Source organism: Mustela nivalis (genome assembly GCF_964662115.1).
Source record: "Mustela nivalis genome assembly, chromosome: 1".
Lineage (NCBI taxonomy): Eukaryota > Metazoa > Chordata > Mammalia > Carnivora > Mustelidae > Mustela > Mustela nivalis.
This window is the reverse complement of record NC_139020.1, coordinates 199,888,605-199,960,015: the sequence shown is the minus strand read 5'-3', so window position 1 is coordinate 199,960,015 and position 71,411 is coordinate 199,888,605. Positions and strand designations below refer to the sequence as shown.

General features: G+C 45.3%; 2 protein-coding genes and 1 long non-coding RNA gene across 4 annotated transcripts; 2 read left to right on the top strand and 1 right to left on the bottom strand.

The window, feature by feature from the left end:
* Positions 1 to 2,037: 2,037 nt before the first annotated feature.
* LOC309850970 (C-C chemokine receptor type 1-like) lies at positions 2,038 to 9,459 on the bottom strand. Of its 2 annotated transcripts, XM_082705624.1 has the most exons (3): positions 8,103 to 8,565; positions 7,534 to 7,626; positions 2,038 to 4,574 (listed from the first exon to the last, which is right to left on the bottom strand). In XM_082705624.1, exon 3 carries the CDS (start codon positions 4,522 to 4,524, stop codon positions 3,442 to 3,444), a length of 1,083 nt encoding a protein of 360 aa, XP_082561750.1. In that variant the 5' UTR covers positions 4,525 to 4,574; positions 7,534 to 7,626; positions 8,103 to 8,565; the 3' UTR covers positions 2,038 to 3,441. The 2 variants fall into 2 exon arrangements, with proteins under 2 accessions (XP_082561750.1, XP_082561751.1); XM_082705625.1 differs by lacking the exon at positions 7,534 to 7,626 and having other exon boundaries at positions 8,103 to 9,459.
* Positions 9,460 to 30,787: 21,328 nt separating this feature from the next.
* On the top strand, positions 30,788 to 50,944 carry LOC309841063 (C-C chemokine receptor type 3). Its single transcript, XM_082683912.1, has 2 exons — positions 30,788 to 30,888; positions 47,903 to 50,944. Exon 2 carries the CDS (start codon positions 47,913 to 47,915, stop codon positions 48,993 to 48,995), a length of 1,083 nt encoding a protein of 360 aa, XP_082540038.1. The 5' UTR covers positions 30,788 to 30,888; positions 47,903 to 47,912; the 3' UTR covers positions 48,996 to 50,944.
* Positions 50,945 to 52,154: 1,210 nt separating this feature from the next.
* Positions 52,155 to 64,080, top strand: LOC309841184. The gene is made up of 3 exons (XR_014299017.1): positions 52,155 to 52,289; positions 52,567 to 52,667; positions 63,632 to 64,080. It is a non-coding gene; the product is annotated as an uncharacterized lncRNA (long non-coding RNA).
* The last annotated feature ends 7,331 nt before the right edge of the window (positions 64,081 to 71,411 follow it).

Sequence of the window (71,411 nt, the reverse complement as noted above, 5' to 3'; positions counted from 1 at the left end):
TGTGAGATTCCTGCTCTAGTTGCAGAACCTGACCCTAATCATCAGGAAACATCAGGAAACCCACAACAAGGAACCATCAGCCGGGTAACCATGGCATTCAAGATGTTGAGGTCAGGAAGGACAAGAAAAGCCTGAAGAGGTGTTCCTGATTGAAAGCAACTAAGAAGGCATCCCAACTAACTAAACAATTCTAGGTCTTGGGACTATGAAGGACATTATTTGCAAAGTGGGCAAAATTGGAAAGAAGGTACAATTACCTGGTTAATCTTGTGTCAGTTTGTTTCTGCTTTGATCACGTGGAAGAGCATCCTTGTTTCTGGCAAAATCATTCTGAAGTACAAAAGGCTGACGAGACATCGTATTTGCACCCTGCTCTCAAAATGGTGCTGGAGAAAAGTAGTACATTGACATCTAGTTATCTCCCTATCTATCTTTTGAGACAGAAAGGGAGGGAGCGAGAGAATGATAAATTAGAGCAAAGGTGGTAAAATGCTGACAGGTGGGGAATCTGGATGAGAGAGACGGAAGTCTTTGGGCTCTTCTGACAACCTTTCTGAAGGATGAAGTGCTAGAAACAGCAATAACCGGGGTGAGACCCCCCCCCCACGGGAGCATGAAGCTGAACTGGAGGGAGGAAGGCATCTCAGGAAGGGTTGGAGTGACTGAGGAGGAGCCCTGGCAGGGGGGCATCAGATCTCTTATCTGATAGATCTGGAGAAAGATCACCCAAGAAACAGACTTAACTACAGAGAACAACCTGCTGGGGAGGGTGGGTGAGGGGTGGGTGGATCAGTGATGGGGATGAAGGAGAGCACTGGGGGTGAGCACCGGCTGCTGGATGCAAGTGTTGAACCCCTCTATCGTACCCCTGTAGGTTAACTGGCTGGAATGAAAATAAAATAAAAAAAAATATAAACAAACAAATACATAAATAAAAATAAAAAAGTTACAAAGTAATCACCCACTTTCCTTGCTTTGCTTCATTCAGTCCTCGGGTTATATCTGCTCCCTGTGGGGGTAGATACTCATCTTAGCCTCCCTTTATAAAGCAACAGGGGGGCTCCGAGATCCATCCATTCAACCAGCATTTAGTAAGTGCTCACTGCGGTCCGGTTTTACCACGGCTACGCAAAAAAAATGTTGTGTGATTGCGGATGTGTGCATGTAAACCAACACAGGAAGGAGATGCCCTGCGACATTAATGTGCTAAGAGACGCTGCACGCAGGTAGCGCCGACTGACTACAAATGCTTCTGGTTTCTTCTATGGCCTTCTTATCCATTTCCAGTTTTCTACAATGAACATTATTGCCTTTGTGACAAGTTAAAACACAAGGGTTCTTTCAGAAATGGACCTGGAGGACATCGTCATGACAACCTTTCTCGTTAGGATAGTTTTGTGGCTCAAACATTGTTTCTTGATGCCGTCTTATTTGACCAAAGAGGCAGACAAATGTTTTTTTAATTCCGTTATGCTGCAGAGACTAACTGGCAGGTTTGCAAGTGGAAAACTGACTTCCCCGTTGACTCCCAAAGCTTGGATTTGTCCCCATTTTCTGGGTGGAAACATAAGCCCAGGGCAGTGTGACTGTCTCCTTTCCAGATAAAAACTATCCAGACCTTCATGATACCAGCCTCTTTACACAAAGAAAGCACGCCTACATAGTAGGTCCCTGCATGATGGGGAGGGTGACTGGATAAAAGCACAATTCTAGGGTCCAAAAAGAGAGCAGTCAGCCCAATGATGTCACTGTGTTGTAAGATGGGACACCCACTCCCTCAGGGTACTTTTTGGCTGATAAATTCCTTCCTCCTCTTTGCTGTCCAGTGCCATGGACTCCACCACAGCCCCACTCACCCCAGCTGGGGTCTCCAGGTGTTTCTGTACCTGTGTGCCTCCCCCGGCTCAGAGAACTCAGAAAAGTTGACACTGGTCACTGCTAGATTGAACTGACTTGTGCAAACAATAATGGGAAAATGGGTGGCATAAATTAGGGTGTAGCCCTGCTGTGGAACTCAGTGCAGCCTTCAGAAAAAAGTGCTTTAATAATGATTTATTCACCTGGGAAAGTGACCCCAACATACTGCTACTTAAGAACAAAAAACAGCAGGAGTACAGTTGAAGTCCGTCTTTGTCATCATCGTAAATACACACAGAAGATAGCAAACACCAAACTAACAGAGAATACACAGAAGACGGCACAGTCGTTGTCTTTGGGTAGTGAGAATTGGGCGCTTTGGGCGTTTTCTTTTCCCCCTTTGAGTTTTTAAGCTGTTTGGGTTTTTTTTGTTGTTGTTGTTATTTGGAAAATGATTTTTTTAAAGAAGTACATGTCCCAGGGAAAAGGGAAGACAGACGTGATGACCAGGCAGTCCCTGGTCACCAGTCTCCTTGGTGAGAGATTAGGTGTTAAGGACATGGAGGGGAAATATATTTCTTTGAGTTAAGGGTCCTCTCAACCTTCCATGTGAGGGTGAGTCCCCACCTCACCCCCTTCTCTCTCAGCCTCAGACACTGTCGGTCATTTTTTCCCGCGGATGGGTCCAGGGTAACAGCCGGAGCTCTGATTGGTAAAACCAGAAGGCTCGCGTGGGGAAGCGGAGCAGGGAAAGCGACCCTGTCTCCTTCTGCCCCATATTAGTTTCTGCAATAACGCCAGCAGAATGTACTCCCGCCTCATCCGATTTACAAGGAAGGGAGATTCTGGAAAATATTCAGAAAGAAGAAACTGGTAAATGGAAATAATGACCCCCTCCCCTCTGTGGCTATTTCAAGAAGTCAAATGTATTATGCATGTGGTCTGTGTCTAGCCCAGCGCCTAGAATGTTTGGTTTTTGCAAATGTAATGATTCTGGCCAAGGGCTTTCTCCATTCCACTGCCGAGGGCTGTTCCCCAATCCTATTTCCCACTAGGGCTCGAGATGTTCCATCATGGAGTCCTCTGTTCCTCGGGGTTTCTAAGAGCCTGAAACCTGCAGTGGGGCATGGGGTGGGGGTAGGTGAGGGTGGGGAGAAGGCTGCTGGCTCCTGCAACGCCCAGATTGGAGTCAGCAGGAAATCCCCACTTCCAAGTTCCCTGGTGGGGGGGGGCAGGAGCAGGAGCCCCCCCCTCCCCCCGGGATGCTCAGTGGCTCTGTTTACAAATGTTAATGCTCACAAATCATGAAATCCCATTTGGGCCCAAGCTCTTCCCTGGCACCCTCTGTTCCAGTCTTCTGGAATGTCCCATTTCGCTCATTCACTTCCTTTCTACCAGCGAGGAGTTCTTGGAGATGGCTCAGTCATCCCAGAAGTGATTTCGTCTAGACTGCCTTTAAACTCACTCACCCCCACACGGCTGCAATTCCACACTGTGCCAGGTGTCCCAGCCTGACTCGGTTTGGGTCAGCGTGCCTGGCAGGTCACCTTTGCTGGGTCCCGGATCAGCTTCCAGGGCCCCGAGTCAGAACCCAGCGGAGAGTTCGTGCTCTGCGGTGGAGGGTGTCACAGAGCTGGCCCTCTCGAGTCTGTCCGTGGAGAGGAAGGGGAGCCTTTTAACCAAGCTCGTGGACAGCAGCCTGCGGAGCAGCTGGCGTAGGTACCTGCGGAAGCGCTCCCCGACGAAGGCGTAGATCACGGGGTTGACGCAGCAGTGCGTGTAGGCGATCACCTCCGTCACCTGGATGGCCAGGTCGAGCTGTTTGCTCTGCCTGCACTCGTCGGTGAAAAGGCTGTCTTGGAAAGCAGAGACCAATATGGCCAGGTTGTAGGGGGTCCAGAAGAGAAAGAAGACCACCATGATGACAAAGATCAGACGGACGGCTTTGGCCTTCTTCTCATTGGGTCGTTTGAGCAGAATCCGTATGATCTCGGTGTAGCAGATGATCATGACCAACAGTGGCAAAACCAGACCCAACATGTTCAGTTTCAAAGCCTGGAACTGTTTCCAGGCTTTGAGGGTTTCATGAGGGAAGTGGAGGCTGCAGGTGGTGTGGGAGAACTCCCACTGGATCTTGGAGAAGTAGAAGCCTGGGACGGAGGCCAAGAGGGCCAGGGCCCACGCGCCACCGCTGGTGATGAGACCAAAGATGACGGTCCGAACCCGCAGGGCAAACACGGCATGGACGATGGCCAGGTACCTGTCCACGGTCAGCAGGATGATGAAAAAGATCTCGCTGTACAAACCCGTGTAATAAAACCCCGAGAGCAACTTACAGGTGCCATCACTGAAGCTCCAGTTATCCTTCAGCTTATAGTCGATCCAGAAGGGCAGCGTGAAGAGGAAGAGCAGGTCAGAAATGGCCAGGTTGAGGAGGTAGATGCTGGTCATGCTCTTGAGCCTCTTGTGCTGCATGAGGACCAGCAGCACCAGGATGTTGCCAACCAGGCCGATGATGAACACCAAGGAGTACAAGGGGGGCAGCAGCTGGGCTCCAAAGGCCCTCACCTCCCCCTTCTGACATGGGGTTATGCCCTCATAGTCATATTCCGTCGTCATGTCATAGTTCTTTGTGGGGGCCGAGGTTTCCATCGTGGAATTTTGCATGAGTCAAGGAAGATGATTTCTGCAGTTACTTGGCCAGGAAAGGTGGTGGACTGTGGACAACAAAGACGAGGTGGTGATTATAGGTTTTCACCCACCTGACAACTGTTCACTGAGTACCGACTATATACCAGGCCCCGGGACTCGACCTTGAGCAAGGTGGGATCCAGGTTCTCTCTGCCCTCGTGGACCCTGTGGTCTAACAGAGGGCGTAGGCAGTAAACAAATGGACCCATCAGTCGATAATTCAATTACTTTGGCACTAAGTGTTGTGAAGCAAAGGGCCACTGGCTGCACAGCACCAACAGAGGGAGATCCCGCCACGCTGCCCCAAACCAGTGCTGTCCACAGCCTTGGCACTGGACTTAGTGCTAGATAACTCCTCCCACCCCGACCAGAGGGGGTTCTGCTATTGTTCCCTGGTTTAGAGGAGATGATGCGAGAGTCAGAAGTGGTAAGGACACGTATCTAGAGAATGAGAGCTGAATTTGTTCTCGCGTGCATTCCTGAAGCCACATGCATCCTTGCGTCCAATCACGGAGCAATGATTTTGCACTGTGGGGTCTCTGGAAGGAAGCTGAGAGTCAGTCCCAGACTTGCAAATGGGTCTTCATGGCTGAGGGGGCTAAAAAGATTCTTAGCCAGGGATTATGTAGAGTAATGGGGGCACATGAAAGTGTGTAGGGTTATTATTTTATTTTGCTTATTTTATTTCTTGGTTGCCACTGCGACTGGGGGATGCTACTGTCTGGTCATTCAGTAGGTAGGGCAGAGGATGTCCTCTAATGCAAAAATTATCATATCCAAAAGGCCCATAGTGCTGTCATAGTGAAATTCTAGAAGGCCAGCCCCAACCCTTAGCATAAGAGGACCCTGAGGACACCAGAGGAGGTCATCTTGGCTCACATCATACAGCCTTGATGGGGCCCACGTGGATCTACAGGTAACTCAGTAGACCTCCCATGAGGGCCGTGAGGAGGATTCAGAGGACAGTATAGCCTTGGAGGAGTGGGGGCAACCTCATGAGAAGAAGGGTTGGGGGTGGGCAGGGGAAGAGCTCAGAACAGCCTCCAGCCATGAGGCATCATGTGACGACTGGTAGCTGGAGTTCTGCCGAGAGATTCGCTCTGAGATATTTTTACCCAGGGTTGGCTTGAAACAAAGAAAAACAAAAGAACCACTAGAGAGCTTGCCTTCCTGGGACTTTCCCAGGCCCCGATTTTCAGCATTCGTTTTCCAGCCTTTCCTGAAGGGAGCATGGGCTTTCGTAGAACCTACCAGTGTGTGACTTTGGATGAATTAATCTACCTCTCTGAGCCTCAGTTCCTCATTTGTATAGGTGCTGCCGAAGCGAGCACCTTAGTTCCTCATCTGTAATGTGAGAAAGTAACATCTTGCGGGACTACTGTAATGTGTGAGAAAAGCTACCCTCTAGTACTAACCGGGCCCTCAGCAAATATTGGGGTTCCTCCTTCCCTGCACTGATCCTTCTCTGGGGCCAGTCCCCAGCTCCAGTCCTGTTCTGGCTCATGTACCCTGCTCCCCAAGTTCCCCCACCAGTTCTCTCTGTAGTTAATCTGGAAAATGAATTCTACTCAAGAGTGATGAACCAGGACAGTCCCTTCCATGCGAACTGCCCTTCGAAATTTTCAGTAGGTTCCCACCAGTCTGAAAAGTAGCCGGTTCCCACATCATAATTCCCACCCTGAATCTGGGATCTCTAGTACTCTTCCTTCTAAATTGCTTAATGAATGTTTCCTTCCTACAAAGTACACAATTCTGCAGTGGCCATTGGAAAATGAGGCACATGGGGTTGGGGTTGGGGATGGGGGGAACAACAGTGTCATACACCCTGACTGGGGGACTGTCATTTCCAGTCAAATCCCCCCCTTATGGCTGACTCCTCCAGCTCTGGACTTGCCTCTACCCAAGCAGCCCTACTTCTGGAGAAACCCAGGCTGACCGTACAAGCTGTGTGGACGATTTCTGATCTCCCGTCTGGATACGGACAGGTCGGCTTTGCGGACAGCATTTTTGGGTGGGCTGGCAGGTTTTCAGCAGAAGTTCTAAGCAGCTTGGAAGCCCAAGGAACAACTGGTGCCAAGACTGAGCACAGGAGCCCAGTTTCCAGGGGAATTTTGGCAAAGGTGAAGGCAAACAGAGTCAGCATTGCTCATGCCATTTGAACAGAGAACGGCTTACACCAGTCCCCTCCCCCATCCACTTTGAACTGCATTAACTATTTTGCCAACTTGCCAGGCACCACACAACAACTCTGGGAGAGAGATGGCCTGGCATGGGGCCACGGAGGGAGGGAGAAGGACCCTGTTGCCATCCAGCCCTGCTGGAGTCTGCTGCAAAGTCTGCCCCAGGGTCATTGCGCAGCAGACAGCTAGAGCCCTGGAAGCTACCTGGGACCTTGCAGGGGCAGCATCCTCTAGCCTGGGAGTTGGTGAAGGCCTTGAGCAGAGAAAGGGCAGTCTGTAGGGATAAGACACCCAAACGTGGTGGTGTGCAGAGGCTGGCTTATCCTGGTTCATAAAAAACCAATCATGTGCTTATCTCCCCAGCTCAACATTCAGGGAGGGGCTCCATAACTTGAAATCAACCACAGTGAGGATATTTACACCTTAGAAATCCACAAACACTAGAAATCAGGGCTCCCTGCCACCCCCGGAAAGCCACTTATTAAACATTTACTGGTCCTTCACCTCTCCATAGTCTGCATAGCCTAGAGCTGTCGTGCTAGTCAGATTGGGGACTGAAGTGCCAGTAAAAGTGGTACACACAAAAAAGTGATGACGAAAACCTATGCAAACTTCAGAGAGTTTCTAACTCTGAAAATCTGGGCCACTCCAGAGTTTATGGAGGAAAAGTTCAAATAGATACCTCCAAGTAGCCCCCATGCCCCTCTCTCCTCAGAGAAAATTCTGACCTGCTTCTTTGTTAGTAGAGCAGAATGGATGCATCCCAAGAGGACATCTCCCTGCCTTCAGGAGGGTAAAATCCTACCTCCTCGAAAGACAAACCAGCAGTCCTGATTGTAAGGCTCCTTGGGTCTAAGTCTTCTCAAGAAACTGGTCCAGTATCAAGTCATCCTCGTATCTGCAATGTTTTTTTCTAATTAGTATTTCCCTTTCGCTACAATTTCTTCATACACCGCGTTTGGTTTTTGTTTACACAGAGCAGTTTGGCAATTGATTTCCTCTTGAATGGTTTTTCAGAGATCCTCTTGTTCATAACTGACTTTAGAAAGGCAGATTATCTCAATCAGTCACAAAAAACCCATCATTCAGGAAAGCTTTCCTTTTTTAGCAAAAAATACCCCCGTTTTACATCTGAGCACCCCATCTTATAAATTTACCCCTTGTGAGTATTGCTATACAATTCATTGCCTTATAGGTGCATTGATGGTCTACTTAGGCGTTTGCTTGACCCTCGAAGAACGCCTCACCTTTGAGGAGGCAGGTAAAGGATGTCCCGCAACACGAGGACCACAGTCCCACCTGGCTGCGTGCATGACTGCAAACCAGATTGACCTCATGGTCACTGAGGAGACAGAACAGACAAGTGCCACTTACTCTGGTCCCGAGGGGTTTTGTCCGCGAAGTCTTTGTTTCTGGAGCTTTTAGAATCTTTATGAATTCAAGGTTCAACGTCCTTACTGAGCAGGAAGTCTTCTGTTTCCTGTGTGATGATTGAGGACTCCAGGGTTCACAGTCTTTCAGAATGAGAAGAAGGGGATAGAGTTCTTTTTGTATCTGGTTGGGTGTCCGTGAGTGGCCACGACACCTGCCAGTGGCTGTTCATTGATGCTGGGTTTGCTCGAAGGATTGTCTCTGCTCACAGAGATCCTGAGAGTGATTGAAAGCACAAAGAAAGGATTGTGCCTCTCCCTGGGGAGCTCTGCCTTAAGGGGACTGGGCTGGGTGGGGTTGGGTGGAGTTGAGTGGGGGAGAGTTGGTATGAGGTGTTCTGGGAATTTGTGAAGCAATTGAAGGCTGAGATTAGGCGTGTGTGTTGAGGGTTGAGGGAGGGCGGGGCGGGGCACGGACGTCTTGTGGTCAGTGAGTAGCCTTTTTTTTTTTTTTTTTTAAAGCTTGAAAATGGAAGGGTTTAAACCAGAAGTCTGGGTCTTGTTCCTCAAAAAAATGAGAGGGCTGATAGCCCAAGAGAGGTGGCATTTTTCTCTTTGGCTCCCCCTAGGTCCTTCACCTCTGACCATTTGCTGTCCCTCTCTGTGCCCCATTCCCTGTGGGATCAAACCCCACTGAACAGTTTCACCTCAAGGAACCCACAGTCTGGAGTGAGCCCAAATCTCTAAGTTGGGTTTTGGCCATTCCTTTTTGATTCCAGGTTCCTGTTGTGTGTGATGATCCAACCAGAGGCCAGGGCCAAATCCCAGCTCTGTCCTGGAGATAAGGGCAGATAAGGATGCCTTGATAATTCTTGGCTCCCGCTCCAGCTCCATCGAACGAGAAGGCTGAACACTTTGGCTCGTAGCGGGATGCCCCAGGTCAGCTTGTAGGGGAAGGGTGTCCCAGAGCACCTGGTCCAAGAGAAAATGTCTGATGGAAGATGCCTCTTGTGAATTTCTCCTCGGCGGCCAACACCTGCTGTGCCACTGAACTTGCAGCCTGCTGGGGTTTTGCTCCTTTTCCATAACCCAGGACTCCGCTAGGCCTTCTTCACAGATGGTGCAAAGCACCAATTCAGAAAGGAAGGCCTGTGTGCTTTGGAAATGTCACTTGTCCCCTCAAGGCTGTTTCCTGATCCGTAAAATGAAGACATTAGACAAGGTCTTCAAAGGAACATTCCATGAGTCTCCTGGGATCAGGTCTTCCCTCTTCAGCAGCCTGTCCACAGAGAGATGGGGCAAGAGGGAGGCCAAAGGTGACCAGATGGACGAAGAGGGAGACGGGCCCAAGAACTTGCTGCCTATGTGGGGAGAGCAGGGCATGAGGGGCGGGCTCTGATGAGCCTGGCAAACCAGACCTGCATCTCATCCTGGGTCCACCTCTTGGTAACTTTGAGTGTATTATTTATGCGTTTGACTGTCTCTTTCCTCTTCTGTAAAACAAAGCTAATGATGCCGACTTTCTAGAGGATTAGATGAAGATAGAGACATGCCTGTGAATGAATGGTTTGGTGGAGTGCCTGAGACGTGTTCGATGCCTGTCTTAGTTTGGGGTTCCCGGTTAGGTGCAAAGCCTGGAGTGGAATGCAGACACAAGTAGTGTATGTTCAGGGGATCCTAGGAAGCACTACAGGGGAGGGGAAAGCGGGCCAGGGAAGGGAATGTGAGGATGAGGGTAGCACTGTGTAGAAGGCAAGTGGCACCCTGGCCTTAGGGGGAGCTCAGGGAGCCCCCAAGAGTCACCCCTACTGTGGGACCAGAGGTGAGGAGACCAGGCATGTATCTATTAAATCTCTACCTGCCCACCGCTGGCAGAGAACTCCTTCTCATTGGTTTGTGTCACTGAATATCTTTCCCAGGAGATTCTCCACCAGGGCACAGGGCTGGCCCTTCAGGCACTGGCGATCGCCCTAGACATAGCGGGGACAGGTGGAAGTATCAGTAAGGTGCACACCCCAAGATTCTGACCTTGACTTTGCCTAGGTCTCTGACTCCTCCATTTGGCACCCCCTTCCTTTGTGTCAACCCCTGACCTAGCCTGATGACCCTCCCCTTTGATCTCACACACTTCCATTGTGTGGAATTTTGACATCGGATGTTGACCCTGCCATTTCTCCACTCCTTTCCTGTCTCAGCCTCAACATCCCAGAAATCTCATGCTCTGTTTAATCAAGACAGGGCAAGGCCAGGCTCATGGACTATGTGGAGCCTGGTTCTCATGGAGGCTCACCCTCTGGGTTCAAGTGGTACACCTGTAGGTAAATTTCCAAGAGGGACTGGCGGTGCCAGGACCATGGAGCTCTGTCTGCTGCCCAATGTGTCATCTTCTCTCCCCTAAGTTCTGCTTGTTTCTCTCTTGTGCTGTGTCACGTCCCAATGTCATTGAGGGTGTTGGCCACACCCATGGCCCTTCTCATCCTGCCTGGATCGTGCAAAATGCCACCTCCTCTCTTGAAGCTTTCCCACGCTGCAGCAAGAAGTCCATCCGGGAGGCGCAGACGCCGGAGCTCTGAGAGCTTTCTGGGGGAGTGGTGGAGGTCCCTTTGTTTACGCCTGATGACATATGTTGGATACTTTTGACAATAAATAGCAAGGCAGTCCACTCGAAATAGTTCAAAATAAAAATGAAAAAAAAGACTAAAAACTGTTCTTGTCTCACGAACCTAGATCTTAGCTAACAATCTCTAACATTCCCTTGTAATAATTTTTGATGATTTCACAATCCACACATGTCTGCAGCCTGACACCTTCACACTTTGGGGCTTAACATCGCGCTGATACTGTGGCGTGAATCTGTGGGGCATGGGTGTCCCCGTGTGGCAGTGGGTACTGGTGTTCGACGAGGGGTGTCCTAGTTTTCCACACGGTCTCCCGTCCTCCCGCTGGCCACACCAGCTTCCTTGCCTGGTGGTGGTGGTGATGGGTGGGGGTGGGGGCATAAGTAGGCATGAGCAAAGACTGAAGAGTGTCTTCAGGCATAGCATCAGAAGTCACCGATGTCCCTTCGGCTGCATCCCGTCAGTCACAGCAAGTCACAGAGCCCAGCCACAACCAAGGAGTCGGGGGATGGAAGGAATGTTTCAGCTGGAGCCATCGAGTACACTGTAGAAGGCCATGTGCCCCAAGACAGGGGGGACCTGGAAGCCCTATTTTATCCTCCCCCCAAAGTGCAGGTTTCCCCCAGCTCCGGGGCCAACGGGTTCCTTGAACTCCTCCCCTCCTCGGCCGTGTCTTCCACATTCCCCAGCCCCTCACTCAACTCCTGCCTTCTCCTCATCACACCATCCGTGGCCTTCATACCTCGGCCCCCCGCACCCCAGCCTCTGAACCCACTCCCACCTTTCTTCCCTCCTGCACCAGTGGTTCTTGGATCCCAGGGGGTTGTCAGCTTTCCACAGACCATCCGCCTCCTCCTGCCCTGTTGTCCATCATTGTAGTCCCTCCCTGACCCACACCCCCCCTCCCTTCCTGGGCTCCTTTCTGACCTTGTGGTGTCCGCCCAGCAACATCCAGTCCCGGGCAGAACCAGCGCCACACACATACCCACAAAGTTGAGCGTGGCCAGAGGGAACCCTGCAGGCATCCCGCCCGGGATGGTTGGAAAGGAATGGTGGCCCCACGGGAGGGCTCACGGTCACCCATGGGCAGTGTGATGGCTCTGTCTATCTTTCTAACAGGCTCAGACCAGCTCTCTGGCCCGGGCCCAGAGAGGGCTGCTGGCGACATGTCCAGGCTTTGTGACGTGTACCAGAAGACAGGGCTGCCTCTTCCTTTCGTCAGTTTAGAATAAAAAGGAAGTTCCAGGGAGTTCTTTGAGAAAACAGCCCCTGGAGAGGTGGCTTCTCTCCAGTGCGCCCAGGGGCAGGGCCTGGGTGACAGTCATCGGAGGGAGAGCCCCTCCTCCCCATTCTTCTGCCACAGGGCAATGCTCAGCAGGAAACAGACACTGGAGGGCAGGGTTTGAAAGCTTAGAACCAACCGACAAGGGGAAGGACGAGTCTCCTCCTCCTGCCCACCAGACTCCCTAGTCTCTGGGGTGGTCGAGAGCTCCCCCGAGCCCAGCCGCTAGGCCTATAGTTGCTGCCCACCAGACCACGGCAGGTGGCAGGGGTCAGCGCCGGCAAGGACTGAGTAGTAACTCACTGTCAGGAGGCAGGAGTCTGTGAAGAAGGCGATCATCACCTTTGGTGCCTCTGATCGAAGCTGCAGACCGTGAGGCGTAGGCACCTGCCACCTCTTTTGAAAGCTGAACCCTGTGGAGCGGGGGAGGGGGTGCTCCTGCGGGCACTGGTTCCCTCCCACTCCGTCCATCCCCCACCCAGGATGTGCCCTCTGTCTGTGTCACGCCTGGTGCCGTCACAGGCCCCAGGTGAGTGAGGCAGGGCCTGGCACTCCCGTGTTCACCCCAGGGGGTGGTCTTCGAGAGAGCGGGCGGGCAGCATCAGCATCACCTGGAGCAGGTTAAGAAGAAAGATTCTCCGGCCCCACCCCAGACCTGCTGAATCAGAATCCCTAGGATTGGGAGTTGGACCCAAGAAGCTGGAAGCCCTCCAGGGCATCTTATTTATTATGCTGGGGTTTGAGAATCTAGCTAGACACTTGCTGATTAATGTGTGATGGCAAGACCCGAACGCACTCCCAGAAATGCAGACCATGGGCCTGCGGAAGGAGAAACTGCGTTTTCACCAGATCCCCCTGGAGATTTGTTTGCACAGTATGGTGTGAGACACCCTGGTTCTAGAACGTCATGGTCCAGTGATTATATCTGTGTAAGTTTCAAGAGATGGCCAGAGGAAGGTGGGTGGAGTCCCAAAGCGTCCTGCAGAGACGTTGACACCTAGTCCGGATGCCCATCTGGGTGAAGATGCTCAGTAAACATTGGGGCACTGCTTGTCGCACAGAAGGAGAGCGCTAGCTGAGCTACCTAGACAGACAGACAGGACTTCCAAGCCCCACCCTGAAGCTTAGTGCGGCTGCCCTGGGCCCTGACCTCGTGTGTTGGTGAAGTTGAGGAAGTCACGCCTACCCATTGCTGGAGGGAGTAGAAATCAGTTCCCCCACCAGGGAGAGCTGTTTGGCCATTTCCATTAGAAATCCAATGCCTGCTTCTCTGCCTACTTGTGATCTGTCTGTCAAATAAATAAATAAACTCTTTTTTAAAAAAAGAGAGAAATCCAATGTGGGGGTGCCTGGGTGGCTCAGCTGGTAAGCATCTGCTTTCTGCTCAGGTCTTGATCTCAGGGTTCTGGGATTGAATCCCGACTCGGGCTCCCTACTCAGTGGGGAACCTGCTTCCCCCTCTCCCACACCCCCTGCTTGTGTTCCCTCTCTCACTGTCCCTCCATCTCTGTCAAATAAATAAATAAAATCTTTCAAAAGGAAAAGAAATCAAATGTGTGCTTCTTTTGTTCTAATTCCACCTGTAGGAATTGATCTTACGAGTATTTACACCAGGGGCAGAAGATACAGGCAACAAGGATGTTCCCTGGTTGGTGTGGGGGCTGGTTCAGGAATAGTGTGCAAACTTCTGTGTCGGTACAAAATGCCTCCAGGCTGGAGGGACCAAGGATGCTCCCGGTGGGGGAGGGGCTGCTGGTGCAGGTGCCCTGTGAGGGAAACAGGTGATGTGGGGAGAGAGGAAGCTTAGTTTTCACTGTGTGTTATTTGGTACCTCTTGGCTTGCATCTACTGGGCTGTTCTTAAAATGTGGTCCAAAGGGGTCTCCCAAACCCATCCCAGGGGCCCCTGACTCCTTCCCTTTTCCAACTATGGAGTTGTTGGGCGGCTGGTTTCCCTCCACAGGTGTCAACCAAAGCAGTCATGACGGACGGGGGCTGAAGCAGCTTCGGGGATCCGGCCACTCTTCCCACTGACCTTTTTTTTTTCATCTGGGAAAATATAACTATTTTCCTGAAAGTCTTATTTATGTTATTATGGAACAGTTTTCATTCCTGTTATTTTTAAGAGAATGACATTGTAATAAGTTCTCAGTTTTTGATTTCTGCAGATATTAATAAATATTAATAACCTGTGTAAACAAAAGGTCTTTGGTGCCTGCGGTCACTGTAGAGTACCCACGTTCCTGAGACGCAAAGCCGGGTGCCAGGCAGACTGATACAGGTATGTTCTTCTGAATTCCTGACTCTGCCATTAGTAATTAGGGACCCAGGGTAAGTTAACTATTTTTCTGAGCTTTGCTCTGTGTGCATTAATAAGATGATGCACGTAAGATGTTTAGCACATGGTATATACTTAGTAAACGCTGTTATGATAGGTCCCTAAACCCCACAGCCGACTCAGGCCACCCAGCTGACCCTCCAGTGACATTAAGTTGACAGATTGAACTTGGCCCCCCTGAGAGTCGTCACACTGGGAATTGGCCGACGATACACATCAATGCCTTTTTCTTTTTTTAAAGATTGTTTTTTATTTATTTGACAGACAGATCACAAGTAGGCAGAGAGGTAGGCAGAGAGAGAGAGAGGGGAGGAGGAGGCAGGCTCCTTGCTGAGCAGAGAGCCTGATGCGGGGCTCGATCCCAGGACCCTGAGATCATGACCCGAGCCGAAGGCAGAGGCTTTAGCCACTGAGCCACCCAGGCGCCCCACATCAATGCCTTTTTCATTCCTCCCTGCCAGAGAGCTGATATGAAACCAGCTCTCCTCTGCAGGGCAGCCACAGGCCATGCGCTAAGGGGGAGGGGGTGTGTGGAGGGGGGATGTTGGCAGGGCTTTAATGGTACACCTGTGAGGGCAGAGGGACCTAACAAGAAATTTTGCATCTGAATGCATACAGACCTTTGGTCTGGGCAGAAACTTGCTTTTATTTGAATGTCTGCCCCTTGCACAACTAGCTGGAGCCCAGTTCCCCAACCACACGGGGATTCCCTCCCATTCGAGGTGCACCCACACCACACCACAAGACCACCACTCATCAGCCTGGTCCTCTCCGTGAAGGGAGGCGCTGGCCTTGGCTGCTGCCCTGTGTGTGGGGCCGGGGTGATGGGGGGGGCGGCGGCGGCTGGGGAAGGGGCTCCGGGTCATGTCACACACACACAGAAGTTCTAGCCCCGGGTCGGTGCGGGCATCTTTTTTTTTTTTTTTTTTTTTTTTTTTTTTTCGGTGCGGGCATCTTGTACTCACTTTGTACTTCCCTTTTCTGGACTTTCTAACCTCCCTCCAGTCTTCCTTTTCCTTCCGTGGGCTTTCGAGGGGGCGCGAGGCGGGGGATGGTGCTAGATTGTTCTGTTTTCTGGCTTTCATTTCTGGTGTTTACTCTCCCCACTAGCACCAGCTGGCAGCTTCCCTGTCTTTGAAGGGCAGGTTTAAATATTTCTTCTGAGAATCTTGGGTTCTTTTGCTCCTTGCAGACCAGCTCCTTGCAGACCCAAGGTCTCCCAGGACAGCCAAGGGGAAAGCTCATGAAGGGAAGCAGCTCCTCTGTCTCCTTTGTCCTGCACCGGCATCTCCTCCCTGCAGAGTGTCCCCAACATGTCCCCCACCTCCTGCTCCAGGCCCCCCCCTCCCCACTTCCCTACTGTCCAGACAGCACTCCTTTCTTATCTTTAATTCCCACTTGGAGCTTCCTGTCCTCTCTCTGATGCTTCCAGTCTTGCCTGTTTCCTGATGTCTCTGTAAGGAGGACCCAGAGTCCCATCAAAGGCCTTTACAAAGATGGCTGTTGGGGGGGCCTCCCCTGGTTGGGTGGACTCGAGGCCAATTGGGCCTCTCTCCTCTGGACTTTCATTTTTAGTGGTCTTAGTGACATGGAGGGACTCTCCCAGGGAGAAGGGGCAAAGACTTGTCATCCTTCTTCCCGGAGCTCAAGGGGGCCCGGGGGGGGGGCGATCTAAACAAATTACCCCTGGGAAAGACAGAGTCAAGGGACCGCCCTTTCCAGAGCTGTGCAAGAGTAGAGAGGACAGTGGCTCTGGCTCGAAGAGACATGACCTCCCGGGCCCGCCATGACCCAGTCCTTTCGGGGACAGTTTTGGAGCCTGCCAGAGGCTTCTTCCAAGGCCCTGACATTGAAGGTCTTGCTGAGGTCTGGGCTGCTCAAGTCCTGTTCCAGAATGGTGAGGCCTGAGGAACCAGCACCAAGTGCCATGCCATCACCACGGCTCCCCATCAACACAGAAGCCCCGCAGGCTTTCCTGGATAAGCAGGGTAGAGGGGACTTGATGGGGGCATCACGGGGACAGAAGGGACTTGATGGCCGCATCACGGGGACTTCTAGCCCAGTTGGGCACGGGAGGGGTCAAGCATTCCACTCTGGGATGTGACAGGGAGAGGTCCTGACAGCCTGGCTGTGTTGCTCTCTCATCTCCTTTGTCTCTCTCTCTCTTGCTGCTGCCTTGCCGTTCAGAGCACTGGTCAGGCACCCTCAGGCTTCCTTTCAAAGGGTACCGCCATGCTGGTGGAGAGCTCAGGAGAAAAGCCTTCAGGGTGCCCTTCTCCTGGGCCCCTGCCTCAGAGAACTGGCTGCCCCAGGCCTGGTTAAGGGATAGGTTTTACCCTCTGCACACTGTCCCTGTCTCCCCTCATTGTCCAAGCATCTCCCAGCCAGCAATAGGCACCCCAGCATGCCAGACTTGGGTTCGAATGATAGCTCTATCAGATGCCAACCAAGGGATCATGGGAAATTTTCTTTACCCCTTGTCCCAGCCTCAGTTTCTCCATCTGTAAAACAGGGATGATAGTATTTCTTTCTCTGGATTGTTGCAAGAATTAAATGTGATTTCCTACATGCCTGGCATTGGGTGAGTGTTCAGCTGATGGGAGCTATGTAGCTCTCTAAGTCTTCAACACAAGCCTCAGTCGAACCAGCAAACATGGGTAGAGTGTCTCCTATGTGCAAAAAAAAAAAAAAAAACTATCCTAGGGTCCCCTTCCCCCCACCTCCATGCCGAAGAAAGGGAAGGAGAGAGTATCTCAAGGGAGTACCCTGAAAACTTCCTTTTTGCACCAACTGAATTATATAGAGTGAAACATAGGGCTTCTCTAAGAACCAGGAATGCTACTGCAAGCTATATACCCAAGAGAAAGAAGGGCATATGAACCCAAAAGATATGCTCAAGAGTGTTGCTAGGAACTTCATTCAGAAGAGTCCCAGGGGCGCCTGGGTGGCTCAGTGGGTTAAGCCGCTGCCTTCGGCTCAGGTCATGATCTCAGGGTCCTGGGATCGAGTCCCGCATCGGGCTCTCTGCTCAGCAGGGAGCCTGCTTCCTCCTCTCTCTCTCTCTGCCTGCCTCTCTGCCTGCTTGTGATCTCTATCTGTCAAATAAATAAATAAAATCTTAAAAAAAAAAAAAAAAAAGAAGAGTCCCAAACTGGAAATCCCAAATTCCTATCAACAATAAAATGGGTAAATTGTGGTATCTTCATATGATAAAGTGCTACCCAACAACATAAAAGTATAATCTGCTGCTGCTATCTTCTGTATTGCTCCATTTCTATTGAGTTCAAGAGCAGTTGAAACTAATCCATGGTGATAGAAATAAAATAGCAATTACCTCCATGGGTACTGACTGGGAAGACCCAGTCAAGGAACATTCTGGCTTCCGGCAACGTCCTGACTGGTGGTTACACGGGTGTATGTGTCTGCAAAAACCCAAGATTAGTGTCCTTCAGGCATTTTACTAGATGCATCCTGCATTTCAATTTAAAAATCTTTTAATATAGGGCACCTGGGTGGCTCAGTGCGTTAAGCCTCTGCCTTCAGCTCAGGTCATGATCCCGGGGTCCTGGGATCGAGCCCCACATTAGGCTCTCTGCTCAGCAGGGAGCTTGCTTCGTCCTCTCTCTCTGCCTGCCTCTCTGCCTACTTGTGATCTCTGTCTGTCAAATAACTAAACAAAATCTTAAAAAAAAAATCTTTAAATATATATATTTTTTATTTTGAGATACGTTGCCCAGAATGTGACTGCTGGGTTGTACTATAAGCACATGATTTAGTTTTGTAAGAAACTGCCATACTCGTAAACAATGAATCTTGGAACACTGAAAAAATAAAATAAGGTCTGAAGAAAATAATAAAACAAGCTTGATTAAAAATTAAAATTATTTTAAAACAACAACAACAACAACCACAAAAGAAACTGCCATACTCTTTTCCAGGGTGGCTGTATTATTTTGTATCCACAAGCAGCAATAGGGTGGGGGGGGGCGCATCTGGTTGTGTCCCTGTGTTTTATTTCAGGAATTCTGACAGGTGTGTGGTAATATCTGGCGGTAGTCTCCATTTCCATTTTTCTTTTTCTTTTTAAAAATATTTTATTTATTTATTTGACACAGAAAGAGAGAGAGAGCACAGGCAGAGGGAGAAGCAGGTTTCCTAACAGGCAAGGAGTCTGATGCAGGACTCAATCTGAGGACCCTGGGATCATGACCTGAGCCAAAGGCAGATGCTTAACTGACTGAGCCACTCAGGTGCCCCTCATTTACATTTTTCTTTTTTTTTTTTTTTAAAGATTTTATTTATTAATTTGACAGAGAGAAATCACAAGTAGACGGAGAGGCAGCCAGAGAGAGAGAAGCAGGCTCTCCGCTGAGCAGAGAGCCCGATGCGGGACTCGATCCCAGGACTCTAAGATCATGACCTGAGCCGAAGGCAGCGGCTTAACCCACTGAGCCACCCAGGCGCCCATTTTTCTAATGCCTAATAATATTGAAGATGTGTTCCTATGCCCCATTGTCCTCTGTATGTCTTCTTCCTGGAAATGTCTATGTCTTTATCGTTTTCTAAATGGATTTTTTTCCTTTTGAGTTCTAAGAGTGCAGTACATTTTAGATACAGATACTATGCTGGATATGTTGTTCACAGATATTTTCTCTGAGTCTGGGGCTTGCATTTTCATCTGCTCAATAGTGTCCCTCGCAGAGGAAAGGTTTTCATCTTGACGAAGGCGAATTTATCAGTTTTTCTTCTTACGGATGGTAAGTGTGGAGTCTACAAACACTTGGCCGTGGCCCAGATGCCAAAGGATTTCTCCGTCGTCATCCAGAGTTTTCTAGTTTTACGTTTTATGATTAGGGCTGTGATCGATTTGAGTTAATTTTTGTGTAAGATATGAGGTTGAGGCAGAGGCTTATTATTTTCTTCCCGCTCGTAGATATCTACTTGCTCCAGCACCATTTACTGGAAAGGCTGCCATGGTGTCTTTCTCAAAAAGCAGTTGGGCATCTTTGTAAGTCCATTTCTACATTTTGTGTTTCATTCCACTGATCTGTCGGTCCCTCTGTCAAAACTACAGTGTCTGGATTACTGTAGCTTTATCTGATTTCAGGTATGACACCCTGAAATCAGATAAAGTGATTCCTCTGGCTTTAGTCCTTGTTTTCAAAATTGTTTTTAGTGGGTCCGAAATCCTGTGATTATCCATGTCAATATAAGAGTAATCAGCTCGTCTATGTCTTTTTCTACAAAAAGACCTTGATGGGATTTTAATCTAAATTGTTTTAAACCTATAGATAATTGCGGGGCAGAGGCGGGGAGGGGAACTGATCTCTTTACTATGTTGAGTTTCCCCACTCATGAACATAGCCTGTCTCTCTCCGTTTATTTAGGTCTTTTGTTTTCTTCACCAGCCTTTTGCAGTTTCCGGCACCAAGTCCTGCAAATGTGTTATTAGAGTGGTCCCGAAGCCTTCTGGAGCGACTGTAAATGGTATCGTGTTTTCAGTTTTGGCTTCCAGTTCATTAAATAAAAACGTGATGGATTTTTGTTTGTTGGGTTTTTGTCTTCCTACAACCTAGCTGAACTTAGTCATTTGTTCTGAGGTTTTTTTAAGATTCTTTTGGATTTTCTCCGCAGATGACCGTGTCATCTTCAAACAGGGACTAAATTTTATTTCCTCCTTTTCAGTTGATGCACCTCCTATTTCTTTTTCTTTCTTATCGCTGGCTAGGATCTGTGGTTGGGTAGGAGTGGTGAGAATGGGCATCTCACTCCGTTCCTGATGGCAGAGGGAAGCACCCAGTTTCTCACCAGCAAGTGCAATGTAGTCACTGGCTCTCTGTAGATGTTTATCATGTCAAGGAAATGTATATTCACGGTTCACTATTTACCATGAATGGGTGAACTATTTTGCCAAATGTATTCTCTGTGTTACTACTCGGCAAATGAACCTATTTCCTGTAAGATTTTGCATTTATGAGCATAAGGTTGTTCAAAGTATTCTCTCTGATCCCTTTTTTGGCTGAAGGTTCTGTAGTGATATCTCCTTTCAGTCCTGACGTGGATTCGTGATTAATGTTTTTTCTCTGTTTCTATTCTCTTTTTCATGTCTTGCTAGAGGTTTACCACTTTCAATGATCTTTTTTTTTTTTTTTAACTGCTTCTTGTTTCATTGATTTTGTGTGTTGTTTCTTTTTTCAGTTTTATTGATTTGTTTCTTCCTGCTTCCTTGAGATTTGGGTTTTTTTTTTCCTTAAATTTTCCCCCTTTTTCTAGTTTCTTGAGAAAGAAACTTAGATTACTGATTTGAGGCTGTCCTTTTATTTCTTTTCTTTTTTTTTTTTAAGATTTTATTTATTTATTTGACAGAGAGAGATCACAGGTAGGCAGAGAGGCTGGCAGAGAGAGAGAGAAGCAGGCTCCCCGCTGAGCAGAGAGCCTGATGTGGGACTCGATCCCAGGACCCTGAGATCATGACCTGAGCCAAATGCAGTGGCCTAACCCACTGAGCCACCCAGGCGCCCGAGGCTGTTCTTTTCTAACCTAAACATTTCATGCTGTGTGTTGGCCTTCAGAGCTGCCTCAGCTGCACCCTGCCGATTTTCACTCATTATATTTTTGTTTTCATCTAGTTCTATGTATTTTTGTTATTTCCTTTGAGACTTCCTCTTTGACCTATGCATGATCTAGAAGTGCATTTTTAAATTTTCAAGTGTTTATAAACATTCCTATGATTCATTTTCAGTTGATTCCGCTTTGCTCTGAGAATGTATTCTGTGTCATTTCAATTTTTTTTTTTTCAAGTTTTGAGGCCCTGGAGGTGGTTTATCTTGGGGAATATTCCATGGGCACTGGAAAATATTTACTAAACATAAAGACACTGAAATCCTATATCAGTTCCCTTCCAGGCCAAAATGACCTGCAGAAGCCTTTTCCATGAGCAAAAAACCCTGACTGATAGAGGATGGTTATATCCCACACCGCACAGCCATCCCACTGGATGGCCGTGCAGCCACTGTGGGTCGTGTTAGCTCACATGGCTTTCTCACCTGTAACTTTGACACCTGTAAATTGTGACAAGAACCTGACAAACCATGGTAAACCCTTGGCATGAGACTGTTCAAAAAATGATAGCTCTCATCTTGTGTTACTTAGATGTGGTGTGTTGCTGTCACACCGTATGTCAGTATGTCTTGCTCCTTCTTCTTCCTAGCTTTCCTTTCACCTTCAGAGAGCTGTGTGCAGACCCGAGAGTGTTAATAATGCGCACACCGACAGACCACCCGTCCGGCCTCTCTTGCATTTATGTGTGGTCGTATCACATGGGTTCCAGCCCATGGAATGGGACAAACATGATGTGAGCAATTTCTAGGACTGTTCACAAAACCCTTCCATACTCTTTTACCTATCTCTTAGGTGAGGAGGCTGCATACATTGTGATCTTGGTGCCAGCTAGGGATGTGTGTAAGGTGCCTTGCTCCCTGAATTAATGACTAGAAGCAGACCACCACTGATGAGTGATTTCTGATTAGCTACACATGATCCAGAAATGTGTGTTTAAGCTCATTATGCATTTTGGACTGTGTTTGTGAGTCGCTAGCATTTTCTTACCTGATGTAGAAATCGGTACCTTGAAGAAGTGTCATTTAAAAACTTGAACTATGTAGTATTGGCTCTATGTTCAGGCAGTGGGCTGCAGAGAAACTGATCTTAAGAACTGGAAAGATGTGGTTGCTTGGAGTTGGGGGCAAAGCGGGGGTTGGACAGCAAAGAGGCACAAGGAATCTCTTCGGGGATATTTCACAGTTCTGTATCTTGACTGTGGCAGTTGTTTTCCAGATACCTGGAAGTGTCAAAATTCATCAGACGGATACAGGTGATTGTCCAAAAATGGTATCTGAATAAGCTGATGCAAAAAAAGCAACCACCATCTATGATAAACTCCTCCTCTTCTATCAGGTTCCCAGACCCTTGAGGTGAGGAGTCACATGCGAGTGATTTTTTTTTTTTAAATTTAAATTCTAGTGAACATAGAATGCAATGTTGGTTTCAGGAGTAGAATTCAGTGATTCATCATTTATACACAAAGCCCAGGGCTCATGCAGCAGTGCCCTCCTCGGTCCCCATCCCCCACCCACATCCCTCCAACAACCCTCACTTTCTTCTCTGAGTGCTCTCTGAAGCAACCAGCAAGCAAGGGAGTGAGAAAGCAGGACAGGCCAGGAGGAAATCAGCACGAGTGATGGCAAGCAAAGCCCCCTCTTTGCCCCACGTACATAATGTACACATTTTCTTCTGATTGGTTTTGAAGAGATGTAGAATTAAAGCACAGGTGTTCAGATATAGAATGCAACGGCGGGATCCTGGGCATGGGCTGCTGCAGGGGGATGGGGGTCCTGGCCAGCTGCACACCCTGACCTCCAGGGAGGCAGCAGCTGCAGGGGGCTCGGTGGGGGGGGCGGGGGTTGGTGGGGGTTGGGGGTGGAGCTGGGGATCCTGTGCAAGGGGATCCAGACCCAGCCCCACTGTGTTCTGGCTGTGTGGTCTTGGGCTCATTGTTTAACCAACTCGCTTCAGTTCCTCCTCTGAGAAATGTTAAAAACAAGCTCACTTACCTCACAGGCTCAGGGAGACACCTTTTACTCAAGACCAAGCACGTGACGCCCTCTGCAAAGGCTCTGCTGTGACATAGGTGCTCAGAAAAACCTGTTTTCATTATTAAACCGTCCTCCCCTCCTGCAAGTCCCCCACAGTGGACAACAGCCCCGAGCCCTGTCACTCCCGGCGGCTTTGAGTCCCTTGTATCCTCCTGCATTCCGGACTGATGGACCCTTCCTCCAGTCCCCACACTGGCTCTTTCATCTTTCCCAGAGCAGAGACTCAGGCACGTTTTTTTAATTCGTGCAGGATTGGCACTGGGCCAAATAGGAGCTTGACACATTTTGAAAGGGTCCAGATAAATCTTGTTTTGTGAAAGCAAACCATCAAAAACCTCTCCACCCTGAGCTCCTACTCTGGGTGTCCCTCTAGCCCCTGGGGTTCGTAGAGATCTCCCACATGCCATACTCCTAGGTCGTGAGTGAGGCAGAAATGAACCATTCTCGAATGGGAGAAACATTTCTGGATGAAATGGAGAAAGAAATGAGCGTGACGATCTATAATCTCCCATCCCTTCTAGCTCCAGTTTCTCTTGTTTATTTTATCTATTTTCTCCTCCTCCTCTTCCTCTCTTCCCCTCTTTCCCTCCCCTCCCCCGACTTGCATTTCCAAGAGCAGCCTGTCTCAGAGTATAAAGGAACCTGGAAGAAAGGATTCACTCTTCTACTCCACGGACGTCACACAAGTTTGCTCCTGCTTATTCAGGGCTGTATTCTAGCCCATAGTCTCGGGGAGAAAACTGTATTTTCTGCACCATTTCTAATCACTGCATGGTTTTTTCTTCCCCATCCCATTTATTTACTAATTTTCAGCATTAGATTTATGCTATTTATATAGAGGAATAAAAAAGAACACACAAAACACACAAAATGGTTAGAGGGACAGTAGCAGCTGAGCCCAGAGCCTTATAGGAATGGTCTAGTGGGGCCCGGGGTCTGTTCTCAGGCTAATCAGAATATGTAGGTAGTGCTAGCTCAGATCCTGAAAAGCAGACACCAAGGAGGTTTTATATCTGTTGGGGTTTGTGAGGGGGCAGCTGGGACAGCTGTCAGGAACCCCGCAGAACAGCTGTCAGGGCAGGACTGCAGAAGCCTGCTGGTCATCACGCAGACACAGACAGAGGGATGTCTGGTGTCGTACTGAGGAGTCCTCACCCTGAAGTCAGCCAGCAGAGGAGGAAGGTGTCCCAGGAATGGGCCTGCCTCAGCGTCCGCACTGCCCTTGGTCCAGGGCAGATGGGGACCAGGAGACATGGGGCCTTGAGGCAAGCACAGCCCTGGTTTTGGAGCCCAGCAGGGGGCCAAGGTCAAGCCCCTACCCTGCAGCCAGAGGTGGTCGGGGGTACGTGCTCATGGCTGCTCCATGGGGGTGGGGTTTGGTCCAGCTTGGTTTTGAGTTGGAGGCCAATGCGGAGGCTAGACTCTGCTTTTCTGTTTTCTGTACATCATGCCAAGTCTACTGCCTCCCTCCAGTCTTTCTTGTGAACCATCTAGGAGGGGGAAGGCTTGCTTCCATAGATTTTTGAGCTTCACAGAAGGGCAGTGTGCTGTGGATTGGGGGACCTCAGAGATAACACTGGGCCACCAGGGAGCCGCCTACCTCAGCCCTCCCACAACCCCATTGGGAAAATGTTTGGAGACCCAGAAGGTGTGTGGTCCAAGCTCAGCCTCTGTGCCCCAGGTGGGCCCCAAGACCGTGTACCCAGGAGCTGCTGACCGGAAGCTGGGCGCAATTCAAGGAACCGCGTACTCTCTACTACTCTAGCAATCACTTCCTTTCACACGCTCACCTCTGGGGTTGACCCAACCTCTCCTGCAAGAGACTTCTGGCCCTCTCCTAGTTCCTGAAGGGTCTTGTTTATTTCTCCTGCCCTTGCTCCTATCTTCCTAGGTTGTCCTGTGTTTGGTCTGTGGTGGTGGTGGTGGTGGTGGTGGTGGTGGTGGTGGTGGTGGTTTGGATTGTTTTTCCTCTGAGATGTTTATTCTTTAGTTTATGTGACATTGAGAATCTGGAAGATCATAGGGTATTAGCGTTTGGGGTCAGGTTTTCCTGTGAGCTTAATGCCTTGAGTGGCCTGAAGGAAGCACCAAAAGTCTCTTGTCCTTCCTGGGAAGAGTCAAGACAGAGCAAGCCCCCACGGTCCTCAGAGAAACCTCCCTGGGTTTGTCACAATGTCATCCTCATGGTCAGCTGAAGTCCCATGGGCCCCTGTCCTTCAGATGGTGGGACTGCGCAGGAAAAGAGTACTCAGTCGGTAGTCTACACTGTGGCCCAGCTCTGGTCTTCACCCTCCCTGTGGCTTTTGCCAAGTCCCTTGACGTCTCTCGCTTTTCTCATCTACAGCATTGATGTAACAAGAGCATCCTTGACAACCTCGTGGGCTGCTCTGGAGACCCCCATCAAAATGACAGAATGGGCCGGAAGGCGGTTTGCAGCTAGCTGGCTTGTGCTGCGTCCATGTACGCAGCAATCATCAGACCACCAACTTCCAGAGCTCCAAGGAATCCCAGTCTTAAAGAATGTGAACAGGTGTTATTTGAAAGAAAACAATTTTTTTTTCCCTGCATTAAAAATAGTTTGGGGGAAATGCTGGGTTAACTGTCGTGGCCGGTGCAACAAATCGACCAGGAACGTGAGGGTAAGAGGTTGAAGAAAAGCAGCAGAGAGAAGCAGAGAGATGGGGGCAGGAGAAGCACTGAGGAGGATGTCCAACAGTGCTGATTTTATCCCACATCTTACAAGCATTTATAAGGCAGACCACAATAGAAGGAGTCATACATCAGTATCTAGTCAGATAACCGCAAGTTCCTATAACAACTTTTACATTAACTACAAACAAATCTCGTGAATATCAGGTAAGCACGGCTAATGCCATTAGCTACTATTGATACAAGAAGTTACAATCAACCAGGGAGTGGATTACGGGAAGTACCGGAACAACAAGGACCAACTAAGAATTTATGACCCTGACCATATTGTTCCCTTCTGTAGGGAGAACGTGTGGGAAGTCACAAAGGCGAGCGCACGACCCATAGCACAGACCCTTTCTCAGTGTTACTCACCTTTCCTGTCCTTAACCCCTTATCCAGGCGTCTGGACTTTAAAGGAGGCACAAGTCAGGGCCTGGTTTGATCCACGACTCCAACCGTGCCGTGGCCTCCAACAGTTAACAAAGCTTAAACGGGTTCTATTCTAGAAGATTTCTCAGAGCCTTTAGTGTGTTGTGGCTCTCCCTGAGTGTTTTCCACTAGTGAATGAGAGGATCTTCTTTATGTGGGACCTTGTGGGCTCCCATACAACAGCCTTGAGTGGAAATGCCGTAGGAGATAAACACAGCGATTCCTGGAGGATGTAGGCTTTAGATTTGTGGCTAATGCCAGATCATCGGAGACATCAAACACATTGGGACGGATTAGTTAGTTTAAGCAACAGATGGGCAATGAGGAGCTATAGCCTGTAGGGACCTGAGCTTCTTTTTTTTTTTTAAAGATTTATTTATTTATTTATTTATTAAATTTATTTGTCAGAGAGAGAGCGAGCGAGAGTGAGCACAGGCAGATAGAGTGGAAGGCAGAGTCAGAGGGAGAAGCAGGTTCCCCGCGGAGCAAGGAGCCCGATGCGGGACTCGATCCCAGGATGCTGGGATCATGACCTGAGTCGAAGGCAGCTGCTTAACCCACTGAGCCACCCAGGCTTCCCGGGACCTGAGCTTTTTGATGCCAAAACAAGCCCAGGAGGATCCTTGAAGAGTGAAGAATCTGACCAAGATCCCCCAGAGTCACCGCGTGCCCTTCCACAGCCCACACAGGCCCCCGAGTCCTGTTCCCATCCAAATCATCTGTGGTTGTGTTTATCCTCACATAAAGGAACCCCCATCAATAACTTTCTCTAAAGTTTAATCTCTCAAGTGGTGAGAAAATGTGCCCCTGACCAAAGTCCCCAGGGAAAGGGCTCCCAAGATTTGTTGCCTGCACACGGAGGGCTCTGTGGGGTCCCTCCCTGGAGGATCTATGTCACTCCTGGATGCCACACGCCCCAGCAGTGCACCCCAAACCTGTTTAGACCTCTTCTTGTCAGCTCTCCTCTACCGCCATTGCCGGCACTTGGCTTGTTCCACAACGTAAAGAAGTTCTTCGATTGCTTCGGGGGAGGAAGACTGAGCTCAGTGGCAGTTGGCCACGTACGAGACAGAGGGCCCACTCCCTACCCAGCCCTATCCCTGCCACCCACCTGCCTCCTCCTGAAGGACACTTGGTGTGATCCCCCAGCTTCCATCCTTCCCACTGCAGGAGGTGCAATGACTTGAATTTGGAAAGTTTGGAAAGCACAGCAGGGAAGGCTCCGCTCAGCTCTGTCCTCTTTCCCCAGGCCGGAGAGCTGCTGGCCGCTCTTGGTTTTGGTTTTGCCTCAGTAAAGCACCCAACCCTGCAGTTTGGGGAACGGGGTTATTTGTGGCCTCTTTGTGCTTGCACTCGCTCAGAACCAGAGAGTAAAGGGGACAGGTGGAGAGGGCAGGGGTGCAGATGATGCTGAGCACCAGAAGTCTAGGTCAGCCATAAATGCTGCAGAAGTTCCACGGAGGAGGTGAGAACCAAGCGCTCACTCCGGGGAGAGACACTGTCGTCCTGGTCAGCCGTGGCTGGGCCTTGCCCACAAGCAGACACTGTGGTTGGCACTCTCATGGGCTATCTGGCCTGATGCTCCCATCCACGTGTGCTGTTCGCGGAGGAGGAAGGCAAGCCCAGTGACAGCCACCTGGCCTCGGAGTCCAGTCATCCTAAGCAGAAAGGGAGATCCTGCTAGGGGAGCTGGACCTTGATGGCAGTTGGGGCGCACACCAGCAGAGGGGGGAGACGGCGAGACTGTCTCAAGCAGCTCTGAGTCCCCCATGGGGCGTGAATGGGGGAGGAACTTGGAGCAGAAAGAGAGTCCTGAGAAATGCAGCTGGCAATCCTGGCATTTTCCAATCCAGCCCCCAACATGCGGAGAGAGCTGTCCCTATTCTCAAATGGAACTTGCATGACTGCTCTAGATGGATGGCTGTTTCTGTGATTTGTGCCACGTACCAGACCACCTGGCCTTGCACGTACACAAGCAGCTTGAGAAATGTTGTTTATGAGACTCTTGCTGTGTCAGTGACCTTGGGGGGCCTGGGTTATTTAAAATATATTATCTGGCCTCCAGCTCAGAACTGGCCCTTCTGTTCTGGAAGAACTACACCTCTGGTCTCATATCGCCTCCTGCTCCAGGCATGGAATCCAGGAGTGGGGTACAGACATACACACGCCCATCGTCCAGGCTCCTTGAAAGTCTAGAAGGGTGATAATATAGAAATGCAGCTTACTCCAAACTGCACATCTGCAACAAATGTGTAACTTCAAACCCTGTCATTTGCCCTATAAATATGGCAGAGGGGAGGACCCTCCACCTAGGCCTCTCCGTCTGGACCCCCCAGCCTGGCTGTCTCCAGCCGGCTTCCCCAGCGAGCGAGGTCGTATGTCAAAAGTACCCAATTTGACATAACGTTGCCTTGTTCTCATTTATTACCTTCTCTTCCCTTCATGTACGTGTAGATTGCTTTCCTCTTCTGTTTCTATTAGATTTCTACAATAATGACACAATTTTCTTTCTTTTTTGAAACCCAAAACACGGCTGTTGTGAATGTTTTCCCCAGAACAATTACAAAAATGTGTACTCTTTGACTTGTTCAATGGGTATTCACCTAGTGCCCGTTGGTGTGCAGGGGAGGCGAGGCAGGGCAAGGGGTGATGGGGGAGGGGCTGGCCCGGAGTTCCAGGGAGCTGCCCTCGCAGGGGTGAGTGCACAGCGCCCCAGGCTATGCATCCTCAGATTCTGCTGGAGCTCCCAAGATGCCCCCCACCCCCGCAGGACACCCTGCTGAGATTTCTAGCTGTCTGGGGCAGAGAGCCCAAGAGAAAGGCCAACTCCATTATAATGTACAACAACTTCCTATCTTCTTCTTCAGAAAAGAAGCTTCTAGCTCCTCTAACTTGTCCGGCAGGGCTTCTAGGACCCACCTGACCCTGAATGCTGGCTGTCAAGCTCCCTCAAACTCTAGCCTCCAGGAAGCCCGTGTGCCCTCTTTGGCAGAGTCCTTGCTTTTTCCCTTATCTTTTTTTTATCCTTTTTTTTTTTTTTTAATTATTTATCTTTATTCTTTCAAGCATGTGGCACAGCCCTGCGTACATAGCAGATGTGTTAAAAATGTTTGGTGAATTTTACTGGCGCGTCCACTTTGCCAGTTTATCAGATCTCTTCCCACAAATGTTGGGTGACGTGTGCTGTGTGCCCAGCCTCATGAAAGGTCTCCTGGACACATCAGCACTCAGAACAGGCACATCGCACAGTGGTATTCTACTCACAGCTTATGTTTGCTTAGCCTTATATATTCCACAGAGCTTTTTCCCATATTCTAGTTGTTTCCATGTCTACCCTATGATTCACAGATGAGGAGGCTGAGGTCCAGCAAGACCTAATGATGAACACAAAGTTATGCTATGTTCAAGGGAGCCACAGCTGGAAGACTTTCTCGGGTTTTCTTGGGACATCCAGCCATGGGCTCTACCTTGACTCATCAAAGTCTCCTGTTGAGTTCTGTAGAATAATTTGGTTATCCCACAGTCTATGTGTTCCTTTGGACAAGAAAATTCTGGTTTTATTGAAAAATATCTTTTTAATGTGGTATATAAATACAATGGAATACTATGCAGCCATCAAAAGAAATGGAATCTTGCCATTTGCGACAACGTGGATGGAACTAGAGGGTATTATGCTTAGCAAAATAAGTCAATCGGAGAAAGACAATATCATATGATCTCCCTGATATGAGGAAGTGATATGCAATGTGGGGGGGTTGGGGGGTAGGAAAAGAATAAATGAAACAAGATGGGATTGGGAGGGAGACAAACCATAAGAGACTCTTAATCTCACAAAACAAACTGAGGGTTGCCGGGGGTAGGGGGGGAGGGAGAGGGTGGTTGGGTTATGGACATTGGGGAGGGTATGTGCTATGGTGAGAGCTGTGAAGTGTGTAAACCTAGTGATTCACAGACCTGTACCCCTGGGGCTAATAATACATTACATGTTTATAAAAAAATAAAAAGAAGTTTAAAAAAAATAGCATTTGGGTGCAATTAAAAAAAAAGAAACAATAAAAAACCCCATCTTTTTAGTATGGGGGCAGCTGGATGGCTCAGTTGGTTGGGCCTACGTCATGATCCTGAAGTGCCAGGATCAAGCCCCAAGTTGGGATCCCTGCTCAGTGGGGAGTCTTCTTCTCTCTCTCCCTCTGGTCTTCTCCCTGCTCATGCTTGCTCTCTCTCACTCATTCTATCCCTCAAATAAATAAATAAAATATTTTTTAAAAATTTCTTTCAGTATCAAAGAGCAACTGACATACAATCAGTTTCATGGGTACAACATAGTGATTCAACAATTCTATACGTTACAAAGCTCACCACCATCTGCCAGCTGTAGTCACCATCTGTCACTCGATTTTACTTCTTACTCTGCCTCCCCCAGGTCAAGGCAATGCTTATTCGAGAACTATCTCTAAAAAAATAAACATAAACATAAACATAAAAGAACAAGGCCAAGAGAATGCAGAACCCCTAAAATAGCTGTTCAACATCAGCAGCATTCATCTCAAGGATTACTCAACTGAGTGCTCTAGAATGTCATGTCAATGGTAGAAAAGAAGAACTGTACCAAACTTGATATCTTCTGAAAACTTGCAAAACCTGAGCAGCTGGTCTGTTTAAAAGAGGAAGCCGTATTGTTTCCTACCTTACAAATGTCTCTGATCAGATGGTATCTTCATTTCGAGTGGTGAGACTTAGCTGTCACTGGATGCATAACGGACTTTGTTAAAGTAGCAGGTACCGCTTGTCTTCTTTCTGTTCTCATCTGGGCAAGAACTTATTAAATGGGATAGATGTTGTTTATTTAGACCTGATTTCTGGGTAGACTGTCGGGTTTCTAAGAACAAGGAGTTGGAGAGAGGGGTCTAGGCAGGTGCTCTTGGGTTGAGGAGGCAGAGGAGAGGGGCCCCCACCGTGATTTAGTAGGTAATGTGGGGCTAAACTGGGAGAGTTTGTTGTGACATATGTCCATTTTCTTCTGCTTTTCTCCCATTTTCCCTTCTTTTCTCCCACCCGTTACCAGGATGTGCTTGCTACTCCCAGTCATCCCACCTTGGTGCTTTATACCTCTGTAGTCAACATGCCCATGGCTTTGTGCCTGGTGTGTTCACTATGCTTTCATAAATTCCCAACTGTTGAGAATGTGAGAACCCCAAAAGGATTACACTTCATAGTTTTGTGTTTATGGATATTCACTTGTACGAAACAGTCAGTGGGTATATAAATACATTTATATATTAATTATATATAATAATATAACATATTATTATATATAATTAATATATATAATATTATATATTATATTATTATATATTAATAACATATTATATTAATTTATATATTATTACATATATTTGTATGTAGTGTGTGTGTGTGTGTGTATTTTTTTAAGTGTTCATTGAAAATCCACTCTAAGGCTCTGAGATGGACCCGTTAATCAACTGATTTGGTCTTTGCGTCTGGATTTACAAGGTTGACTATTTGTTTTTCCTGGACCTGTAACTAGAGGACAGGGGTAGAAGTCCTTCCTAATCTTTTGGAAAACTTGGATTTATGGGGATGGAAGCTAACTGTTGTTTGACAAGTGTCTCCGGGAAGGACGATGGGAAAATGGTGTCTTTGGTACGTGGAAGTGATAGGTGTATTTGTCACTCTTTTCAGAAGGTGGCGAGGGTGACATTCAACCACGCAGACTGAGTTATTTTCCTGGGGGAAGCATTGTATGACTCAATAAGAAAAAAGCAGATGTACTCAGGGGAATGAAATGGGTAAAGGGCACAAACTGATAATTCACAGAAAAGGAAACACAAATGACTACTAATTACAGTTTAAAAATTTCTCGGTAATTAAATAAATATTAGTTACACAATAACGGCATCATTTTCACCCATATAATTGGCCAGTTGTTTTTTTTTCTTTTCTGATTTCTTGGTGTTGATGGATGCTTGCTGAGACCCACACCAATCTCTATGAGTGCCAAGAAAATATATACATTGCTACATACTTTCTGGAAACAATATAGCAAAATGCATCAACAGACTTAGAAATATGATCATAGGTAGAAATTGCACTTTGGGAAATCTACTTTAAGGAAATAATTTTAAAACCACAAAGATGTTCATTGCAGCATTATATATAAATTGTATATCTGGGACAACTTGGTCACACAAAAATAAGACAATGATTGTATAACCATGGATATCTGTATAATTTTTGGAATCTTAACAAATTATACCTTTTAAAAATATTTATTTATTTGAGACAGAGAGAACAGGTAAGAAGGGTAGAGGGAGAGGGAGAGAGAATCTCAAGCAGACTCCACACTGAGCATGAAGCCTAGGACCTTGAGATCATGACCTAAACCTAGACCAAGAGTTAAAAGTTGGATGCCACCCAGGAACTTCTACAAATTACATTTTCTTTTTTTTTTTTAAGATTTTATTTATTTATTTGACAGACAGAGATCACAACTAGGCAGAGAGGCAGGCAGAGAGAGAAGGGGAAGCAGGCTCCCCATGGAGCAGAGAGCCTGATGTGGGGCTCGATCCCAGGACCCTGGGATCATGACCTGAGCCGAAGGCAGAGGCTTTAACCCACTGAGCCACCCAGGTGCCCCTACAGATTACATTTTCAAATAATTATTAACAACACGGAATAAGGTACAGAATATGCAACTGAAAATATCAGAACACGAAAACTGATATAGAAGTGTGATATCCATTCTAACAAACATGGTACCTAGAAAAGAGGCAGAGACAATGGTTCTTTCTCCATGACTCAGGTGAACGTGGTCCAGTACCAGTACCAGTACCAGTAGCCGGGGAGCTGAGACCTCTGTTCATGCTGAACACGCCCCCCCCCAACCATGTTATTTTGATTACATAGTCATGCCTTCCCTATGAAAACATATTCCTCACAATCATCTCTTTCAACTAAATAACATGTCAGCCTGTACCCAATGAAAATTCAACCACGTTTGAAACACCTAATGTTGAACTATAAGGAGTAAATCTAATCTTTTACAAAGAAGTTGGTAAAAATATCCAAAACCACTTGGCAGGTAGATAAAACCAAGTCACTTAAAATGAACTGGCCACATTCCAAGAATGGAGTATAGCCTTAGCTCTAGTAACTTAATGATAATGATTAGTGGTTGTGGAAGTCCACTGGCTGCCCTAAAATACAGTGCTGGGTTGGGTCTTCAGCTGGCAAGAAGACTGTATTTATTCACGATTTCAAGCTTGAGAGGTTCGTGTGTGGTTCCAGGGAGGGAGCTTCCCGGCTCACCAAGCATCCCATTCTCTTCCCACACAATCCTTGCCCATGTGGGACTGAATGCGGTGTCCTCCAATGCTGTCAGATTGCTATGCTCTAGGGAGTTAACCTCCTCTTCTGCAGGAAAAGTTATCAGTCTATCGCAAAGGGACCTTAAAAATTGCCCCATTTAAATATTAATTAAATTAAATGTAATGTAATTTTAAAAATAAGATGGCTGCCTGGGTGGCCCAGTCGGTTGGGCATCTGCCTTTGGCTCAGCCCATGTTGGCTCTTTGCTCAGTGGGGAGCCTGCTTCTCCCTCTCCCTCTGCCTGCTGTTCTACCTGCTTCTGCTTGCTCTTTTTCTGTCAAATAAATACATTAGATCTTAAAAAAAAAAAAAAAATTAGAAAAGTTGGTCCAGACCAAAGAGATACAAATACAAGACCAAAAAAAAAAAAAAAAGGAACTAAAATTAATCTGAGAGTTAGAAGACTTGTATTTTTCATACAAAACATTCCAAATTCTGTCAACTATAGTTGCTGTTATGATGTTTCTGGACCTTTATCATCCTAGTCTATCTTGTACTCCAGATGGATACTAGCTCCCTTAAAATGGGGTACCCGGGACAGAACCTAATACTTCAAAAGTGTAGTCTGCACAGTAAAAAGCAGAATGAAAATTATTCTGGTCCATCCTTCTGTCCATTTCAGAAGTGTTTATTAAGCAGCTATTAATTGTTGGGCATATTATACGGATATTAGTCACCAGTTCCACACTATCCCATATGGTGACTACTTGCCACATGTGGCTACTTGAATTTAAACTCACTAAGTTTCAATAAAATGAAAAGTTCAGTTTCTCAACAGCACTAGCCGCATTTCAAATGTCCAACAGCTGCACGGTTAGTAGTGCCTTGTTGGACAACACAGATGTAGAACGCTACCATCACTGCTGAAAAGTTCTATTGGTTGGTGCTCTGCCAGGTAATTATTTTTTTTCTGCCGACTCCAGTTTCTCTGTAAAACAAAGCAAAACAAAAAGGTGAAAGGGGAGGGAGTTCTGGCTTAACTGCATAGGTGGGAAGCAATTTGAGTAGCTAGTTGGATAGGTAATTGATGGATAAATGAAGGGGGAGGGGGAGCTGGGTAGAGAAGTGGGTGGAGAGTCTGGTAGGTAGATTTCTCTTGTTCTGGATGATCTACTAGCACAGACTAAAACTGAATTCACTTGCTGTGTCACAGTGTTGACATTCTTTAGTCCACCCCTGAATTTCCCGTTTTCTCCTCACCTAAGCTTAAGGAGGTTGGAGAGTATGTATCTCAGAGACAGAAACAAGAGTCATAAAATTTAGAAGAGACTTCATGTCACTTCATCCAAGAATGGGGGAGATTTAAGAGTCACTGTGGTCTGGATCCCATCTCCAGAAATTCGGGTTTAACTGCTCAAGTGTATAGCCTAGCATCGGGATTTCAAAAGCTCCCCCATGGTTTCCGTGTGCAGCCTGGGCCGATAACCACTGCTGGAGTTGAACTTCTTCTCACCATGGAAATCCCCTTCTGCAATGTCCCTGCCAGGCAGCCACTGAGCCTCTGCTTGGATGCCTCCAAGCCCAGTTTGCTTGGCCCCTCCCAAGGCATCCTTTCATTTTGGGTAATCCCGCTCATGTTCTTTCTTATGTAGTGTTTCAGTTTGCCTCTAGGAACGACCTCCTATGGGTTCTGGAGGGCAGCACTGTGAATCCGATTCTGATTTTCATATACACCCCAGTATTTGCTCTCTTTCCTACCTGCAGTGTCTTTTCTCCTGGGTAGATGGATACCTCTGGCTTCTTCAACTCATCTTTATCGGGTGGGGTTTCCTCTCCACTATGTTTCAGTTGGTCAGTGTTCACATTAAATGTCTTTTCTGGGACCTAGGACAGTGCTCTGGATGTAGTCTCAGACCATTTGAAAATCCCATCACATGCTAACCTGTAACTCTAGTTGACCATAAAGTTAGTGTGTGATGGGGGTTTTTAAATTTTTATTTATTTTTTAAAGATTTCTTTATTTTTTTTTAGAGAGGGAGAAAGAGAAAGCACCAGTGGGAGGGGCAGAAGGAAAGGGAGAGAGAACCTCAAGCAGACTCTGCTCTCAGTATGGAGCCTGATCTGGGGCTCATGATACTGAAATCATGACCTGAGCAGAAACCAGGAGTCAGATGCTTACCCTACAACCCCACCCAGGGATCCCTGATTTTTTTTTTTTAATCCCTGTTTTTTGAAAAAAAAAAAAAACTTCCTGTGTAAGATCATCAATGGCATCATTATTTGAAATAACAAAGAGTACCTGTTTGTAGGGGACTGGCTAAATAAACTGGTGTATCCACACAATGGATTCTCGACAGCAGTAACAAAGAATAAGAAAAACTTAAGTTGTGAAGCGGAAAAAGCAAGGTGCAGGATGATGAATGTAATGCTTTGTTTTTATGCAACCGAGAGGGTAAGATTAGAAGATACATTTATATTGGCTTACAGTTGCAAATGGAAATGTTTCCCTCCCAGGCCAAGAGTGGGCGGATTTGTGATCAGCCCAGTGTAGAAGATTGGGGGTTCCTACACTCAGATTGTTCATCTGTGAGCCAATCCTGTTGTGTTCAGGGACTCCCCACTCCCCAGGCCACTCCACATGGCCCCTGTGCAACTTGGCAGCATGAAGAACCAATGAGGACATCTAGCTACACGCCTGCTGTAGGTCCTTTGTCCTTATCTAATTGTCATGTGCCTTTCTCTGGTATCTGTGAAAAAGTGGCAGGCTTGCTTGTTAGCTTGCTTGCCGGTAAGACAAGAAGTTAGACCCCTCACAGCTGTTGATGCAGAAGAGGTGTACAGGGATGAAGTAGGATGAGACTTCTTACTGTGTATTTTCTCACAGTATTATGTTTTGAACCATATGATTGTGTGTATTCCCTTTTCTATCATAAATCACATGTAATTTGAAATAAAAATATTCCTCTTATAAAGAAAGCAACTTCTTTCATACAAATATAGATTAAGTTAATGGAAGTGTTCTATGCAGATTATGGGAAGTGATCATTTCTTAGCATCCTAAGGTGGTCAGAATGAAGTGTCCAGTAGAACTCTCCTTGATTTTTGGTTGTCCTCAGTTTTCTGAGAATTCATCTATATATCTCTCTCTCTATCTTTCTATCTCTATCTCTATCTCTACATATCACCCACATTATCTTTGTGAAAGATAATGGGACCTCTGATAGCTCCCCATTGGGTACATCAATGAGTACATGGATTAATATAATCTAGGGTTCTCATTAGGTTATTTAATTTGGTTGAGATCCAGACTTGTTTGTAGAAATTCAAACTCTTCATTTAGAGTAACTAAATATTTTAATGAAGACTGAAATATCTGGTTAAAACAAATTATTGGATGCCAATCATTGTAGGTTTTCTAGAACCTTGGGTAATGGACTACTGACTAGATATTTGTGGAAAGATAAGCATTTCTGTTTAGGTGGAAGAGACACTTGCTCCTCTGAAGTCATATTATACTACACTGGACAAGAATCTAAGAAATTTGGGAAAGGCTTGAGAACTAAAAGATAAAGGTCGATGGGTGGGGGGTGGGAGAAGAGCTGACATATGCTTGCCTGGCTCTGTGCTCTAGATGTCCTCATATATGTTAGTTCATGTTATCCTCAAACCGCTTTTCCCTCCTTGACACCATCTTCACTTGGCTTCTGAGATGCCCGCTCTTCTGGTTTTCCTCCTATTGTCCACTCCTTCTGAGACTCTCTTGCTGTGTCCTTGTTCCTCTGACCTCTGATTTTTGACATACCTGAGAATGCCATCCATTACTATCTACACTCATTTCATGACTTCAAACACCATCAATATGACAACACCTGTCCACTTTAGATCTTAACCAAGAGCTCGCCTCTGGAGTCATATATCCAACTACCTACTTGCTAGACGTCTCCACTTGGATGACACTCAGACTTGACATGCCCCAGGCTTCTTTACTATAGCTATAGCTGGTGGCAACTCCATCCTTCCAGTCGTGTAGGTCAAGACTCTTGGAGCTTCTCAGCTTTGACCATTTCTCACTCACATCCAATCTGTTAACATATCCTTTGGTGCTACCTTCTGCATTTATGCTCAATCTGTCTACTTCTCACCTTTCTACTCTTACTACCATGTCCAATCCAGTGTCATGTCTTGCCTGGATTATCATGTCAACCTCTTTATTGGTCCCCTGTTTCTAACTTTAATTCCACAGTCTGTCTCCACACGGCAGCCAAAAAAGTTTTTACAGAACATAAATTGGATCATGTCACAGCTTTAATGGAAACTCTCCATTGGTCCCTACCCCATTCAGGGAAAAGCCAAAATTATTCAGGGGATGCACAGCTACACTGAACCCCTGCCCATCTCTCCCCTACATCTCTCTGAAACCTTCTCTAGATATACTCACCCCTCACTCCTCCTCTGGCCACGCTGGGCTTCTTGCTCTTCTAAGAATATATCTAGACGCCTGCCATCTCAGGACATTTGTATTTGCTATATCTGTGCCAAGGGCTCTCATCCCTCAGAGATACCTGTACAACTCATTCCCTCACTTCTCCCAAGTTTTTTCTCAAATGTCACCTCAGTGGGTTCTGTATTGACCCCTTCTTCAATTTAAAATTGCCCACATCTGACTCCACCCTATCATCTTTCTCTATCTCCCCCTACTTCATCTCTCTCTGTAGCACTCATGACCATCTGAGACCCTGTCATTTTTAGTTATTTATTCTCTGGGTCCTCAACTAGAAAATAAGTTCCACGAAGTCAGGAAGTTTGATCTGTTCTGTTTCCTGATGTTGCCTGTGTCCCCTTGCCTGTCATAGGTGCTTATAAGTAATTGTTGAATGAATGGCTGAGGAACCCCACGAGGCAGTAACTCTTCTCATCACCATGTTGCACATGAGAATTCTGAGGCATTGAGTGGTTAAGTTCCTTGCTCTAGGTCACATAGTGATTTCATCAGACACAGTAATAAATTATTATCCCACACTGACGAGGACGAAAGATATATAAGAAAAATAATCTTACAGATTCTCTTAGCACCAGATACCAATGTAGTCAAAAGTATCTAGGGTCTTGGGGCACCTGGGTGGCTCATTCATTAAGCAGCTGCCTTCTGCTCAGGTCATGATCCCAGGGTCCTGGGATTGAGCCCCGCCTCGGGCTCCCTGCTCAGGGAAGCCTGCTTTTCCCTCTCCCACTCCCCTTGCTTGTGTTCCCTCTCTCTCTGTCCTCTCTCTGTCAAATAAATAAATAAAATCTTTAAAAAAAAAAGTATCTAGGGTCTTGGGCACAAGACATGATCTTAATTAACACCAGGTGGTTTTTACAGGAATGATCATCAATGGGAGTCACCTGTGGACAGGGCTCTTCCAGATGGGCAGGTAGAGTCAGGGTAGCAGGCTGTGACACCAAACCCGAAGACAGTCACACCTGGTCTCCTCTCCATATTCTTTGGATGATTTATCAAGTTCACCTGAGAGGATGATCCCTTCAAAGAGACAAAGCACTTACACACACATATACACATGCACACACACATACAATCCAGATTAGCGACTTCACTACTGAACTGGGATATCATTCCCCATGTGGTCTTCTATCAGACATGCCTGGTTTTAACCAACCTCCCTTTACTGCCAAGGATCAACACTCTTCATTAGCAGCATAATGGATTTCCACTTCAGTGAGGTTTTGTTATAAAATGGATCTTAAATTAGCAGTACCTTTTTCCATCCATCTGACTAGAGCTTGTTGACATAACTTCTAAAAGCATTCAGGCAAGCCCAAGAAATATTGCAAAAGATCAGCTCAGAGGGGCGCCTGGGTGGCTCAGTGGGTTAAGCCGCTGCCTTAGGCTCAGGTCATGATCTCAGGGTCCTGGGATCGAGTCCCGCATCGGGCTCTCTGCTCAGCGGGGAGCCTGCTTCCCTCTCTCTCTCCTGCCTGCTTCTCTATCTACTTGTGATTTCTCTCTGTCAAATAAATAAATAAAATCTTAAAAAAAAAAAAAAAAAAAAAAGATCAGCTCAGAGTGTCTCTGGCTTTGACTGCCATAGACAGACCCCAGGCTCTGGCATTAATGCCAAGGGGGGTGTGGGAGTGAGGGGAACTGTTGGAGGGGGGTCATGACTTCCATGTACAGTGCATGTCCACAGTGCGGAAGTGATGCTGAAACTGAGAAAGGTGTTCACTGCCACACTGAAGGTCCCCACCTAGTGGGTAGGAGCTGATGGGCAGGTGTGGCTATAGAGAGCCTAGGTTTCTTTGAGTCAAGTTTCTGGACTCAAGTCCCAACTTAGCCATTTGCTCTCTGTGTGATCATGAGTTATGGACTTGCTCTGAGCTCAGTTTTTTTTTTTTTTTTTGTTTGTTTGTTTGTTTGTTTTTTTCCTGAGCTCAGTTTTGTTTCAGCAACAAGAATAATAAAAACATTTACCTCCCACAGCTGTCCAGATAAGTAATCATGTGAAATATGTTTCTAGGGAAGAACCTTAAACAGGCGTGACTCAAAAAATGTTAATTCTTTTTTTTTTTTAAAGATTTTATTTATTTATTTGACAGAGAGAGATTACAAGCAGGCAGAGAGGCAGGTAGAGAGAGAGAGGAGGAAGCAGGCTCCCTGCTGAGCAGAGAGCCCGATGCGGGACTCGATCCCAGGACCCTGAGATCATCACCTGAGCCGAAGGCAGCGGCTTAACCCACTGAGCCACCCAGGCGCCCAAAAAATGTTAATTCTTTCATTCCTCTGAAGACCACAAGTATTCAGAAAGCCTCCTGTTTTAATTTTTTTCAGGCTTCTATCCAATGATTTTGTTTTTAAATTGCCGTCCACTCTTGGAGAGCCTTACTAAAATTCTTAAGATCTTTGATCAATTTTAAACCATCTTAAAGGACAATGAAGGCCTGTTAATTAGTCCGTGCCTTGAGGCCTTTGAAAGGCTGGGCGTGGGGGGGAGGATCCTGTCCCATTAAAATCAGGAACCACTGTTACTTAACATTGCTATGGAAATTCCAACCAAAGACACAAGGTGAGAAAAACAAAGGAGGAATATGAACAAGGAGGTTATGATGTTAGCCCTATTTCACAGCTGATGTGATTATTTAAAAGTCCTAAAGGAAATTATTTTTAAAAATCAGTAGGGTGACCAGTTTAAAAAAAAAAAAATTTCTTTCCTACATACCAAGCATTGTTCAGAAAACTCGTTAGGGAAAAAAAAATATCTCATTTGCGTAACCTCAGAAAAAACCCAAAACCAGAGAGATAAAAACAATAAAAAAATGTGTGAGACTGAGAACTAAAAGAACAACAATAAATATAATAAGTACACAGATCATGTTCCCAAATAATGAAAACTTGATATGGTTAAGTTATCAATTCTCCCCAAATTTATTTATAAATGTAATACAATTCCACTCAAAATTTTATCTTTATAAGTAATGAACCAAATGATTCTAAGGTTTATCTAATAGGACAGAAGGCTCTAACAGATAAGACATATTTGGAAATGAATAATGAAAGAGCCGCATAATCAGACAATCCACATAAAAGACCTAATACATCCAAATAGTGAACAGAGCGTTTCCGGCACCAAAACAAGAGATGTAGAGGTGTAGAATGTAAAGGACACAAACAGAATCAGGAATACTAAAGAATATATAACAAAAGTGATGTTATTCACCCATTTATAGAGAAAAAAATGGAAATGTACTTCATGCCTTGTGTCAAACTGAATTTAAAAGGATTAGAGATTTATACACATGAGATATTGAACCACAAAGATACCAAAATATATATACATATAAACATTCATGCAATCTTGGGATGTGGAGGTCCTTATTAAATGGAACCCCAAGGCAGTGACAGTGTAGGCTTTAGGGCAAAAGGGCACAGGATCAAGTCTCATCTCTGCCGTGCACAGAATAGCTTCAGGTGAGTGACCAAGACTTGCCAAGCCTCTGTTTGCTCATCTATAAAATGGGAATATATAAACCTACCTTGTGAAGTTGTGAGATGAAGCAGACATATGGAAAGCACATGGCCTAAGGAAGGCTCAGTTATCATTGACTCTTATCTCACATTGGTTATGTGTAAAGAAAATAAACTTCCAGAATGCAGAGGCCATTTTCTTCCCGCTATTTTGTCCCTTAGCAGGGGGTTGTTGACAATAAGGAAAGAAATGCATCAAAGAATTTGACTATATCATGCATTATTTGATCTAGGCTGGAAAATGAGTATTTCTTTCATTCAGAAGTACCATGAGGGCTGGTGCTCAAGACAAAGGGGTTGGGGTCACAGCTCACTGGTTTTACTTGGGATGGCTTTGGATTTTAACAGGCCTCTCTGAGCTGACTCATTAGGGGAAGGTCCAGCTTGCATCTGAGAAGGTGGTTCAAGGGTGCAGGGAAATGGTCTCCCCTTCTTCAAAGGCAGAGAGGTGTGAATTACTGTAAACCCATTTTCCTCAGGGACATCTTAACGCAGAGTCCAGTCACATAGGTTGAAGACCTGGGGCCAGCAAGAGAAGTGCAAGGCCCCGTGGTTATCCTCTTACTTTAGCATCTGCCAAAAGCACTAAGATGCACAGAGTAGAAGGAGGAAAATGTTACACCCGAGATAATCTGGAAGCCAGTCACAGTGTTATACCCGAGATAATCTGGGAGCCAGTGTCTACACAGCCCACACATCCACAAGCTTGTGCACACCAGGTCATCTGAAGGGCTTCTCAGTCTTCCGTGGAAGCTGGACAGTTCAGGTCTCAAGACCTAAAGAGAAATTTCTAAGAGAAATCTCCCCTCCCCCGGTCTGGTGGTTTCACCTTAACGCCACCCAAGATCGACAAGAGCCAAACGTTAAGATCTTTAAAACAAAATTCAAACGCTCTACCTAGCGTGGGAGTTCCACTTCAAGTTTCTTAGATCTCAAATTTGTGGTTTCAGGTTATGATGACTAAACCTTCATCTTGAAATTTGCCCACACTTTCAACCTAGTTACCTTTAGAAAATGTGTTTGCCATATCCCCAGCAGTGTCTCCTGGAAGGTATTGGCTTTTTATTACAGTTTAATGGCTAAGGGGATATAGAAAAATTCCACATCTTGCAACTTTAAACATGATCATCCACTTCCCTTCTACAACTATTTTCATTATTTGCCCATTGCCATTTTTTTTTTTTAAGAGAGGGAAAAAGTGGGGCAGGGGGAGAGGAAGAGAGAGAATCTTAAGCAGGTTCCACACCCAGTGCAGAGTTCAACACTGGGTTCAATCTCAGGATCTCAAATCATGACCTGAGCTGAAACCAAGAGTCTAACATTTAAGTTGAATGGACTGAGCCACTCAGGTGCCCCTTCAAAACTAGTTGTTTTTCTTTTCTTTCTTTTTTTTTTTTTTGAAAGATTTTATATATTTGAGAGAGAGTGAGAAAGGGGGGGAGGGGTGGCAGGGAGAGGTAGATGGAGGGAGAAGCAGACTCCCCACTGAGCAGGGATTCCCAATGCAGGGCTCTATCCCAGGACCGTTAGATCATGACCTGAGCTGAAGCGGATGCTTAACTGACTGAACCATCCAGGCGCCCCTCTAAAACTAGTTTTATTAATGACTACATAATAATCTGTTGCAGTAAGTGGACTGCGATTTATCCAAAGTCTCCTTCACTGTCAAACATTTAAACTCTTTTCATTTCTTTATTTCTCTCCATCATGAAAATGAGGCCACAGTAAACATGCTGGTTTGGTTTGGGGGGCTTCGTCCCCTTTGGGTAAATTCCTCAGAGTAGAACCCCTGTGTCAAAGTCATGTGTATCTCATTGGTTCTTGTTCTGTGCAAGACTTCCTAAACTTACCGAACGCAGTTATGTTGTATCCAGAATGCATAATTGCTCCAGCGTCACTCCAATCTCACCAGCACTGGGGGGGGGGGGGGGGGGAGGGGGGATCATTTACTTTTTTTTTTTTTTTTGGTGATTAAAATGACATTCCAAACTTCAATCTATTTTCTATTTTTTAAAAAATATTTTATTTATTTATTTGACAGAAAGAGAGATCACAAGTAGGCAGAGAGGCAGGCAAAGAGAGAGAGGGGGAAGCAGGCTCCCTGCTGAGCAGAGAGCCCGATGGAGGGCTCAATCCCAGGACCCCGGGATCATGACCTGAGCTGAAGGCAGAGGCTCAACCCATTGAGCCACCCAGGTACCCTTCAATCTATTTTCTAAAGAAGCTTCTCTAGCTCAGTCAGTTAAGGGTCAGACTCTGGGTTTCGGCTCAGGTCATGATCTCTGGGTCATAGGATTGAACCTTGTGTTGGGCATCCTGCTCTACAGAGAGTTTGCTTCTCTCTCTCTCCCTCTGCCCCTTTTCCCTGCTCATTCTCTCTCAGAAATAAATAAATAAAACCTTAAAAAAAAAAAAAAAGAAGCATCTCTAATTCTAGTTGTTCATTTTCAATTCCACTTTGCAACAGTCATTAAAATTTTAAATTGGTGAATGTAAAACTCTGCTTGTTTCCCTGGAGGGTATACATTACATTTTACACAGTAAAAATTAGAGATTTGGGGGGCCGGGGGAGGGGGCAGGGTGGTATGAAACCCTGTTTGATAAATTGAGGGGGACCCTCTGAGAGGATGTCTCTCTGCAAGTCACTTCCTTACCCTCATGGGTGGCCAGCATGGTTAACGGTAGTCAGGCAGAAAAATAATTGTTTGTACCCTTGAGTGTCCCTTAGTTTGTACCTGGTGAGGATGTGGAGTCAAGGAGCAGTATGGCTGTCTAGGTTCCTGCCAATTCAGAAGATTCTCAGCCTGGGCCAGCCGCCTAATGATGTGGCAGGAGCAGAAACAGTGCTCCATTCCAGCCAGAGCTGGAGAGGTCGCTATGCCCAGGCACAACGGAGAATGAATGGACCATGAGGCCATTAGCCACAAAGCAGCAGATGCCAGCCAAAAGTTCGGGGTTGGTATGGGGCTGTCCTTCCTCAGCAGACACCAGCCGCATAAACAGGACCAACAGGAGACCAAGGCACCCTCTTCCCTCTCCGCCCGGGCTTGCCCCTCCCCCATATCTCCCCTGCCATCTTAGAAAGGACTAATGACTTATTTCGCTAAGCATGATACGCTCTAGTTCCATCCATGTTGTCGCAAATGGCAAGATTTCATTTCTTTTGATGGCTGCATAGTATTCCATTGTGTATATATACCACATCTTCTTGATCCATTCATCTGTGGATGGACATCTAGGTTCTTTCCATAGTTTGGCTATTGTGGACATTGCTGCTATAAACATTCAGGTGCATGTGCCCCTTTGGATCATCATATGATCTCCCTGATGATATGAGGAAGTGGTGATGCAACATGGAGGCTTAAGTGGGTAGGAGAAGAATAAATGAAACAAGATGGGATTGGGAGGGAGACAAACCATAAGTGACTCTTAATCTCACAAAACAAGGGGCACCTGGCTGGCTCAGTGGGTTAAGCTGCTGCCTTCGGCTCAGGTCATGATCTCAGGGTCCTGGGATCGAGTCCCGCATCAGGCTCTCTGCTCTGCAGGGACCCTGCTTCCTCCTCTCTCTCTCTGCCTGCCTCTCTGCCTACTTGTGATGTCTCTGTCAAATAAATAAATAAAATCTTAAAAAAAAAAAAACTCACAAAACAAACTGAGGGTTGCTGGGGGGAGGGGGTTTGGGAGAAGGGGGTGGGATTATGGACATTGGGGAGGGTATGTGCTTTGGTGAGTGCTGTGAAGTGTGTAAACCTGGTGATTCACAGACCTGTACCCCTGGGGATAAAAATATATGTTTATAAAAAATAAAAAGTTAAAAAAAAAAAAAGAAAATCTTTTAAAATAAATAAATAGAAAATTTAAAAAAAAAAAAAAAAAAAGAAAGGACTAATGAGAAAAGATCAGAAACCCAAATAAATAAGCTGGCAATGTAAAGAGAATGAGCAAAACCCTAACCACCCTTCAAATGAATGCTTCAGGCTAAGTTTACACCCCCTTGGACTAAACTCTGTGAATCCTTTTTCCAGCTTCCCAGCGGAAAGTTGGTAAGATCAAATTGTTTTGGAGACTAAAGAAATTTCTTTGCATGCACAGCCGGGTTATCCTGTGAGTGATTTTAGTGAACCAGCTAAAGTCATATGAGCTCATTTTCTGGGTAAAACGTGTATCCATGTATGCATATCTGCATAGAGAAATGTTACTAGTAGTAGACTCCATGGGGAAATTTGGGGTGGTTTTTACTTTTATGTTTTTTGCCTCTCTTTATTATTGGTGCTGTCTGTCTGCTTACTCTTATTGTACTATATTTCCAAAATGCAAAAAAAAAAAAAAAAAAAAAGGATTTTTAAGAACTTACTTCAAACCTCTTAACTATTTCACACTGAAATAGTCATTTTGATTTGGACTGAAAACCATTTCCGTTTTCATATCATTGAACCCACGTAACTAGTAGTCAAGGACTTGGCTTCTGACGCCAGAGAACCTGCATGTTTCCCTGTTCGTTGCACTCTAGAGCCCCCAAAAAGATTCTGTAATTTTCTGGTGGTCATATTGAAAGTGACACATGAATTCAAGACATGACCATCAAGTTAAACAAAACCTTAGTGAGTTTTTTTGTTGTTGTTGTTTTTGTTTTTTACTTTGACTTGTTTTTATATCTGTCTCAGAGAAAAGGAAAGATAATAGAAGCAAGTAGAGAGTATTATACTTTTGCTCTCTGGAGCGAGCAGTTCTGTTCTTTTTTTTTTCTTTTTCTTTAGTGACTAAAGTTTGGAGAGGGATACTCTCTGTGATTGTTAACTATGTAACAGACAAAAGAAAGGGTGTTTTTTTTTTTTTTTCTCCGCGACTGTGGATTATACTGTTAGTAATAAGAATGCTGATAAGATCATAGAAATCAGTTGTTTTCAATCCTGTCTTCCACCACAAAAGCCTGGATGTGTTACTGATCAGCGGGATGTATCAGGATGGAGCCACTGAAATAGATCAGGTTCTATCCAAGAGACCTGACTTCCTTAACTAATTTTATATGAAATGACTTCTCGTTGCTTTTCTTTCAGTCCTACTTCCTACCAGTTTTACAGTTTCTTTTTTTTTTTTAATCTTATTTGATCCTGAACATAACTTCAAGTGGTATCAAGATCTGCCTTTTGGGGATGAATAAATGAGGCTCAAAGTTAAGTTCTCGTCCAAGTCCTACAGCTGGGGAGAGGAATGGCTGGGAATAGCTCCTGCCCCTGTCCATTCTCACTTTGGCTACACAGGACCCTGACAGGTGCTGACCACGTGGGGGTGGGGAGGCGGTCCCAGTATTTTATTAAGAAGCAAAGATAGTGCCTTGCCTTTGGCTCCAATTATTGCATTTCTAACCCTTACCTTGAGAAATGCCCACTGACAGATATTCATGGCCTCACACTTGTCCCTTCCTCAGAGGAAATCAGTAGAACGTCTTCCAAGGAAACAGTGCAGGGACTCACTGCCCTCTGCGAAACACTTTCTTCTCCAGTAAAGTCTGTAATCTTAAGAAAGGCAGCCACTGGACCTAGGGATCCCAGTCTAAAAATTATTGAATCCGCTAAGGAATTCCATTGTCCTATCCCTCCCACTCAGTCCCTTTATGAAGGAGGAACTCCAAGGTGTTTGCTGTTGGCACAGGACTGGCTTATCTCAGCATCATCGGGAGCAGGTAAAGGGCAGGAGCCTAGGTTACTGGTGCTTAGAACTGTAATGGTCACACTAGTTAATAATAATTACAATAATGAAGTCTTCAAAAGTTGAACTTAAAAACCACTGCACTAGAATCTAGTAAGAAAAGACTTGTTCATAGATACTGAAGACCTAGCCTGAACTTGTATATTTACTTGTTAGAGGATTTGGGGTAAATTACTAAATTTCTTGAAGGTTCAATTTCCCCATCAGTGCCTTGTTAAGGGGCCACACAGAGGGGAAGTTATTTGTAATAATAACAATCACTATTATTATTATTATTATTAGCATTTAGTCTTTAAATAAGGAAGATGCTTTTGAAAGTCATATGTAAACTATGAAACATAAAACTCAAAATGCCTGAAAAGATACAGCAATAAAAACCAGTATAATAGTATTGTTCTCATTCCCCAGCCTGCTTTTTTCCTGGCTCTGTATTTCCTCCCTCCAATGCTTGCAGAAGTCAGCATTCCCATTCTTCACCACACATTTCTTTTACTTTTCCCATATGAATTGCACTGACTTTCAAAACTTCACATCTGTTGTTCCTGACACCTCGCTCCTCCCACTCTCCCACGTACCTTTGAAATACGTGCTGAAGAAACTTTAAATGTCTAGGCTGTTTAATCACATGTAATTTGGTGGGCAAATGGGTAAATCAGTGGGTGTGGCTTACTCAGGGTTATCGTGCCTTAATTGTGCGGTTGGTGTTTGTTGTTGTCGATCTGTCTATCACAGGAACAAAATAATGGAGACCCTCACAGCCGTGATGAAGAGCGTGGATGCGTCTGTTGAGACCACAGTGTTCGACTATGAGGATTCAGTGCCATGTGAAAAAGTCAACATCAGGGAGCTGGGAGCCCAGCTCTTGCCTCCGCTGTACTCCCTGGTGTTCGTGGTTGGTCTGCTGGGCAATGTGGTGGTGGTGGTCATCCTCACAAAATATAAGAGGCTCCGGATTATGACCAACATCTTCCTGCTCAATTTGGCCATTTCTGACTTGCTCTTTCTAATCTCTCTGGTATTCTGGATTCACTATGTTATGTGGAATGAGTGGGTTTTTGGTTCCTTCATGTGTAAATTCATCTCTGGGCTTTATTACATGGGCTTATATAGTGAGATCTTTTTCATCATCCTGCTGACCATAGACCGGTACCTGGCCATCGTCCACGCCGTGTTTGCCTTACGAGCCCGGACTGTCACTTTCGGTGTCATCATGAGTGTTCTAACCTGGGTCCTGGCAGGGCTAGCAACCGTCCCTGAATTTATCTTCCATGAGTCCCAAAAGGAGGACTCCCAACATGTCTGCTTGCCTCTCTACCCAAAAAACCAAGAAGATGGATGGAAGCTTTTCCATGCCCTGAGAATGAATATCTTGGGTCTTGCTCTGCCTGTGCTCATCATGGTTGTCTGCTACTCTGGAATCATTAAAACACTGCTGAGATGCCCCGGTAAGAAAAAGTACAAGGCCATCCGGCTCATTTTTGTCATCATGGTGGTCTTTTTCGTTTTCTGGACACCCTACAACCTGGTCCTCCTCCTCTCTGCTTTTCAAACAATCTTCTTTGAGACAAACTGTGAGCAGAGCAACCATCTGGACGTGGCCATGCAGGTGACGGAGGTGATCGCCTACACGCACTGCTGCGTCAACCCCGTCATCTATGCCTTCGTCGGGGAGAGGTTCCAGGAGCATCTCTGCCACTTCTTCCGCAGGCACGTGGTCACCTACCTGGGAAAATACATCCCTTTCCTTCCCAGCGAGAAGTCAGACAGAGCCAGCTTCTCTGTATCCCCATCAACAGGGGAACAGGAATTCTCATTTGTATTTTAAGACACGTGCGGAAAATGACCTAATGTGCTGGACCCAAGGAGCAGAAGCATTATGTCGACCACATTGACCTCAACACCGGCCCTTAAACTTCCAGCTCAATGCTGAAACTCTTAAAGACATTAAAATATATACACAATGGGGTCAGTATATATGCGTGGCCCAGGCATTACCAGGGGTTGCTGGCTAGTCCGTTCACTTACTCTCTACCACAAAAGATAGAACTTTGTTTGGTCCTCTGAAAAGTTATATACATTGCAATGCTTCTGAGTGTTAGAGAGTTACAACACGCAACTACCTACAGGTAAATCCTTTTAAATTTAAACCTTAACTTCAGCCAGCTATTGCATAAATGAAACATATTTCACAAAATACAATATCTCAATCACAATCCTTTTAACATGACTAGCTCTCTCTTTGCTTGATGAAAAGGTTTTTTCTTTTCATTTTTTTAATGTATATGTACTCTCAAGCAGCATAATGGCATGTCATCCTTGTTCCTAGTACTTTTTTTTTTTTTTAAGGATTTTATTTTTAAATAATTTCCACCCAAAGTGGGGCTTAAACTCACAACCCGGAGATCAAGAGTTGCATGGTCTGCCTACTGAGTCAGCCAGGTGCCCCCCCCCTTTTCAAGTGTGTTTATTAGTAAATGGATTTCCTGTTTATACCAAATGACCAGATTTCTTATGAGCAACTCAGTAAAAGAAGAGCAATTTGATATTTTCAGTAGAGAGAATAAAGACCTCGCTCACTGAGACTTCTTGGAGCCCTGAAATGTGTAGACACTGTCCTCTTCAACACCAGGCTTACCATTCATTCAACAACTGTGTACCAGGTGATACAGTCAGGATGCACCAACATTGCTTTAAGTTAAGTGAAGGATGCAGAAAATGTGTAAGATAAACACTAGTCCTTGCCCTGTAAGACATCTGCTAGAGGGTGTGAGACAGAAACAAATAACTCCAGAACAAAAAGAAACATCCTCAGTGCTCTCCCTGGGCCAGGAAGGGAGAGACCATTTTTAGTTGGAATCTGAGGGAGGAAGACTTCATGGAAGAAGTGGCTTTTGAGTAGGTCTTTGAAAAAAGGGCAGGATTTGGAAATTCGGGAGAGGATTCGGGAAAGACACTTGAAACCAGTGGGATGCCCAGTACAAAGGTGAGGGGGGGAGGGGTCATGAACGTGGATGGACAGGAGGGTGGGAGGCAGGTTGGGATGGGCCACGGATTTCAGGCAAGCATCTTGGGCTTTTTTGGGAAGACAAAGGGAGCTACTGAAGGGTTTAGAGCAGGGGAGGAGAATAATCACCGTGGCGCGTTAGGAAGATAAATCCGGTAACGCGAGATGAAATAGAGACCCCAGAACCATGCAGGGAGCTGGTTAGAAGAGAAGGGCACATGTGAGGCAAGGAGAGATCAGTGGGTAATAAGAGAGGTGCCAGAAGAACCTGGAGAGGAATTCAGCCAAGAGACAGCGGTGAAGGAAAGGTCAAAGCCCCAGGAGTGATATAAAATTGACTGGAAAAAAAGCAAAGACAAAAACAGCATGTATCCTATGTTAAAAAGGAAAAAAAAGGGGGGAGGGGATAAACAGATTATTCGCGGTGTTTGGGTTCATTCCTCATCCCTTAAAAAAATAGTAAAAGAAACAGCGATGTTTGGTTATCTTTAGGGAGGGAGGAGGATGGAGAATAGAAGTGTGACTTTTCTCTGAATACCCTTGTGCCTTTTGGCTTTTGAACTATGGGAACAGGTTAGCCATTAAAAACATAAACAACACTTTAGAATTATGTATTAAAAAAAAAAAAAAAAAAAAAAGCTAGGCTGCTCTTCTGATGTGGTATCCATTCTACCAGCCAAAAGGGCATTGGAAACTCTGAAGTACCTTTTGTCTTTTTTGTGGTTTCAGCCAGAATGTAAATAAAGCAATCATCTGAAGACTTAACGATACATCACTGTGTTTCTCTTGTCTGGTGAAGTAGTGTCTGTCCTCAGGTGGGCACAGGTGCAAGGTATAGATACTTGGTCATATATCCAGATCCCTGAAACCTTTAGAGCGTTGGGACCCTCACAGATTGGCACATAACCAAATCACAGATTCAGTATCCTCCGTTTGGCCCTCTGGCCCCATGCTGTCCAATAGAACTAACTACAGGGATAGAAATGTTTTGGGGGCAGCTGGGTGGCTTAGTCATTAAGCGTCTGCCTTTGGCTCAGGTCATGATCCCAGGGTCCTGGGATCAAACCCTGCATAGGACTCCCTGCTCTCAGTGGGAAGCCTGCTTCTCCCTCTCCCACTCCCCCTGTCTGTGTTTTCTCTCTCTGTGTCAAGTAAATAAATAAAATACTAAAAAAAAAAAAAAAAAAAAGAGAGAGAGAGAGAAATGTTCTATACCTGTGTTGTCCAGTAGGATCACCTACTAACCACATATAGCCCTTGAAATGTGGCCCCTGTGACTGAGGAACTGGATTTCTAATTTCTTTCAATTTTAACTGAAATAGCCACAAGTGGCTTATAGCGGTTATATGGGGTCAACGGTGCAGCACTGACCTCGGCCGCCTTGCCCCTTTGCATCTATTCTACCTACACATCAGCTTTCATTAGCCAGCAAACACACATCTTGAACCCTGCACGACAGACTAGGGAAAATACCAGCGATGCAAAGATGAATAAGACCCACTTCTAGAAAACTCGCTCGCTGTTTGCTGGAAGAGACTCATCCGAAGCCAGTGATTATAATAAAACACAATGGGTGCTTTCTCCGGCAGTAGGGAGTAGAAGGGAGCATTGAAGAAAAGTACCCAGAGAAAGTCACATTTTGCTTAGGTTGGCTTCCCCCAGAGCAGATCCTGAGCGAGAATTGGAGAGCAAAGAATTTATTTGGAAAGTGCAGGAAAATCCAGTAGGGAGCGCGGGGAAGTAAGACAGAAACAGGAAAGATACCATCAAAGGGTTCATTATGAAGTACTTCCACTGGCAGTGACTGGAACTCAAAACCACTAGAAAACTCCTGGCAACAGTGTAACTCACACTTGGCAATCCCACTGGAGGCACGAAGAGGTTGGGTATTTATACTGCATCCCTGGCAGTCATTGGCTAATGGCAGGGACTCATTAGGGGTGGGGGGAGGGTAATTCCCCAGGCAGTTCTGGCCTGACTGGCTCTGGCCGAGAAGTCCTTCCGGCTTTGCAGAAATCTCCCAGGCAACGCAATGTGGCTGCTGGTGGTTGGAAGCCAGATGGGTGCACTCAGAGAAGGCTTGAGGAATAACACATTGGCTGCATTTCTGAACAGGTTTGTTAACAACTTTTCCATAAAACAACGGGTGGGCCTGAGAGTGGTGTCCAGACAGGTGGGTCAATTTGTGGGACGGCACAAAGGCGCAAAAGTACAGTAGGGAGAACCTTCTGCTGCAAGCCTGGGGTGACCTTAACAATGGCAGGTGGCCTTGGACACACCTCAGCGCTGACTTCCCTGCGCCTCCTCCTTCATGCCGAGCATCACACTCTACTAGTTTAAAAAAGATGATCCTTTTCCAGTTTGAGTTTCTGAGATTTCTTTCAAATTCCAGAGCTAAAGTTCGAAAGTCTGATGCTTAACAAAGCAGGTTCCTGTCCTTCATAGCTGTGGTTTACAAGAAATTCACCAGCATTTTCTTCCATTTCCACCCAGGTAAGTTCCCAGTATGGTTATGGTCGTCTTTCTCCATCCACCGATCTCTTCCAGGGGTCCGTGAATTGTGACCCATGAGCCAAACACAGCCCACTGCCCGCTCTGTAAATAAAGTTCCATGGGAAGACAGCCATGCTCTTAGGCTTATAAATTATCTGTGGTTCTTTTGCATGATGATGAAAGAGTGGAAGAATTGTGGCAGATACTGTACTGCCTGCAGATCCTAAAATGATTTATCTCCTTGTCCTATACAGAAGAATCTCCCTGACCCCGAACATCCACACTGCTGCACAGGATCTGGGGGTCTGATAGACCATGCCATGACAAGGGAGACCAGATTGTGGGGGAGGACTTGAGATATGAGTCCTGTATATAAGCTGCTTAAATGCCCAGGCTAGTCCGACCTTGACCCTGGAAGCTGTTCAAAATACACTGTAAGGGCCTATTTAGCCAGAGCGGCTCCATACACAACATAGGGTTAGGGGGTGTAGTGGCCCAGTGTTGGTCTCCAACGCAAAAGGCTGGCATGTGTACTAGGATGGCACACTGAAAGATTTACTGAGACAGCAGAACTCCATAGGTGCTGTATTGCAAAGCAGAGTATAAGCAGAACTTACACAGGAACTGTAAAAACAGGTTTTATGACTCTATAGGACCCCCCTGGCCAACTATATTGGGAACAAAGAGATTGCATTGATGAAAATAGGGAGATATTTGAAAAGGGGTTCTTCCAGAAAGAAATAGAAAGCCTGAACAGACCCATAACCAGTAAGGAGATTGAAACAGTCATTAAAAATCTCCAAACAAACAAAAGCCCAGGGCCAGACGGCTTCCCGGGGAAATTCTACCAAACATTTAAAGAAGAACTAATTCCTATTCTCCTAAAACTGTTCCAAAAAATAGAAATGGAAGGAAAACTTCCAAACTCATTTTATGAGGCCAGCATCACCTTGATCCCCAAACCAGACAAGGATCCCACCAAAAAAGAGAGCTATAGACCAATATCCTTGATGAACACAGATGCTAAAATACTCAACAAAATACTAGCCAATAGGATTCAACAGTACATTAAAAAGATTATTCACCACAACCAAGTGGGATTTATTCCAGGGCTGCAAGGTTGGTTCAACATCCGCAAATCAGTCAATGTGATACAACACATCAATAAAAGAAAGAACAAGAACCATATGATACTCTCAATAGATGCTGAAAAAGCATTTGACAAAGTACAGCATCCCTTCCTGATCAAAACTCTTCAAAGTGTAGGGATAGAGGGCACATACCTCAATATCATCAAAGCCATCTATGAAAAACCCACCGCAAATATCATTCTCAATGGAGAAAAACTGAAAGCTTTTCCGCTAAGGTCAGGAACACAGCAGGGATGTCCATTATCACCACTGCTATTCAACATAGTACTAGAGGTCCTAGCCTCAGCAATCAGACAACAAAAGGAAATTAAAGGCATCCAAATCGGCAAAGAAGAAGTCAAATTATCACTCTTCGCAGATGATATGATACTATATGTGGAAAACCCAAAAGACTCCACTCCAAAACTGCTAGAACTTATACAGGAATTCAGTAAAGTGTCAGGATATAAAATCAATTCACAGAAATCAGTTGCATTTCTCTACACCAACAGCAAGACAGAAGAAACGGAAATTAAGGAGTCAATCCCATTTACAATTGCACCCAAAACCATAAGATACCTAGGAATAAACCTAACCAAAGAGACACAGAATCTATACTCAGAAAACTATAAAGTACTCATGAAAGAAATTGAGGAAGACACAAAGAAATGGAAAAATGTTCCATGCTCCTGGATTGGAAGAATAAATATTGTGAAAATGTCTATGCTACCTAAAGCAATCTACACATTTAATGCAATTCCTATCAAAGTACCATCCATCTTTTTCAAAGAAATGGAACAAATAATTCTAAAATTTATATGGAACCAGAAAAGACCTCGAATAGCCAAAGGGATATTGAAAAAGAAAGCCAACATTGGTGGCATCACAATTCCGGACTTCAAGCTCTATTACAAAGCTGTCATCATCAAGACAGCATGGTACTGGCACAAAAACAGACCCATAAATCAATGGAACAGAATAGAGAGCCCAGAAATAGACCCTCAACTCTATGGTCAACTAATCTTCGACAAAGCAGGAAAGAATGTCCAATGGAAAAAAGACAGCCTCTTCAATAAATGGTGCTGGGAAAATTGGACAGCCACATGCAGAAAAATGAAATTGGACCATTTCCTTACACCACACACAAAAATAGACTCAAAATGGATGAAGGACCTCAATGTGAGAAAGGAATCCGTCAAAATCCTTGAGGAGACCACAGGCAGCAACCTCTTCGACCTCAGCCGCAGCAACATCTTCCTAGGAACAACGCCAAAGGCAAGGGAAGCAAGGGCAAAAATGAACTATTGGGATTTCATCAAGATCAAAAGCTTTTGCACAGCAAAGGAAACAGTTAACAAAATCAAAAGACAACTGACAGAATGGGAGAAGATATTTGCAAACGACATATCAGATAAAGGACTAGTGTCCAGAATCTATAAAGAACTTAGCAAACTCAACACCCAAAGAACAAATAATCCAATCAAGAAATGGGCAGAGGACATGAACAGACATTTCTGCAAAGAAGACATCCAGATGGCCAACAGACACATGAAAAAGTGCTCCATATCACTCAGCAGCAGGGAAATACAAATCAAAACCACAATGAGATATCACCTCACACCAGTCAGAATGGCTAAAATAAACAAGTCAGGAAATGACAGATGCTGGCGAGGATGTGGAGAAAGGGGAACCCTCCTACACTATTGGTGGGAATGCAAGCTGGTGCAGCCACTCTGGAAAACAGCATGGAGGTTCCTCAAAATGTTGAAAATAGAACTGCCCTATGACCCAGCAATTGCACTATTGGGTATTTACCCTAAAGATACAAACGTAGTGATCCAAAGGGGCACGTGCACCCGAATGTTTATAGCAGCAATGTCCACAATAGCCAAACTATGGAAAGAACCTAGATGTCCATCAACAGATGAATGGATCAAGAAGATGTGGTATATATACACAATGGAATACTATGCAGCCATCAAAAGAAATGAAATCTTGCCATTTGCGACAACATGGATGGAACTAGAGCGTATCATGCTTAGCGAAATAAGTCAAGCAGAGAAAGACAACTATCATATGATCTCCCTGATATGAGGAAGTGGTGATGCAACATGGGTGCTTAAGTGGGTACGAGAAGAATAAATGAAACAAGATGGGATTGGGAGGGAGACAAACCATAAGTGACTCTTAATCTCACAAAACAAACTGAGGGTTGCTGGGGGGAGGGGGTTTGGGAGAAGGGGGTGGGATTATGAACATTGGGGAGGGTATGTGCTTTGGTGAGTGCTGTGAAGTGTGTAAACCTGGTGATTCACAGACCTGTACCCCTGGGGATAAAAATATATGTTTATAAAAAATAAAAAATTATATAAAAAAAAAAAGAAAAGGGGTTCTTTGTAGAAGGCTGCTGGTGCCCCCTCCCCTGTAGGGGAAGAGAGGGAGACAGATGGGTGCCCGTGTCTCACCTCAAGCCTATAAGAATGAGGCCAGTGGCACCCACCAGACCTTGAGATGAGTCATGCAGATTAAAAAGGCTCGGAGTATGGGATCCAGCGTCCTTAGGGTCCACGGACCACTGCCCCAGTGCTATACACAGAATGGCTGCCTCTTGCAATCTAAACTTTTGGAACTGAGGAAAGACTCTCAGTTTTCAGAGAGGACAAAATTTTTCCTGGTTTACTTCGGGGCCCTGGCAAATTGACCCCCATAAGCAGAAGCTCAAGCTTTCCCGGCATGCTAACACAGGCTTCGGTCACAGGTGCAGTGGGAAATATGAACACCAGGGGGCGTCCGCCCATGCGGGAGGCGCAGCCGGCCCCGTGGGTTCATTCCGTTAGCGGGGAAGAATGTCTGTGTGCTAGGCTGGATATTACAGCAAGAAACTCAGGAATGCCTCCATCTGATGTGGTCTAACTGTGCGGCAAAAAGTTAGGGGATGCCATTTACATCCCTAGGAATTGTGCAATGCAGTGAGTGCCCCAGAAAGGAAAACTGGGGCTGATTTATTATGATCTGGGCTAAACCTAGCTCCTTGATGTAGATGCTGGCAAACTGTTTATAGTTCAAGACTTACGAAATTCCACCACCTCCTCCCAAACCAAAATCCAAATCTTATTCCAGAGGGCCAAGCCCAAGCCTAACGATATGCGTATGTCAAAAACGCATGTGAATAAAAGAGAACAGAGAAAAAGAGAATAGCAGAGCCTGCTCCTGATGAAACATGCAGCTGTTTGCCGGGTGGAAACAAAATTGCTAGTGCCTGTGCTGGATCTTTTAATACCCAGAGACCCGCGGCTGCTGGTGTGTGTGGTCCCATCTGTGTTCTGAAATCTAATGATCACAACAGCAGCACCTGTGGCCCAGGGCGAGGGAGAATGGATGGAGCCCATGCTGTGTTGTTCAGTCTGGAGGCCGTTCATCTCCCAAACCCCAGCTGGTCACTTTTACGGAATATCTACAGCGTCCTAGTCTTTATGGGGGTGGGGGCGGAAGAGGCAGTGAAAGGAAAGATAAAACAAAGGCTTGGTGGCTGGCCGCGAGAAGATAATGCTCTATCTAATCAAAGAATGTACAGGACGTCCTGGCCAATGCTCTTGGATCCACTCTGTACCTTTCTCCACCCTGCCCTGTGTCCGAGAAGCTGCCCTGCATGGAGGTGGCCAACACTCTATCTTGCTGTCTGGATTGATCCCATTGGGAGCCCCTGCAGGAGGTTGGAAGAAAGGGGCAGAGTGAGGTCTGAGTGTTTATTCCCTCCAGTCCCTCCTGAAGCAGCACTGGGAGCCAGGTGAACCCCAACCACCCTTGGTGGACCTCTCTACATGGTTTCCCCCACCCTTTACCCCTTTACAGCTGGTAATGAGCTCCGCTACTACTCATCTTACTTGGGCGGGGGGCGCGGGTTTGCAGTCTCCACTCACCTGCTGTTGCCTTTGTAAATGGACCTTTTTTTTAAAACTCTCCTCAAATTGCCCAATTTGAATATGTCAGCTGTTTCCTGTAGGCACCGTGCGTGACACAGGATACGATATATAACGTAGGAAAAGAAGTTGGCAAAAAGAGAAAAAAATAGGGTGTCAATAAGCATTCTGGGAGGACTTCCTGGAGAAGGAGGCAGGAGATGGCATCTTAAAGGCAGGAAGCCAAACCCCGAGGAGAGCTGGGGAAAGTGTCTAAGCAAGAGCGCCTTGGGATGAGGGGAAATATTTAGGGAGCAAAGACTAACAGTGGGTATGGAATGGAGAAATTGGGAAGATTAGGAGTGAGAGGTCTGGAAGCAAAGACAGTGGGAGGCTTGAATTAAGAACTTAAAGCTACAGGTGTGAATGTGCCCTGTCAGCGGCAAAACTGCACCAGACACAAACGGTGGGGGCGGTGGGGGGGGGTGCGGGTTGTCTGCCTGGCTCATGATGACCATTGCCAGGATCCTCTCAGGTCCTCTTGATTTGTTTGATTCAAGGGCTTTTGACCCTAGCCTGACATAAGCAAGGCCACTTGGAATTCGAAAACTCTATTGAGAAGGATTGATCCTTTCATGCCCAGAGAGAGGCTGCATGATCTCCTGAGGCCAGGTGGCCCTTCCTTCCCTTCCTTTTTCCTTTGTGGTAGTTGTCCAGACCATACCCATGCAGTCATTTGTAGCTGAAGCTGGGGCTGTTTATCCATTAAGAAAATTAATGGAGGTGGAAGTGAATGCTAGGGAGCAGGCTGCAGACAAGAGACTTCCACAGAGGTGAAGTTCGTACCGATGTCCCCGAGTGGGAAGGTGGCAACCTATGTGATCTGGTAATGAAACAATTAGTCAACCACCAATGACAGAGCCCGGCCAGCAGTGGGTGATGTGGGGGGGGGGGGAGGCAGGAAGATGTCATCATTCACCAATCTAAAGAGGATGAAGCCTGGCAGAACCAGAAGGTAGGATGGGTGTTTCCGAAAGCACCAAGCACCTTAAGTAAGGGGGGAAATACCCCAAACACTGAAATTTTAATCTTCAAGTTAGAGTAAAACTTAGAGCCTTTCTGGGACCATGTTGGAAAGAAACTCTATTACTTGCAGCTGCCTGGTTAAGAATGTTGGAAACCAGTGGAGAGCCTAAATTGGCAGGTGTCTTAATTATAATATGCATTGAATGTGCACATTGGCCAAAAAACATGTGTGACTCTTAGAGTATGCGTGGAGACAAACAGAGAACCTGGGGGGAATGGGGATATCTGGAAGGAGGCCGAGGGCCTGGGAAACGTCCATCCTCCATTGCCTTCTGGTTCACTGCCTCCTACAGCTCTCTCTCTCCTCTTGTCCTTAAAACGATAAAGTTAACAGTTCACCCCATGGTGCACTCCTCATGCTTGGGCTCCATAGGATTTTAATTTCACATAGGCCAGAAAATAAAATGCAAAATCAGAGTCGGGAAGAAAATTCCAGAAGAAATTAGAGAAATTGTTTAATCGTTTATATCAAAAATATCTGGGTTTGGATTTGGAGTGCTAAATAAAAGTGGGCAGAGTAGAATTTTGAGTTGAGCTGAATTTATGGATGTGTGCACTCATCAGAAGTACTGAGTTCAATGTCTGGGGTTCTAAGAGTTAGCTGATTAGACTAATATAGACTTGGACCAAACACTCGTTCATGCTAGGTCAGTGTGAAAGGTCAGGGATCCCTTGGAATAACTTAGAGGAAGACTAGAGCATATTATCTCCACCTCATTGGTTCTGGCCAATCTACCTCACTCTCATTCTCTCTAGAGCACAGAACACAAGTCATCTAGAATGGTAAGTGGGAGGGGCTATAATTGAAATACAACTTTGACCTTGAGGTAGAGAACATAACAAAGCCTGCATGTTTTATCTGCCAGAAACAACAGGTCTTACCAATATAAAAGCTGTCTGAAAAGGGTGGTAATTAGGACTGAAGGGCTTGTTTATCATAGGAACCCCAGAAATTAAATCATGTCTTACTCAAGAAATTTTCAGTTCTGGAAAAAAAAAAAAAAGCCAGACCAATCTGGAGTTACTTTAGTAGAGAATATGGTTTCTTCAAATTCTCAGAAATGAGTCTTCATAAAGCCAGGGCCTCTTGAAACCACATATCTTTGAGGAAGAGCTTTACTATATTGAGACTCGGGCCCAGTCTTTCCCAAATGGACCTTGTGCCAAATATTGAGACTGCCAGCCCCCTTCTTCAGTCCCACCTTTAAAAACTCTGCAGTCAGGCATTAGCCCCTCAACTAGGAGGTTAGAGGATTCTTCTCTGCAGAAACAAATGACCCCAGAGAAAGACACCTACAAGTACTGATGTTCAAGGGGTCCCCCAACATAAAGATCAGCTCCCCATCACCCATGGTAAAGCCCAGCAGGGGACAAACCCACCCACTCAGTGCTTTTAATCAGTGGTGGTGTGGCATCTTAAATATAAATGGAACGCAGACATTTGAAGACAACTGCCTACACAGAAGAGAGCCACTAGGAACTCAGAGGAGAGAGAAATACGAAGGTATAACAACAAACAAACAAACAAACAAAAACACAAAATCACATAATATACATTTTCAGAAGGAAAAAAAGGGTTGGATTTCTAAAGCAAAGATAAAAGGGAGAGAGAGAGAGATAACTAGGTAGGCAGGTAGGTACAAATTGGAAAACATAAGGTGCGTGGGTGACTCAGTTGGTTAAGCCTCCACCTCTTGGTTTCAGCCAGGTCATGATCTTGGGGTCATGAGATGGAACCCCTCTGAGGGCAGGACTCTGCACTCAGCGTGGAGTCTGCTTGAGATTCTCTCCCTCTCCCTCTGTGCCTTCCCCCTCTGTATGTGTGCATACACACTGTCTCTCAAATAAATAAATAAATCTTAAAAAAAAAAAAGAAATTGGAAAACATTCTTGGAAAATAAAATTATAATGTTAGAAACTGTATTTAAAAAGTTAACAAAAGGCTTGAAAGATAAAGCTGAGTAGAAAAACAAACTGAACAGACAATAGTAATAATCAGAACCAAAACCTGGCTTTAGAGTCCACATGCTTAGCCACTGTGCAATAAGAGAAAAAAGGAAAAAATCAGAAGTTGGTCATAGGAAAGAAGAGGGGGTGGCATGTAGGATGGTGTCCAAAATTTGACAAAAGGAGTTTGGAATAGAATAGGAAAAAAAAAAAAACAAACGCTGTAAAGCACATTATCATGTCACCTTGGTAATAGTGAGCCAGGAGAAGTTTCCAGAACAGAAGTACGGCACTCTCTTGAATGAGGGGGGCACCAGGTGCCCAGCTCAATAAATAGACATGGACTCTCTCCAAATACACCCTTATGAACTTCTAGAACAGCACAGATAGACATGTCCATTGAGAGCTTTTAACAAGAAAAAGAAATGGGCAATAAAAAGGAACTGAGGGGTGCCTGTGTGGCTCAGTGGGTTAAAGCCTTTGCCTTTGGCTCAGGTCATGATCCCAGGGTCCTGGAATCGAGCCCCGCATCTGTCTCTCGGCTCAGCAGGGAGCCTGCCTTCCCCCTGCCCCTCCGCCTGCCTCTCTGCCTACTTGTAATCTCTGTCTGTCAAATAAATATATAAAATCCTTTTAAAAAGGGGGGGGACTGAAATGTACCTAGTGTCAGACCCTCAACAATGCTGACTGATGAAAGATGGTGGGGCAGCGACTGCGCAGTGTTCAGACAAAGTTGTGTTCAAACTGGAAATCTATTCAGAGCCCAAGTAAAGAATCAAGTATGAAGGGAGAGAACAGATACCTTGAGACATGTAAGGACTTGAACATTTCTCAAGAAGAGACAACATATATGCTTCAGCAATGTGAGGGAGTAAGTGAGAAAGAGAGGGTCCCAGGATCCCAGAAATGGGGTTCAACGTAGGAGAGCAGCAAAGGGAACTTCAGGACCCCTGGAGCGATCCGTCCAGATCAGTCTTGAGAAATAACATAGAATTTGTGAGGTTTGAGCACTCTGAAAAATTATTGCTAGGCAATAATAGATCAAATTGGATCATTTTGGAAAAGTAGTGACAGGTGCCAAAAAAAACCCTTATCAGTTTGGGGAGGGGGTGGGGAAGAATTTGCTACCAATTCCAGGAACACAACACATTGGCTCCACAGTGAATGTTATTAATGTAGTCATAATAACGTGAATGCTAAGTATTGACTCAACCAGAAACTGGAAAATAACCCTACTGAGAAGGGGCAGGGAGGGGAAGGAAGTGAGAGGGAGCAAAACCCTCATCTACAAGAACAGGAAATCAATAAAAAAAAATGTCTAAAATTGATACACCATGATACATGAAGTAGGTAAGCTCCAGGAGAAATGGCCAGTAGGAGTGCCAGTGGTTGGCTCAGTGGCATGTGCAGGAGTGGGGAGAGGTATTTCGTAATGATACATTGTTACAATTTTCACAAAAAGTACTTTTAAGGTATTTGGTGTTACTAGATGAGGAAATGAGAGCAAAAAGAAAATAAAAGTAGGAGAGTGAGATTAAGCCATAACAGAATTCATTATTGCCCACTTGACGAAGGCCCCGACAATTGACGGAGATGAACACACACTTGACCACATGGTTCTCAGTAGCCCAAACACCAAGCAAACAGTGCCCAGTAAGGTCACTAAAATATTATTAGATTATTAGGATAATATTAAATTAGAAGCCAACCAACTGCACCTTCTAGGTAAATGCTGAATGGTCCAGTGTTAGCTGAGACTCAATACCTAGCCATATCTAAGGCCTGAATGGATGGGCATCACCAAAGAATAAAATTGCTAAAAAAAAAAAAATGCTGAGATTGAAGAGCAAATCAAAACGTATAATTATCACTCCAGTTGTATTCTTCAAAATGAGTGCTCTACTTCTTAAAGTCTGACATCATAGTGCAGAGATAATCACTCCTCTGCACCATCAGTGTTCCGTGGCTCCTGTGGTCAGTACGTGGCACATTAAGATGCTATACAGTTACTGCCTCCAACCGAGGTTGGTGGAGGTGGAAGGTTTTGTGTTTGCTGTGCCATTTGGGGGGAAGTGCCCATGGAAGTGCCGTCATCACCAAATTACTAAACTTTCCTTTCTTTATCTCTCGTGGTCATCAACCAAGATTTATCTCTTCCTCAACTCCTGGAATTAAAGATACCATCACCAGTTATAATGCAATTTCACTGAGCAGTGTTTGAAAAAGATGCCTTTGGAACAGTATTCTCAGAAGCTGACTATCTAAATACCTCTTAAGAGCCAATTCCAATCTCAGCTTTTTCTGCTGGGGGCTCCAGTCCACCTCACAACAGGTGCAGTCTGGTGGCACCTGGTCCGGCTCAGGGCCATGCCTCTCACCACCTAGCCCAGGATGCTTCCTTCACACAAGACACCCACACTTGTGTAAGCTGCAAATGCAGGGGACTCGGTGTCCAGTGGGAGGAGATTTGACCAATGGGAGAGAGCAGCTGGTGTAGTTAAATATTCATCTAACCCCCAGATGGACAATCCTAAGAAACACCTCAGCTTCCAATACCCATCGCAGGGGCCACAGAGCACCCTTGTACTCCTTGCTCCCTCCCTGTTTACCACCCCATCCCTCACCTCTGCCACCTGAGGTCACATACCTTGATGAGGTTCTGGCACAGAAGCCTGGACCTTGGGCTTTGCCTTCTGAAGAACACAAGCGAAGACACAGGATTGCAATGATCACCTTCACTTTCATTTTTAAATTTCTAATATTTCCCCATGCACTTGTGGTTCCCTACAAGTGCTTGAGAAAACTTTATTCTTAAATCTTTAGTCTAATACTGTGCCTTGAAGCAATGTGACCAGCATTCAATATTTTTAAAAAATTGTCTCAGATTCTGTCTGCATTTCAGCCCTCATTGCACACACAGCTCTGGAGTGGAAGGACAGCAGGACCTTACAGCATGTGGAGTCCAAAATACTTGTGCTTTCAAGATGACTTCTTCAAAGGTTTCCAGTAAATCAGCTATTTTTCCACAAGCAACTTGGGTTCTATGCCAGTACTGTTATCTGTCAAGTGTATGGTTACACTTTCTTTCTTTTTTCTTTTTTTGAGAAAGAGACCAGAGTGGGTGGTGAGTGGAAGGGCAGAGGGAGAGAGAGAATTCTAAGCAAGCTCCATGCCCGGCATGGAGCCTGGTGTGGGGCTCCATCTCACAACCCTGAGATCATCACCTGAACTGAAATCAAGAGTGGGACGCTTAAGTGACTGAGCCACTTATTTTGATCAAGCAGCCTTTCTAACATGTCATAGATGCTATGCCATTTGTTTGAGCATTTGGAATAAACGTGTATCAAACCAGTTTCACTGTTTTGGAGATGGCCATGTAGCTTGCCTTCAACTAAAACCTGAATACAAGTGGCCTTCTACCATTTTGCTTACACCCAGCAATTCTGCTGCATTATGCTGTGTTGTGGGTGCTTTCTGAAAGGTGTGAACAAAACATACCATGCTTGTAATCCCTAAACCACTCATTGCATTGCCCTGCATTTTCTCTTCTCTGCGATACTTACACAACACTTGGCACCAGTCAACATTTTCCATTAAATACATATTTTTTTCTTTCAGATTCACTTTTTGTTATCCATAGAAGAAATCTCTTGACAGGCAAATAAAGTAAAAGCATAAGAGAAATCAGTGTGATTCCACTGAATCTCCATGACCTCTTTTCTTTCTTGTCTGCCTTTTAATGTTATGTCTATGCTTATATGCATCTGTCTACTGAAAGCTGACATAGTGTGCTTACTATATTGTCAGATGACATGCATTCTCTCTTCTTACTTGTTTTAACTTCATTTTATTTTGTGTATTTGTTTAACCTTTTGAAACATCTTGATTTTCATACCTAAAAGAGAGAACTGGTGTTATCATTAGTTTTGGCCACATTTTGTTCTTGCCATAGTCAAAGATTCAATTGATTGACAAGACTTTAACACATAAAGCAAGTAAGGAGATTTTTCACTCTCAGTGACACCTAAATGCTTCTTTATATTGGCCGTGAGTATCCAATTATCTGCAATGAGCTTCTGCTTCTGTTGCATGCATTTCTCCAATGGGAATCAGCACTATCCCATGACCATTGAGTAGCCATAAGTTCAGAAATTCCCAAAATGACACTGAGGCACGCATCTAGATGCTTTCCCTTCCAGTGCCTAAGGTCAAAGTTGAGGTCAAAATTAGATTCTTTTAACCATGCTGTTTACCCACCCCCTCAACCCTGTTTTTGAATGGCATTGCATTCTCACATAAACTATATCCATCCTGGGTACTCATCAAAAGCTCTATGTGCTGTTTTGTTTCTTGTGACTCAGAAGGAGTTAAAATGAAAAAAGGAGAGCAACATCTGTGTGGCTATTTCAAGAACTATAGATGTATCAGAAAGTCTTAACAGATGCCTAAAGATGTACTGGGAGAACACTCTTCTTTTTGTTAGTGTGCCTCAAAAATCCCTGGATTTTTTTTTTTAACACATAAACATTCAGCTGAGTTAGTGGCTGAGACAGGATCTTGGAAATTGAGAGGATCCAGCCTCTGAACCAGAACCAGAAGACATAGGTCCAGGAACCACAGGTGGAGATGGGTGGACATAGGCAAGAGATGATGACATATCTCATGTTTTTACCTAATGATCCACTCATAAATGTGACTTCCTGTCCTCACACCTCTAGACCCTGCTAGTCACAAGGTGTTAGTGCCCAAGTGACCCCCAAATTTCCCCGTCAATGGAAACTGAGAATGCCACCTGACCTTGCTGTCATTTCCTTGCACAATTAGAGAAATGCCCCCACCCCCTGAAAGATACATATTCTGGAAGATTATATATGTTAAATCTAGGGAAACATTTTGTGCATCTTATATTATTATATTCCCAAATAAGAGTTAACCGAAATTACTATGGTCCTATATAGACCATCTAGGGATATCTCAGAGGGCTGAGGAATAACAGATTGGGCACTCCAAAGGACTCCACCCATGGAGGTGGTGGCCAAAAGAAAGGGGAATATGAAATAGTTGTGGAGGAGGGTCTTAAATACCAGTTGCAAAAATACGTAAGTCTTGTTTCTGCCTGTGCTTCTCTTCCTTATTTACTTCTCACCATATTGTATATCAGTAATTTTGGTTATGGTTACATTTAGCACTTGGTTCCCAGGCTGCGGATTATCAACAGGCTCACAGTGACACTCCAGTAGAAATTGGTATCCCTGGGGGAGCTTGGACAGGGAACTCAAGGTTCACTCTAGGTGCAGCAGAGGGTAACCTCTTTGGATATTTCCCCACCACCTCCATGGAGGAGTTGAACACTTTGCAGTTGACCTATTAGCCAGGGTCACCTCTGGATAATCGGGAATAAAGGTCAAGCGTATGTTTGCATGTAGCCAATGGGTGGACTGTGATGAATGGCCAGAAAGGTGTCAGTCAGCTCCCAGAAGCTCCCTCTGCTCCTTGCTGAGGAACTAACCCCCACTGCATGATCAGATTCAAGAATTTCAAACAACATCGTTTTGAACCTTCAAATGAAACCATTCTAGGGCCAAAGGTGGGTAGAATTGAGTCATCTCAAAGCTCTGGAGAACATGTCCATGAACTTCAGAGGCTGAGACCCTCCTCCCAGAGTTTTCAGTTGTTGTCCTTCCCGACGCCAGGCTGCCCAGCTCGTGCTTCCATTCTGTAACTTTGCTGTACGTCCTTCCAACAAGATCTTATGGAGTCCAAGTGTCAGTATCAGCTGCTTTTTGAAGAAATGCAACTGATGTGAACATGAAGGGTGGATTCTTTTAGGAAATTCAATCTGGTCTTGGAGGATACTGGATTGGACTAGAGATGGCGGATTCAGAGAAAGGGTAGAATCCTTGTGGGATAAGAAAGAAGGACACGGTCAAGCACGCTGCTCAGCCTAGAGTGATTTCAGGACGTGTACATTCTGACGAACAAGTGTTGAATGGGGTGCTTGTGTGTATGTGTGTGCGTGTGTAAAAACGAAATACTGACTTCTGCCACAGCAACATGATCTAACCAGTGGAATCCTTGAAAGTACTATTGCATATGTTCCACATACGAGTGAAACCATATAGGAATTTTCTTTCTCTGCTTGACTTACTCCACTTAGCATAAGCACTACATCAAAAACTAATGACGTATTACTGTACCATGCAGTGGCTCACTGAACATAATAAAAAATTTAAAAAATATATTATTGCAATCAACTTGTAGAGGAGAGGACGTTTCTCTTTCTAGAAGGAGTCTAGCTAATAAATCAAGAAAAACAATAGGATGATAATATCACCACTCTATGACCCATAATGAATCAGTACATGCAGGCCATGGTCATCAGTGCCTGTTAACATCACAAGAAAAATGGACAGCCTACTCCCATCTGTAAGTATCTGATAGCCTTTTATAATAAAGGACCAGAAACTTATATTTTAAAATGTTAGTAATAATTACAGATTAGTTTTTCTTTCTTTTTTTGTGCTTTCTTTTCTTTTTTTTTTTTTTTTGGTGGTTTTCAGATCACCAAGATAATATATACATGTTGAAGCAAATGAAATCTTAATATATAGAGATGGATAAGGATGATAATGGCAAAGGTGAGCATCTCTCCTTCCACCCTCCCCTTGCTCATACAAACAGTATCACGGGCATATCCACACATACAGAGTTCTCTTTGCTTGCTTTCATGGATATATAACTATATGGTACTTATTCCCCTTCAACTTGCTAATTTGTCACTTTATGGTAAATTATGGGCATTCCCTCCATTCAACAGATAGATACTTAACTCTCCATCTTTCTCCCAGTTTCTTCATAAAAAATACACATATGGTGGCAACTAGATGGCTCAGTGAGTTAAGCCTCTGCCTTCGGCTCACGTCATGATCCCAGGGTCCTGGGATCGAGCCCCACATCGGGCTCTCTGCTCAGTAGGGAGCCTGCGTCACCTTCTCTCTTTGCCTGCTGCTCTGCCTACTTGTGATCTCTCTCTCTGTGTCAAATAAATAAATAAAATCTCCAAAAAAAATACACATTTGCACACATAATTTTACACTTATGGTATTACAGTATACCTGCACAGGTGAGAGCATGTTTTTCTTTTTTTAAAAAATTTTTTAATTTTTTTAAAGTTTTTGTTTATTTATTTATTTTAATTCGACAGAGATCACAAGTAGGCAGAAAGGCAGGCAGAGAGAGAGAGAGGAAGGGAAGCAGGCTCCCTGCCGAGTAGAGAGCTCGACACGGGGCTCGATCCTAGGATCCTGGGATCACGACCCGAGCCGAAGGCAGAGGCCCTAACCCACTGAGTCACCCAGGCACCCCACGTTTTTCTTTTTAGCATAGTTTTTGTTTCTTTCTTTTTTCCTACCAGTCTCTCCATCCCCTGTCCTCCCAGCTACAGACCCCACATCTCATGGAGGACCATGTTCTCTGTCCCAATGCACCAAACCAATACACAGGATTGTTTGTTTTGCTTTTTTTTCCCATTGTTTATAACCACTAATACATAGCTCTTTGCAACTGACTTCCTTATTCAACAATACCTCGCAGAAAAATTTTCCAAATCAGCTGGTTTAGCTTGAATTCCTTCTTCTTAATGGCATCGTACTTCTAGGCTGTGGATGGACCCTCATTTATTAAACCTTTCTAGTATTTAGAATTAGTCAGTTTCCAGGCTTTTTTTTCCCCCTACTTAAATATCCTTAAACACCAGTCTCTGCTACTTTTATCTCTACGGCGTCAATGTCAAGAATGGGATTGGGGCAGCCACAGGATACATGTTCTCAGTTTGAAAGACCCTGCCCCATTAATTTCTGAAACCATCACAATAATTTATGTTTTCCACAGACTGTGTATGAGGAAAGATCCCACTTCTGCCTCTACCTCTAAACTCCTTCCCACTCTTGCCATTGTGGTTAGTCTAAGACATAAAGTGGTATTTTGCTTTGGATGTAACACGTTTTGTGTGTTTTCACGTGTTGTGTGTGTGTGTGTGTGTGTGTGTGTGTGTTCTGTTTTGGCCATTTTGATTTGCCTTTCTGTGAATTGGCCATTCATCAGGGATAAGAAAGGAGACATACTTATAAATGCGGAAAGAATTGTACGATTACAGGTGAATTCTACTAGAGCATCATGGCAATACATTTGAAAATCTTGAGGATACAGGAGACTACCTGGAGAGTTTTACATTATCAAAATTCTTCCAAGAAGAGGGAGGTATGAAGAGGTCAGTTAATAATAGAAAATTATAAAAGTGAAGTAATAACTACTTAAAAAAAAAAGCCCAAGAGAACCAGATGTTTTCATAGCTAAGTTCTACCTAACCTTTTAAGAATAGATTTTTTTAATGATATTCCAATGTTTGCAGCTCATAGAAAAAGAAGGAAAATTTCTTATTTAATTTTGTGAGGTCAGCCTGTTGCAAAGATAGAATCAAATATATATGGACCTTACTTACATAAGTTTGTACAAATCCAAACATGACTGAATAAAATTCAACAATGCATCAAAAGGATAATAATAATATGGTGAAGTGATATTATGTAAATGTGAAAAGGTAGTACAAGTTAGGAACTCCATTCTCTTAATACATTTGGTTGACAAATAAATAAAAAAACAAAAACCAGGGTGCCTGGCTGGTTTAGTTGGAAAAGCTTGATCTCAGGGTTGTGAGTTCAAGCTCTACAGTGGGTGTAGAAGTTGCTTAAATGAATAAATAAGTAAAACAAAAAAAATTAAAGAACAAAATCCAAATGATTGCATTAATTGATTTTAAAAAGCTTTTAAAAAATAAAAGAATAAAACCCAAATTGTTGTAATAATTGAGGAATTATTGGATAACAGTGCAGCAATTAGTTCCAAAATAAGGGAAATCGTGGAACTATTTGAGATGAAATGTATTACCAAAAATCCTCGAAAAATATCCCTCCAAATGGTAAAATATTAAAATTAAGCCAATGATATTCAGAAACCACATATACACGCCTGCCAGCGTCATTATAATTTAATATTATCTTAGAGGTTCTAACAAATATGATGAGTACAACAAGGAAAAACATTGGTAAAACTTTTCATGTCCAGACACCTAGAAAACCTGAAAGAAACTTCCAGAACACACAAAAATCAATCCCTTTTCCTTAGACTACCCATAGTGGCCCAGGAACTCAGATGCTGTTAAAGAAAGATAAACATGTCTGATGACATAATTTTTTTCAAATTTCTCTAGAACCATCGCAAACTAGTGTAAACATAATTGTTTGAGAAAGACACTTGCGCTAACAGGTCCAATAAAGTGTTGAAATCTACAATGTAGAGAGTTCTAAAAAAAAGGTGCAAGAAAAGGATAAACAACCCAATAGAAACACCTGTTGAAAGTCACAACCTGATGAGATAAGAAGCTTGTCTTTCTACTACAGAGAGCAGGTGTCCCCCCAAATAGTGGCTTCTAGCAAAGCAAACCAGGCTAGATCGCCAATCAGATTACAACTCCGCTTTCAACACACTTCAAAAAAATAATAACATAGGAATAAATAATAATATAATATAGTACATAAATAATACTGAAAATAATAATATAAAGGGGAAAGCATATGCACCCCCTTCCAAACTCTACCAACGCCACCTGAAACAGTGTGCCTTCAGCAGGTCTTGTATCTTGTCTTCACTGCGGGGAAAAGAGAAACTCTGGCACACACCCCTTAATTCTCCGGAGCCATGTTTTCTGGCTCTGGCTTGAGAGTACATCCCGTTCATCCATGTGGGACCCTGAAATCCTGCTGAGCTACGGGGGACACTCTCCCCTTGCCCTGGATGTCCCCAGCCTTCTTGATATTCCTGAGCCACAGTGTGGCCCTAAAGGACGGATCGTGTGGGTTTGGGATATGCATGTAGGTGGTGTCTGTAACTTTAGCCACCAGGCACCAACCCCTGCACTGAGCTGGTTGGGTGGAATCTGGGACCTGGGTCAGGATACCCTCATGGACATTGGGTAAGTTGCTCCATATGACACTCCTTTGGGGGCAGCTAGGCAGTCTAGCCATTTCCCTGACCCCTGCTCCAGGCCAGTCCCCACATTCTCCCATTATGGGTTGATGCACAGATGCCAATTAGGACAACGTGGACATTGCCCGGTGACATGGGGTGAGGTGAACAGCAATGAAGTGGTAAGAATCCGTGAGGTTCTAAGCTGCATTCTGGTCCCAGCCCTTGTGGGGAGCCTCCAGGATCAGTGAATTGTCCCCTTCCTCTTGGAGGTTGTGTGGGTCTTCTGCAGAAAGGGCAGCCAGTAACAGAAGAGAGTGACAGCTGAGGCCAGGTGGGGAAACAGCCAAGAACTGGGGTTAATAGGGTGTGGATGGAGGAAGCTACAACAGGCTCTGTGCCCTGAAGAGGAGGTTGTCATGACAAGGCAAGGTGACACATCCCAGGAGTAAGTGGGTGTGGGGATGGGCAGGGGACAGGGAGAGGTAGACTTTCAAAAAGCAAAGGGAGAGATGAGTCACACAGATAATTTAAAACCTGCAAGAAGAAAACTACTTTAAGCACCGAAAATTGAAGGTTGTTAGTTTCAATCCTTCTATAGAAGTTAAGACAAAGGGGCAGAGAACAAGTGGGGTGAGGGGATTTAGAGACAGGAATCA

Bases quoted from the DNA above. Each gene is read 5' to 3' on its own strand.
- LOC309841063 (XM_082683912.1), top strand. From the start codon at position 47,913: ATGGAGACCCTCACAGCCGTGATGAAGAGCGTGGATGCGTCTGTTGAG.
- LOC309850970 (XM_082705625.1), bottom strand. From the start codon at position 4,524: ATGCAAAATTCCACGATGGAAACCTCGGCCCCCACAAAGAACTATGAC.